This window comes from Aegilops tauschii, chromosome 5 (assembly GCF_002575655.3).
Source record: "Aegilops tauschii subsp. strangulata cultivar AL8/78 chromosome 5, Aet v6.0, whole genome shotgun sequence".
Lineage (NCBI taxonomy): Eukaryota > Viridiplantae > Streptophyta > Magnoliopsida > Poales > Poaceae > Aegilops > Aegilops tauschii.
The window spans coordinates 437,737,141-437,809,229 of NC_053039.3; the positions used below are offsets into that span (position 1 = coordinate 437,737,141).

General features: G+C 45.9%; 4 protein-coding genes and 1 pseudogene across 6 annotated transcripts; all 5 read left to right on the top strand.

The window, feature by feature from the left end:
• Positions 1-13,778: 13,778 nt before the first annotated feature.
• LOC109740685 (F-box/kelch-repeat protein At3g23880) lies at positions 13,779-15,446 on the top strand. The gene is made up of 2 exons (XM_020299736.4): positions 13,779-13,918; positions 14,011-15,446. The coding sequence occupies exon 2, from the start codon at positions 14,013-14,015 to the stop codon at positions 15,273-15,275; it is 1,263 nt and encodes a 420-aa protein (XP_020155325.1). The 5' UTR covers positions 13,779-13,918; positions 14,011-14,012; the 3' UTR covers positions 15,276-15,446.
• Positions 15,447-18,807: 3,361 nt separating this feature from the next.
• On the top strand, positions 18,808-20,645 carry LOC109740684 (F-box/kelch-repeat protein At3g23880). Its single transcript, XM_020299735.4, has 2 exons — positions 18,808-18,942; positions 19,037-20,645. The coding sequence occupies exon 2, from the start codon at positions 19,046-19,048 to the stop codon at positions 20,276-20,278; it is 1,233 nt and encodes a 410-aa protein (XP_020155324.1). The 5' UTR covers positions 18,808-18,942; positions 19,037-19,045; the 3' UTR covers positions 20,279-20,645.
• A 3,189-nt stretch (positions 20,646-23,834) lies between these two features.
• Positions 23,835-25,609, top strand: LOC109740682 (putative F-box protein At1g32420). The gene is made up of 2 exons (XM_020299734.4): positions 23,835-23,972; positions 24,065-25,609. Exon 2 carries the CDS (start codon positions 24,074-24,076, stop codon positions 25,334-25,336), a length of 1,263 nt encoding a protein of 420 aa, XP_020155323.1. The 5' UTR covers positions 23,835-23,972; positions 24,065-24,073; the 3' UTR covers positions 25,337-25,609.
• A 2,686-nt stretch (positions 25,610-28,295) lies between these two features.
• On the top strand, positions 28,296-38,045 carry LOC109740691 (F-box/kelch-repeat protein At3g23880). Of its 3 annotated transcripts, none has more exons than XM_020299742.4 (4): positions 28,296-28,444; positions 28,537-33,245; positions 33,400-36,517; positions 36,597-38,045. In XM_020299742.4, the coding sequence occupies exon 2, from the start codon at positions 28,546-28,548 to the stop codon at positions 29,815-29,817; it is 1,272 nt and encodes a 423-aa protein (XP_020155331.1). In that variant the 5' UTR covers positions 28,296-28,444; positions 28,537-28,545; the 3' UTR covers positions 29,818-33,245; positions 33,400-36,517; positions 36,597-38,045. The 3 variants fall into 3 exon arrangements, with proteins under 3 accessions (XP_020155331.1, XP_045085033.1, XP_045085032.1); XM_045229098.2 differs by having other exon boundaries at positions 33,925-36,517; XM_045229097.2 differs by having other exon boundaries at positions 28,537-36,517.
• LOC109740724 (protein DETOXIFICATION 40-like) lies at positions 34,385-41,333 on the top strand (annotated as a pseudogene).
• The last annotated feature ends 30,756 nt before the right edge of the window (positions 41,334-72,089 follow it).

Here is a 72,089-nt window from a genome sequence, read left to right on the forward strand (position 1 = left end):
AGGATAACAAGATGGGGTTTATATCATATTGCATGAGTTTATCCCTCTACATCATGTCATCTTACTTAAAGCGTTACTCTATTCTTTTGAACTTAATACTCTAGATGCATGCTGGATAGCGGTCGATGTGTGGAGTAATAGTAGTAGATGCAGGCAGGAGTCGGTCTACTTGTCGCGGACGTGATGCCTATATACATGATCATACCTAGATATTCTCAACTCTAGTGCAAGTGGGAGACTGAAGGAAATATGCCCTAGAGGCAATAATAAAGCATTATATATTTCCTTATATCATGATAAATGTTTATTATTCATGCTAGAATTGTATTAACCGGAAACATAATACATGTGTGAATACATAGACAAACAGAGTGTCACTAGTATGCCTCTACTTGACTAGCTCGTTAATCAAAGATGGTTATGTTTCCTAGCCATATACATGAGTTGTCATTTGATTAATGGGATCACCTCATTAGGAGAATGACGTGATTGACTTGACCCATTCCGTTAGCTTAGCATCCGATCGTTTAGTATGTTGCTATTGCTTTCTTCATGACTTATACATGTTCCTATGACTATGAGATTATGCAACTCCCGTTTACCGGAGGAACACTTTGTGTGCTACCAAACGTCACAACGTAACTGGGTGATTATAAAGGTGCTCTACAGGTGTCTCCAAAGGTACTTGTTGGGTTGGCGTATTTCGAGATTAGGATTTGTCACTCCGATTGTCGGAGAGGTATCTCTGGGCCCACTCAGTAATGCACATCACTATAAGCCTTGCAAGCATTGTGACTAATGAGTTAGTTGCGGGATGATGTATTACGGGACGAGTAAAGAGACTTGCCGGTAACGAGATTGAACTAGGTATCGAGATACCGACGATCGAATGTCGGGCAAGTAACATACCGATGACAAAGGGAACAACGTATGTTGTTATGCGGTCTGACCGATAAAGATCTTCGTAGAATATGTGGGAGCCAATATGGGCATCCAGGTCCCGCTATTGGTTATTGGCCGGAGAGGTGTCTCGGTCATGTCTACATAGTTCTCGAACCCAAAGGGTCCGCATGCTTAAAGTTACGATGACAGTTTTATTATGAGTTTATGTATGTTGATGTACCGAAGGAGTTCGGAGTCCCGGATGAGATCGGGGACATGACGAGGAGTCTCGAAATGGTCGAGACGTAAAGATCGATATATTGGACAACTATATTCGGACTTCGGAAAGGTTCCGAGTGATTCGGGTATTTTTCGGAGTACCGGAGAGTTACGGGAATACGTATTGGGCCTTATTGGGCCATACGGGAAAGAAGGAAAAGGGCCTCAAGGGTGGCCACACCCCTCCCCTTGGTCTGGTCCGAATTGGACTAGGGAAGGGGGGCGCCCCCTTCCTTCCTTCTCTTTTTCCCTTCCTCTTTTCCTATTCCATATGGGAGGTGGAATCCTACTAGGACTAGGGAGTCCTAGTAGGACTCCACACTTGGTGCGCCCCCTCCTAGGGCCGGCCTCCTCCTCCCTTGCTCCTTTATATACGGGGGCAGGGGGGCACCCCAGAGACAACAATTGATCCTTGAGATCTCTTAGCCGTGTGCGGTGCCCCCCTCCACCATATTACACCTCGATAATACCGTTGCGGAGCTTAGGCGAAGCCCTGCGTCGGTGGAACATCATCATCGTCACCACGCCGTCGTGCTGACGAAACTCTCCCTCAACACTCGGCTGGATCGGAGTTCGGGGGACGTCATCGAGCTGAACGTGTGTAGAACTCGGAGGTGCCGTACGTTCGGTACTTGATCGGTCGGATCGTGAAGACGTACGACTACATCAACCGCGTTGTGATAACGCTTCCGCTGTCGGTCTACGAGGGTACGTGGACAACACTCTCCCCTCTCGTTGCTATGCATCACCATGATCTTGCGTGTGCGTAGGAATTTTTTTGAAATTACTACGTTCCCCAACAGTGGCATCCGAGCCTGGTTTTATGCGTTGATGCTATGCACGAGTAGGACACAACTGAGTTGTGGGCGATATAAGTCATACTGCTTACCAGCATGTCATACTTTGGTTCAGCGGTATTGTGAGATGAAGCGGCCCGGACCAACATTACCCGTACGCTTACGCGAGACTGGTTTCACCGTTGCGAGCACTCGTTGCTTAAAGGTGACCGGCGGGTGTCTATCTCTCTCACTTTAGTTGAACCGAGTGTGGCTACGCCCAGTCCTTGCGAAGGTTAAAACAACACCAACTTGACAAACTATCGTTGTGGTTTTGATGCGTAGGTAAGAACGGTTCTTGCTAAGCCCGTAGCAGCCACGTAAAACTTGCAACAACAAAGTAGAGGACGTCTAACTTGTTTTTGCAGGGCATGTTGTGATGTGATATGGTCAAGACATGATGTGATATAATTTGTTGTATGAGATGATCATGTTTTGTAACCAAGTTATCGGCAACTGGCAGGAGCCATATGGTTGTCGCTTTATTGTATGCAATGCAATCGCCATGTAATTGTTTTACTTTAAACTAAGCGGTAGCGATAGACGTAAAAGAAATAAGTTGGCGAGACGACAAAGATGCTACGATGGAGATCAAGGTGTCGCGCCGGTGACGATGGTGATCATGACGGTGCTTCGGAGATGGAGATCACAAGCACGGTGCTTCGGAGATGGAGATCACAAGCACAAGATGATGATGGCCATATCATATCACTTATATTGATTGCATGTGATGTTAATCCTTTATGCATCTTATCTTGCTTTGATTGACGGTAGCATTATAAGATGATCTCTCACTAAAATTTCAAGATAAAAGTGTTCTCCCTGAGTATGCACCGTTGCAAAAGTTCTTCGTGCTGAGACACCACGTGATGATCGGGTGTGATAGGCTCTACGTTCAAATACAACGGGTGCAAAAAAGTTGCACACGCGGAATACTCAGGTTAAACTTGACGAGCCTAGCATATGTACAGATATGGCCTCGGAACACAGAGACCGAAAGGTCGAGCGTGAATCATATAGTAGATATGATCAACATAGTGATGTTCACCATTGAAACTACTCCATCTCACGTGATGATCGGACATGGTTTAGTTGATTTGGATCACGTAATCACTTAGATGATTAGAGGGATATCTATCTAAGTGGGAGTTCTTAAGTAATATGATTAATTGAACTTAAATTTATCATGAACTTAGTCCTGATAGTATTTTGCAAATTATGTTGTAGATCAATAGCTCGCGTTGTTGCTTCCCTGTGTTTATTTTTGATATGTTCCTAGAGAAAAATTATGTTGAAAGATGTTAGTAGCAAAGATGCGGATTGGATCCGTGATCTGAGGATTATCCTCATTGCTGCACAGAAAAATTATGTCCTTGATGCACCGCTAGGTGACAGACCTATTGCAGGAGCAGATGCAGACGTTATGAACGTTTGGCTAGCTCAATATGATGACTACTTGATAGTTTAGTGCACCATGCTTAACGGCTTAGAATCGGGACTTCAAAGACGTTTTGAACGTCATGGACCATATAAGATGTTCCAGGAGTTGAAGTTAATATTTCAAGCAAATACCCGAGTTGAGAGATATGAAGTCTCCAACAAGTTCTATAGCTAAAAGATGGAGGAGAATCGCTCAACTAGTGAGCATGTGCTCAGTTGTCTGGGTACTATTATCGCTTGAATCAAGTGGGAGTTTATCTTCCAGATAAAATAGTGATTGACAGAATTCTCTAGTCACCATCACCAAGTTAGTAGAACTTCGTGATGAACTATAGTATGCAAGGGATGACGAAAGTAATTCCCGAGCACTTCGTGATGCTGAAATCGACGAAGGTAGAAATCAAGAAAAACATCAAGTGTTGATGGTTGACGAGACCACTAGTTTCAAGAAAAGGGCAAAGGGAAGAAGGGGAACTTCAAGAAGAACGGCAAGCAAGTTGCTGCTCAAGTGAAGAAGCCCAAGTCTGTACCTAAGCCTGAGACTAAGTGATTCTACTGCAAAGGGACTGGTCACTGGAGGCGGAACTGCCCCAAGTATTTGGTGGATAAGAAGGATGGCAAAGTGAACAAAGATATATTGGATATACATGTTATTGATGTGTACTTTACTAGTGTTTATAGCAACCCCTCGGTATTTGATACTGGTTCAGTTGCTAAGAGTAGTAACTCGAAACGGGAGTTGCAGAATAAACAGAGACTAGTAAAAGGCGAGGTGACGATGTTTGTTGGAAGCAGTTCCAAGATTGATATGATCATCATCGCACACTCCCTGTACTTTCGGGATTAGTGTTGAAACTAAATAAGTGTTATTTGGTGTTTGCGTTGAGCATGAATATGATTTGATCATGTTTATTGCAATACGGTTATTCATTTAAGTTAGAGAACAATTGTTGTTCTGTTTACATGAATAAAAAACCTTCTATGGTCATACACACCAACGAAATTGGTTTGTTGGATCTCGATCGTAGTGATGCACATATTCATAATATTGAAGCCAAAAGATGCAAAGTTAATAATGATAGTGCAACTTATTTGTGGCACTGCCGTTTAGGTCATATTGGTGTAAAGCGCGTGAAGAAACTCCATACTTATGGGATTTTGGAATCAATTGATTATGAATCACTTGATGCTTGCGAACCATGCCTCATGGGCAAGATGACTAAAACGCCGTTCTCCGGAACTATGGAGAGAGCAACAGATTTGTTGGAAATCATACATACTGATGTATGCAATCCGATGAGTGTTGAGGCTCGTAGCGGGTATCATTAATTTCTGACCTTCACAGATGATTTGAGCAGATATGGGTATATCTACTTAATGAAACAGAAGTCTGAAACATTTGAAAAGTTCATATAATTTCAGAGTGAAGCGAAAATCATCGTAACAAGAAAATGAAGTTTCTATGATTTGATTGTGGAGAAGAGTATTTTAGTTACGAGTTTGGCCTTCAGTTAAAACAATGTGAAATAGTTCACTACTCACGCCACCTGGAACACCACAGCATAATGGTGTGTCCGAACATCATAAACGTACTTTATTGGATATAGTGCAATCTATGATGTCTCTTACCAATTTACCACTATCGTTTTGGGGTTATGCATTAGAGACAGCTACATTCACGTTAAATAGGGCACCATCAAAATCCGATGAGACGACGCCTTATGAACTGTGGTTTGGCAAGAAACCAAAGTTGTCGTTTCTTAAAGTTTGGGGTTGCGATGCTTATGTGAAAAAGTTTCATCCTGATAAGTTCAAACCCAAAACGGAGAAATGTGTCTTCATAGGATACCCAAAGGAGACAGTTGGGTACACCTTCTATCACAGATCCGAAGGCAAGACATTCGTTGCTTAGTATGGATCCTTTCTAGAGAAGGAGTTTCTCTCGAAAGAAGTGAGTGGGAGGAAAGTAGAACTTGATGAGGTAACTGTACCTGCTCCCTTATTGGAAAGTAGTTCATCACAGAAATCTGTTCCTGTGACTCCTACACCAATTAGTGAGGAAGTTAATGATGATGATCATGTAACTTCAGATCAAGTTACTACCAAACCTCGTAGGTAAACCAGAGTAAGATCCGCGCCAGAGTGGTACGGTAATCCTGTTCTGGAGGTTATGTTACTAGACCATGACGAACCTACGAACTATGAAGAAGCGATGGTGAGCCCAGATTCCGCAAAATGGCTTGAGGCCATGAAATCTGAGATGAGATCCATGTATGAGAACAAAGTGTGGACTTTGGTTGACTTGCCCGATGATCGGCAAGCAATTGAGAATAAATGGATCGTCAAGAGGAAGACGGACGCTGATAGTAGCGTTACTATCTACAAAGCTAGAATTGTCGAAAAAAGGTTTTCGACAAGTTCAAAGTGTTGACTACGATGAGAGTTTCTCACTCGTATCTATGCTTAAGTCTGTCCGAATCATGTTAGCAATTGCCGCATTTTATGAAATATGGCAAATGGATAAACAAAACTGCATTCCTTAATGGATTTATTAAAGAAGAGTTGTATATGATGCAACCAGGAGGTTTTGTCAATCCTAAAAGTGCTAACAAAATATGCAAGCTCCAGCGATCCATCTATGGACTGGTGCAAGCATCTCGGAGTTGGAATATACACTTTGATAAGTTGATCAAAGGATATAGTTTTATACAGAATTGCAGTGAAGCATGTATTTACAAGAAAGTGAGTGGGAGCACTATAGCATTTCTGATAAGTATATGTGAATGACATATTGTTGATCGGAAATAATGTAGAATTATTCTACAAAGCATAAAGGAGTGTTTGAAAGGAGTTTTTCAAAGAAAGACCTCGGTGAAGCTGCTTACATATTGAGCATCAAGATCTATAGAGATAGATCAAGACGCTTGATAAGATTTTTCAATGAGTACATACCTTAACAAGATTTTGAAGTAGTTCAAAATGGAACAGTCAAAGAAAGAGTTCTTGCCTGTGTTACAAGGTATGAAATTGAGTAAGACTCAAAGCCCGACCACGGCAGAAGATAGAAAGAGAATGAAAGTCATTCCCTATGCCTTGGCCATAGGTTCTATAAAGTATGCCATGCTGTGTACCAGATCTATTGTATACCCTACACTGATTTTGGCAAGGGAGTAAAATAGTGATCTAGGAGTAGATCACTGGACAGCGGTCAAAATTATCCTTAGTGGAATAAGGAAATGTTTCTCGATTATGGAAGTGACAAAAGGTTCGTCGTAAAGGGTTACGTCGATGCAAGTTTTGACACTAAATCTAGATGACTCTAAGTCTCGGTCTAGATACATATTGAAAGTGGGAGCAATTAGCTAGAGTAGCTCCGTGCAGAGCATTGTAGACATAGAAATTTGCAAAATACTTACGGATCTGAATGTGACAGACCCGTTGACTAAAATTATCTCACAATCAAAACATGATCACACCTTAGTACTCTTTGGGTGTTAATCACATAGCGATGTGAACTAGATTATTGACTCTAGTAAACCCTTTGAGTGTTGGTCACATAGAGATGTGAACTATGGGTGTTAATCACATGGTGATGTGAATTATTGATGTTAAATCACATGGCGATGTGAACTAGATTATTGACTCTAGTGCAAGTGGGAGACTGAAGGAAATATGCCCTAGAGGCAATAATAAAGTATTATATATTTCCTTATATCATGATAAATGTTTATTATTCATGCTAGAATTGTATTAACCGGAAACATAATACATGTGTGAATACATAGACAAACAGAGTGTCACTAGTATGCCTCTACTTGACTAGCTCGTTAATCAAAGATGGTTATGTTTCCTAGCCATAGACATGAGTTTTCATTTGATTAACGGGATCACCTCATTAGGAGAATGACGTGATTGACTTGACCCATTCCGTTAGCTTAGCATCCGATCGTTTAGTATGTTGCTATTGCTTTCTTCACGACTTATACATGTTCCTATGACTATGAGATTATGCAACTCCCGTTTACCAGAGGAACACTTTGTGTGCTACCAAACGTCACAACGTAACTGGGTGATTATAAAGGTGCTCTACAGGTGTCTCCAAAGGTACTTGTTGGGTTGGCGTATTTCGATATTAGGATTTGTCACTCCGATTGTCGGAGAGGTATCTCTGGGCCCACTCAGTAATGCACATCACTATAAGCCTTGCAAGCATTGTGACTAATGAGTTAGTTGCGGGATTATGTATTACGGAACGAGTAAAGAGACTTGCCGGTAACGAGATTGAACTAGGTATCGAGATACCGACGATCGAATCTCGGGCAAGTAACATACCGATGACAAAGGGAACAACGTATGTTGTTATGCGGTCTGACCGATAAAGATCTTCGTAGAATATGTGGGAGCCAATATGGGCATCCAAGTCCCGCTATTGGTTATTGACCGGAGAGGTGTCTCGGTCATGTCTACATAGTTCTCGAACCCAAAGGGTCCGCACGCTTAAAGTTACGATGACAGTTTTATTATGAGTTTATGTATGTTGATGTACCGAAGGAGTTCGGAGTCCCGGATGAGATCGGGGACATGATGAGGAGTCTCGAAATGGCCGAGACGTAAAGATCGATATATTGGACAACTATATTCGGACTTCGGAAAGGTTCCGAGTGATTCGGGTATTTTTCGGAGTACCGGAGAGTTACGGGAATACGTATTGGGCCTTATTGGGCCATGCGGGAAAGAAGGAAAAGGGCCTCAAGGGTGGCCGCACCCCTCCCCTTGGTCTGGTCCGAATTGGACTAGGGAAGGGGGGCGCCCCCTTCCTTCCTTCTCTTTTTCCCTTCCTCTTTTCCTATTCCATATGGGAGGTGGAATCCTACTAGGACTAGGGAGTCCTAGTAGGACTCCACACTTGGTGCGCCCCCTCCTAGGGCCGGCCTCCTCCTCCCTTGCTCCTTTATATACGGGGGCAGGGGGGCACCCCAGAGACAACAATTGATCCTTGAGATCTCTTAGCCGTGTGCGGTGCCCCCCTCCACCATATTACACCTCGATAATACCGTTGCGGAGCTTAGGCGAAGCCCTGCGTCGGTGGAACATCATCATCGTCACCACGCCATCGTGCTGACGAAACTCTCCCTCAACACTCGGCTGGATCGGAGTTCGAGGGACGTCATCGAGCTGAACGTGTGTAGAACTCGGAGGTGCCGTACGTTCGGTACTTGATCGGTCGGATCGTGAAGACGTACGACTACATCAACCGCGTTGTGATAACGCTTCCGCTGTCGGTCTACGGGGGTACGTGGACAACACTCTCCCCTCTCGTTGCTATGCATCACAATGATCTTGCGTGTGCGTAGGAATTTTTTTGAAATTACTACGTTCCCTAACAAAAAATACCAAAAATATTATCTTATCATATCTATCAGATCTCACTTTAGTAAGTGACCGTGAAGGGATTGACAACCCCTTTATTGCGTTGGTTGCGAGTGAAAGAACATGCGGTGCCCCCATGTTAGGTTTTGGTAATTGATGACAATCTCTATGGACTAATGGTTGCCTTGAGTTATATTTGAAGGTTTTGTCCATAGGATTTTTCTTGGAGTACATTTGTTGGTTTCAAGGAGAGTTTGTGATGACCAAGGTGCTATTCAAGGAATTACCTAAAGATTGGTCTTGTGAGAGGTTGATCAAGACTAAGTAAAAGAGTGAATCAAGTTGATCAACACACAAAGCGTAGAAGATGTACTGAGAGGGATCAAGCGATCCCATGGTATGGTAAGCATTGTCAATTACGCTTTGTGTACTAACCCATGATCTTCGTGAGAGTTCTTTGTGGGGTTAGGTTGCGGTGTGCAAGTTCAAGGAAGCATCACGAAGAGATCAAATGCTTGAAGCTTGTCGTCCATTGTGGTGACAATGGACTTGTGAAGATGTGCGGAAGAGTGGCTCACCCATAGTGGAATATGGGGGAGCAATCAACTAGTCGTCATCGAGCCAACGCAATCAAGAAAGGTGGTCCAACTTGAGGGAGTCAAGATCGTCTTCATCTAGCTCAAGTGGACCATGTGCAAGGCAAAGGTTTGCCCTTGATAGGTTTTCTATTTTACCGGTCTCATGATGGTAGTTGGGAGACCGGGTTATAGGATCGATTGCCGTACTATCAAGGGGGGCTCTCGATGAGTAGCTTGATCGTATCATTCGTAGAGAGCTCAAACCATTGCATCCTCATCTTTCTTGGTTCTTGTTTGCTTCTCTTTGTGAGTTTTGGAGCTTTTGGTCATCTTGTTGACAAGCTCGAGTTCATCAAAAACGGAGTTCACTTGCATCTTCTATGATGTTTTCAATGTTGGAGGTTATGCCGGTTCTTCTCTGTTGGAGGTTTCACTCCTCTATGTGTTAGGCATACCTCCCCCGCCTCTTCTTACTATAACCTTTGTCGTTGTTTTGATGCCACTCGTTGTCTTGTATCCAACAAGCTTGAGTTTGCTCAATTCGGAGCTCATTTGCAGAAGTTATGGCAGTTCTGGTTTTATTGGATCCATCTGTTGTCTTTAGCTGCGTTTTGAAGGCATCCAAGTGCTAAAGCCTCTGTGGCGTGCGGTAGTACTGCTCAAGGGAGCGGTAGTACCGCAGGGGCCAGCGGTAGTACCGCTCCTGTGAGCGGTAGTACCGCTGCCTCGCGTCATGTCGCTGATTGCGTGCGGTAGTAGGCACGGATGTAATTTTTTACATCCGCCCTTGCGCGGTAGTACCGCTCCCTGTGAGCGATAGTACCGTGCCGCCTTTTTCTCGTAGCTAGCTCCAGCGGTTGTAGGCGCAACAGTTATTTTTACTTCCGTGGTCGCGCGGTAGTTCCGCAAGGGCAGGCGATAGTACCGCTCCTGCAGTAGTACCGCCCTGTTGCCCGTTTGCAGTGTTGTTTCATTGGGCTTCTGCCGCCCTAGTGGTAGTACCGCTCGGTGCGGGCTGTGAGCATAACGGTTGGATTTTCCCCCTCCTATAAAAGGGGGTCTTCTTCCCCAATGAACCTTATCCTTGGAGCTCGTGTTCTTCCCCCTTTGTTGACCTTCTTCGAGCTTGCTAACTCTCAATCCCTCCAATGATTCTTGCTAGTTCTTGAGGAAAAGAGAGAGGAGATCTAGATCCACGTTTCCACCAATCACTTTCTCCTCTAAGCGAGGGGAACCCCTTGGATCTAGATCTTGGAGTTCTACGTGTTCTTCTTTCGTTCTTCCTCTTATTTTCCTTCCTAGCATTAGTTGCTTTGGTGGGATTTGGGAGAGAAGGACTTGGGCACTCCGTGTGCCCTTGCCATTGCATTTGGTGCATCGGTTTGAGTTCTCCACGGTGAAACGTGGAAGTGAAGTTTGAGAAGCTTATTACTCTTGGGTGTTTGGGCACTCTAGAGCTTGTTCCTCTTGGGTGCCTTGGCGCCCTAGACGGTTGGTGGTGTTCGGAGCTCAATCATTGTGGTGTAAAGCTCCGGGCAAGCGTCGGGGTCTCCAATTAGGTTGTGGAGATCGCCCCGAGCAATTTGACGGGTTCCGGTGACCGCCCCCAAGGATTGCCAAAGTGTACGGGTTCCGTGACCACCCCCAAGGGTTGCCATTTGTACGGGTTCGGTGACCGCCCTCAAGGGTCCCTTAGTGGAATCACGGCATCTTGCATTGTGCGAGCGCGTGAGGATATTACGGTGGCCCTAGTGGCTTCTTGGGGAGCATTGTGCCTCACACCGCTCCAAACGGAGATTAGCATCCGCAAGGGTGTGAACTTCGGGATACATCGTCGTCTCCGCGTGCCTCGGTTATCTCTTACCCGAGCTCTTTACTTATGCACTTTACTTTGTGATAGCCATATTGTTTCTTGTCATATATCTTGCTATCACCTAGTAGTTTATCTTGCTTAGCATAAGTTGTTGGTGCACATAGGTGAGCCTAGTTGTTGTAGCTTTTGTGCTTGACAAATTAACCGCTAGGTTTATTCCGCATTTGTTCAAGCCTAAACCGTAATTATTTTAAAGCGCCTATTCACCCCCCCCCCTCTAGGCGACATCCACGATCTTTCAGCGAGGATTTTATTTGTTTGTGTAGGTGCGAGGGACTCGTGCGTGGCCTCCTACTGGATTGATACCTTGGTTCTCAAAAACTGAGGGAAATACTTACGCTGCTTTACTGCATCACTCTTTCCTCTTCAAGGAAAAACCAACGCAGTGCTCAAGAGGTAGCATGCGGTGATGGGGTATATATAGGCAACTTATTTGTCCCGGTTCGTTGCAGGAACCGGAACTAAACACCCCCCTTCTGTACCGGTTCTAGGCACGAACCGGTACCAATGGTTGTGGGCCAGGAGCGCGGCCCATTGGTCCCGGTTCGTGCCTAGAACCGGAACAAATAGATCCAGACGAACCGGGACCAATGCCCACGAGGCCCCGGCCGGCCCCCTGGGCTCACGAACCGGGTCTAATGCCCCCCATGGGTCCCGGTTCGTGAAGAACCGGGACTAATGGGCTGGCCAGGCCCGAACCAAAGGCCTGTTTTCTACTAGTGGTTGCACACTCTCATCGATATAGTCGCACATGCATGACAACAGAGTTGCACAATCTCATGCGCATAGTCGCACATAAATTGTCGTGGGAGTGCTCACGCATCGCTGCGGGGTTGCACACTCTCGTCGGCATAGTCGCACATGCATGGACACATAGTTGCACAATCTCGTTCGCATAGTCGCACATGAATTGTCGTGGGAGGTGCTCGTGCATGGCCGCGGAGTTGCACACTCTCGTCGGCACAGCCGAATATGCATGGCCACAGAGTTGCACAATCTCGTCCGCATGGTCGCACATGAGTTGTTGTGGGAGGTGTTCATGCCCGGCCGCGGAGTTGCACACTCTCATCGGCATAGTTGCACATGCATGGCCATAGAGTTGCACAATCTCGTCCGGATAGTCGCACATGAATTGTCGGGGGAGGTGCCCACGCCCGGCCGCGGAGTTACAAACTCTCGTCGGTATAGTCGCACATGCATGGCCACAGAGTTACACAATCTCGTTCGCATAGTCGCACATAAATTATCGTGGGAGGTGCTCACGCATGTTCGTGGAGTTGCACACTCTCGTCGTCGCAGTCGCACATGTATGGACACAGAGTTGCACAATCTCGTCCGCATAGTCACACATGAATTATCGTGGGAGGTGCTCACGCATGGCCACGGAGTTGCACACTCTCGTCGGCACAGTCGCACATACATGGCCATGGAGTTGCACAACCTCGTCCGCATAGTCACACATGAGTTGTTGTGGGAGGTGCTCATGCCCGGCCACGGAGTTGCACACTCTCATCGGCACAGTCGCATATGCATGGCCACAAGTTGCACAATCTCGTCTGCATAGTCGCACATGAATTGCTGTGGGAGGTATCCACGTCCGACCACGGAGTTGGGACATCTCACTGGAAGGAGGCAACAAACGAAGTTGCACATCTCACTGGAAGGAGGTAGTTTGGGGGTGGAGGTACCATAGAGGAAAACTGCACGTCGACGGTGTACGAGAAAAGTTGCACATCCCTGTCAGGTAGTTGCACATCGACGGCTAGTCAGTTGCACAAAACGGGACAAAATTGCACAAAAAAAATTCGTCGAAACATACTCATGTGTGATCTAGTTTCAAAGAGCACGCCGCGAGGGTTCCAACAGTGAAAACGGTTCTTCATTTCGATACGCGATTTGAAAGTTATGATTTAAAAAAAATTGAAACCATAAATTAAATGCACAACAGAATAAAGCACATGCACTCTACATCTAGGAGATAACCGTTTCGGACATTTAGTACGTCATAAAGAAAAGGATCGGATGAAAAAAAATCTAATTAAAATAAAGGACAAAAAGGACAAGGCATTTCTTTTTATGGATTAAAGATCAAAGTTTTCCTATTTTGGCCGGCTGCTCCGGAACGCCAGGGAGCAGCTGGCCGCTGTGTAGACGCGTCCAACTTTTTTTTAGTGTGGGACACCACAGTGTTAACTTTAGGGCTACTAGAGGTGAATTAATTGGTTAGTTTTGTGGGATAAGCAATCCACCGTTTGCATCCGTGGATCAAGTTGAGCTTGGCAGCTGCTGCGCTACTGCAGCAAGAGACGCAGCATGGGCCAATTTCAGCTAGAATTCTTTTCTTTTTTCGAGGGGTTCTGCGAGAATTCGTGGGTCGCAAAAATGAATTAAAGAAAATGCTAACACAACTACACAAGTACACAACTCACAGTGGGCCAGAACTTCTCAGGTCGCGAAAAGCAGCGAGGCCTGAGGCCCATTTTGGTTGAGTTCGAGACTTCGGGACCCTTCTCACTTCTCAGTCGAGTCCTCCTTGCTGTCCCAACTCCCAGAGGCCGAAACCCTCGACCAGTGCGGCGGCCACTGACCACCGGCCGCTTTCCCCTCCGCCTCCGGCATTCTCGTCTCCGGCGATTGCCTGCTCCCCGCCACCGCCCTCGGTAAGATCAACTCCTTCGCAGGCAACCCTACCTGAATCCATCGTCAATTCGGCTCCCTCGCTTCGCTTGCTCACGACATCTATTTACCGCAGCGATGTTTTCCTCAAAGCTACGCCCCGCCGCCTCCAGCTCCGGCGACCTGCCCGCGGACGCGCTGTGCGAGGTCCTCCTCCTCCTCCCGGCCAAGGAGCTCTGCCGCCTCCGCGCCGTCTGCCCCGCCTGGCGCGCCCTCACCTCCGACCCGCTCTTCGTCGCGGCGCACAAGTCCCGCCACCGTACTGCGCTCCCGCTCCTCGCCATGGGCTACTGCGACGGCAGTGGGGTCAATGGCGTTGCGATTTCGGATCTGTCGGGCAACGTCGTGAGGAGGATTCCAAGCACCGGGTATGAGGTTGTTAGGGTGAACATTGCGTCGGGTGATGCCATTGGCCGGTTCACAAGCAAGGACGATAGCATCTGTGTTGTGCGCACGCGGCTAGACCTCGTCTGTTTCAACTGGAATTTCTTTTCTGGGTCCTTCTGGGTGTTGAACCCAGCCACTGGAGCTACCATCGACTTGCCATTGGGCTTCTCTGAGGAAATTGCGCATGAGCTAGAGGTGAACCCAATAAAGGAATATAGCTGCAGGCGTGAGTTGTTTGCTTTTGGGCAGGTCTCCTCTAGCAAGGAGTACAAGGCGCTCCGCATCTCTAGAGTTGATGACCGGAAGGTATGTGAGGTTATCACCTTTGATGACACCAACCATGGAAGCTGGAGGAGAAAGCAGGACCCTCCGTCCCATATCTGTACCAGTCACAGGATGAGAAGTGTGGTCGTCGATGGGGTGGTGTACTTCCTGATGGAATTTTGCTACTCTAATTATGAAACTGGAGTTATTACCATTGAACCTGGTAGCGTAGCTTCCTTCAACCTCGACACAGAGGAGTGGACGGGTGTTCTACGTGGCCCAGAACAGCTGGAGAGGTTTTTGCAAGAGAACAGGGGATACACTTACTCAGGACTTGAACGCGAGTTATCATTGGCTGAGTTGAACGGCTGCTTAGTTGTGGTTCATAATATTTATGACATATCTATGGACTTGTGGTTTTTGACAGATTTTGAGAAAGGTCTTTGGGTCAAGAAATACAGCTTGCCTTCACATGTTGCTAGGCTTTTTTGGTATCCTTTTCTCATGTTGGATGATGGGAGAATTTTCTTCAGTGGGATGGATTGTCTGGAAGGTATATTAAGTGGTGGAGAGCAAGGAGAGGGATTTCTGCAATGTTATGATCCAAGGAATGGCACATGTACTGATGAAGTAAAACTGAGAGATCCCCGGTCAATCGGCATTTACACAGGAAGCCTGCTGAGTTTATAGAGTAGCTGTCGCTAATGAGGTGAATAATTCATCGTACTGGCCGTTTACCTTATGTTGTAATGTGAACAATTAGTGAGACAGTGGACTGATGCATGCAGTGATGAAAAAGTACTTTTGTGCCTTTCAATTAAAGTATATTATCATAATCTTTGATAACATTTTGCATTAGAAGATTTGCAGTTTTTGGTTCGTTCCATTTTGTATGGCAATTTTAGGAGTTTGGTCAATAAGTTGCTACTATATGCTATAGTCAGTTCGTAATAAACAAGCTTTGGGATGTGGTCTTTCAAAATATAATACACTGCTCCTAGTGCAACATATGAGTACATGAATGCATAATTTGTTCCTTTCTTCAAACAGATAAGGATTTGCTAGGTAAACAGTAACATGTTCCATGAAAGTGATCTTCAGATAACGATTTGCTACTATGAAGCCAACTCTGAAGATCAATGCTTATTGTACAAAGAGTTTGCTTACTGTACTCTGTTTTGCTTTTTGGCGCTGGGAGCTAGTTGGATACTTGGATTTTGCTAATTTTGGTCTTGTGACTGGTCTTTTGAGTGTGTTTGGTCTTCCAGTTTTATACTCCCTCCGTTCCTAAATACTTGTCTTTCTAGGCATTTCAAATGACTATCACATACGGATGTATGTAGACATATTTTAGAGTGTAGATTCACTCATTTTACTCCGTATGTAGTCACTTGTTGAAATGTCTAGAAAGACAAGTATTTAGGAACGGAGGGAGTATATGCTTGCATCTGCATTTATGTGGATGCCTTTTAGAACATGGTCTCTGTCTTTTTCTGGATGAACTCGGAAACATATATTCAGTAACGAAGAAACGTGGTAAATTCTTGGAACAAGTCAGTTGTTTTTGGTATACTAGTACTCCCTTCGTCTGAAATTACTTGTCGCTCAAATGGATGTATCTAGATGTATTTCAGTGCTCGATACTTCCATTTGAGCGACATGTAATTCCGGACCGAGGTAGTATAATTCTTTCAGTGAACAAATAAAATTGTTGACTCTAATGAAGCTTTTAGTACCTAAAATCATCAATCGACTTCTAAAATACTTGCTTTAGAACAAGTATCTGCGCTTATGTGGATGGCTCGTAGCTCTATCTTATATCTTTCGGATGAAGCTCGGAACATATATTTAGTACTGAAGAAACTTGGAAAATTTTAAGAGCCAGTTTGCTTTTGGTTAACGCAGTTTAGTCCAGTTTGCTGATGTGCTTCATCGATTGACTTCTAAAACGCTTGATTTATCTTGCATCCATGGGCGGTGCGAGGCCCCAGGGCCTCTGCCTGGGGTGTGACTGCTCACTCATTCGGTGTGTGTAGCCACTGTTCATCATTGTAGATATTCTTACTGCTTGCATCTGCAATGCATACTCCATCAAAATAAAACTTTGGCCGAATTGGTGGCCTCCCGCTGAATGGAGGCCGAAAATCCTTGCATCTTATTGGGACGCATGTAGGTTATAGTCCATTGATGCCAATCAAATGTATAATGATTGGTACAAGGTCAAGGGCATCTATAAAGGTAAATGACGATGAACAGGTATGATAATCGATGGTTTTCGTGAAGCTCATTAGTTATTTCAGCTTCCCAGTCATGCTACCCATTTCTTTGTTTTCCATTCCCCAATCAGACAATAGTTGTTGACCTCGTATGTATAGGCTTGACATAGTTGTCAGACCCATGATTCTGAATTAGATCGGAGTTTTGATCGTATGATCTCGAACGATAGAATCTTAACTATCAGAATTGTTACAACGTAGATTCTACTAACCAAAATCATAGAATCATCAATAGTGGTTACTTTGGATCGTAAAGTTGTAAAATCATACAATAGAATCGTGATTCTGACAACCTTTGGCTTGAGGCTGATCCAAATCGCTTGATGAATGCAGAATCGCCACGTGTATGATATTTTGATCTTCTGATAACAACATCAATGCTACCTTGGAACTCATCTAATGTCTTCATATCCATTGTACCCTTTGGAGTGGATTTATATCTTAACATGTTGATCCAAAACCTTCGATTTTTTTTTTCCAGTGAACTATAATATTTTTGTGGCATTTTGTCAAGGAAACACATAGCAGGATTAGACAAAAAATACAAAAAGTAGAGAAACAGTGACCCAATATAGATTCCCTGCCATTAAAACGAAAATGAAAGCAACAACATTGCGCCATCATCTTGACCTGTAGCATAGAACAGAGGAGAGGAGATGAGGGCGTCGACAAACCGACACCGCACAATGCCATGGATCTGGCGTGGCGTTGGCATATGAGCTACCACCGCTCCAGATTCCTCCTTCCACCTCGTTGCCCTCGACAGAGACTCGGGGGAGGAGAACAGGGCCAGATAAAAGCAACGGATATGGATCCAAGCGTTTCTTTATTGCCAAGGGAGAAATAAAGAAAGAGTAGACCTAGCACTACACACGAACGTGCCCCTTCCACCCCACTCTTGCGGACATCATCGAAGGAGGAGAGGGGAAGGAGGGAGCCCGAAATTCACCGCATGGGACCGACCTCACTCAGAGTCAGTCTATGGGAAGAGAGGGGGAGGGGGGAGGAGAGAGAAGCATCTAACTGAGCTATTGCGGTATATATATACACGACTCAGTTGCTTACAAAGCTCCATGATGTGTGCCAACCCCCCAAGAGAGCGTAGGGGTGGTTTTTCTCGGGTTCTTTTTTCACATGCATGGTTTCCATGCGGTTTTACATGCAAACCGTGGTTCACCCGATTTAGTGTTTTTCTTCCACTTTTCACTTTTTTTCTATTTCTATTTTTTCTTTATTTTGAATTTCATTTTCCCTTTTAATATTTTATTCTTATATTTTTATTACTTTTTGTTCTTATATTTTTCAGTATTAAAAATGTTCATCGTATTTAAACAATACTTCTCATGTACAAAAAAATTAAAAAAGTGTTATCATGTTCACCATGAATTTTTAAAAATATTTATCATGTGTTTAAAAAAATATTCAATGTGTATTCCAAAAAGTTCAAAGGGTATTTAAATTTTTTCCTTATTTATTTAAATGGTTTTTATGTATTTAAAAATGACCATTGTGTGTTAAAAATATATTCATCATATATTTAAAAAATATTAATCGTGTATTTCAATTTTTTCCATAGGGTATTTAAAAATGTCTGTCAGGTATTTATAAGATGTTTTTGGTGTATTTTAAAAATGGTCATCGTGTATTTTACAAAAAGCTATAGCTATACAAACACTCTTTAATTTACATGAACATTTTTGAAAAATGTACCAAACTACATGAACAATTTGAAAATTATATCGACAGGTATTAAAAAATTCATGACTGCCATACGTGAACACTGAATGAAAATACTTACCCGATAGACAGTACTTTATAGAACAGAGAAGAAATGAAAAGAGTAAACCTTCTTTTCAGTGTGCTTAAAAAAAATCCTTCTCTTCAGTAGGGTTCAAAAAAAAAAAACCCTTCTCTTTAGTAGTGCTGGGCCTGGCCAATTCCCCAATGCCGCTGGGCTGTAGGTGAGTCCGTGGTCCCGTCCCAATTCCCCAAACCCTCGACCACTGCGGTGGCCACTGACCGCCGGAGCCGGCCGCTTTTCCCTCCGCCCTCCGCCCGGCCGCTCACCGCCAGCCCTCACGGTAAGGCCAAATCCTCCCCGGCACAACCCCATCCGAATCCGCCGTCGATTTGGCGCCCTCGCTTGCTCACCCACGGCATCTCTACTTACCACAGCCGACGGCGATGCCTTCTTCGAAGCCGCGCCCGGACGCCTCCAGCTCCGCCGACCTGCCCGCGGACGCGCTGTACGAGGTCCTCCTTCGCATCCCCGCCAAGGACCTCTGCCGCCTCCGCGCCGTCTGCCCAGCCTGGCGCGCCCTCACCCACGACCCGCTCTTCGTCGCCGCGCACAGGTCCCGCCACACGACCCCGCTCCTCGCCGTGGCCTACCAGGAGGACGGTAACCATAATGGTGTTGTGATTTCGGATCTGTCGGGCAACGTGGTGAAGCGGATTCCAAACACCGATTACGAAGTTGTTCTGATGAAGGTGATGAATCATGCCGCTGGCCGGATCTACGATAGCATCCGTGTTGTGCGCACGCGGCTAGACCGCATCTGCTTCAACTGGGTTGTCCGCTCTCGGGCCTTCTCGGTGCTGAACCCGGCCACCGGAGCTACTATCTCCTTGCCGGTGGGCTTATCGGAGGAATTGGAGCATGAACTAGAGGGAATGATATGGCGCTGCCGAATCGAGTCCTGTGCTTTTGGGCATGTCTCCTCTACCGGAGGGTACAAGGCGCTCCGTGTCTCTAGCATTGATGACCGACAGGTAAGTGAGGTTATCACCTTTGATGACACCAACCATGGATGCTGGAGGAGAAAGCAGGACCCTCCGTCCAGTATCTGTACAGGTCGCAAGGTGAGATGCGTGGTCGTCGATGTGGTGGTCTACTTCTTGATGGATTATAACTCCACATACAATGAGTCCGGTGTTATGACTATTGAGCCTGGTAGCATGGCTTCTTTCAACCTCGAGACGGAGGAGTGGGGTGTTCTACCTGGTCCAGAACAGGTCCAGAGGTTTGTGCAAGAGAACAATGCTTACAATTACTCAGAACTTGAGTTCCGGTTATCATTGGCTGAGTTGGACGGCTGCTTAGTTGTGGTTCATAATATTCATTACAAATCTATGGACTTGTGGTTTTTGACAGATTTTGAGAAAGGTACCTGGGTTAAGAGATACAGCATGCCCTCACATGTTGCTAGGCCTTATAGGTATCCTTTTCTGATGTTAGATGGTGGGAGAATTTTCTTCAGTGGTTCGAATGGTCGACAAGGTTTATTTAGTGTTGGAGAGCAAGGAGAGGAATTTGTGCGAAGTTATGATTCAAGAAGTGACACTTACTCTGATGTGCTAAAACTGAAAGATTCCAGATCCATTAGCAGTTACACAGGAAGCCTGCTGAGTTTGTAGAGTAGCTGCCACTGATGAGGCGAATAATGCATCGTACTGGCTGTTCACCTTATGTTCTAAATGCGAACAGTTAGTGAGACAATGTTCTGATGCATGCATCGATGAAAACACAAGTGTGCCTTCAGAGTATATTATGTTCCATCTCTGATACATTTTGCATGAGAAGATTTGCAGTTTTTTGTTCGTTCCATTTATATGGCATTTTCTGGAGTTTGGTCAATGAGTTGGTATATTGATATGGTCAGTTTGTAATAAAACAAGCTTTTGGATGTGGTGTTTCAAAATATAATACGCTGCTCCTAGTGCAACATATGAGTACAGGAATGCACTCATGTCAATAATAATGCACAGTACCTTGTTCCTTAAAGGTGATCTTACCCTTTGGTGCTTGTGTCACATTTATGTTGTCCTTGAATGTTCAATGCTACCTGGTGTGCATTGGTGTCACTGAGTCACATCTTCTGTTTCACTGTTATCCTTGGATCTCTTGGCTCCTTTCTTTTGTCACCATTCTTTTACTGATTTTTGTGCTTGTAGTTCATCTTCTGCTCCGGTTTTGAAGGGACACAAAATTAATGGAGTCATGATTAATCTGTTTGCTGATCTATGGGTGACTCATATCGAGTGAATATTCAACAAGAAGTCCCATAATCACTGGCTGTGGTAATTTACAAGCTCTCCTCTCCGCTGCTTCCATGTAAAATGAAATGATGGCAAGGAGCTTTTCTGCGATGAAGAGAGAACTCAGAACCCAACTCTGTAGGGCAAGGCTTGCTGTACAAAGAGCGTGATTACCGCACGGAGAGTATTTTCTGTCTTTTGTGTCTGGTGCTAGTTGGATAATTGGATTTTATAGATTTTGGTCTTGTAACTGTAGGATTCTCTCCCATTTTTAGATCTGTACTGAACTATGTGGATGCTCTTTAGAACACGTTCTTTGTTTTATTTTGGTACTGCAGAAACTCGGATAATTTATAAGAACCAGATGGTTTCTTTTGGTATACTAGTAACCATGCACGTGCAAGGCACTTCTCACATAAAATTTATCTTTAACATCCAATGGAATTAATGCCTACTATAACTCTCTTCCTGAACGAATAAGATAAGCTGACTCTAATCTGGCTTTTGCCTGTTGGTACCTAAAATCACCAATCAATTTCTACAAAACTTGCTCTATCTTGCATCTTCAAATTTATAATTTATCTGGTCGAACTGGTTGGCCTCTTGGTGAATGGAAGCTGGAAATCCTTGCATCTTATTGTGTGCGACGGAGTAGGTTGTAGTCAAAATTTTTTTTGCGGGGCTGTAGGTTGTAGTCAATTGAGGGCATGTACAATGGTGGCATATGGATACAGATGCCCCATGACAAAAAGTAGTTTGAGGCACCTATATTTATTTATTTTTCTCCCCAATGCAAGCTACCACTAGTGGGCCTCATTAAGAAATAGAAAATAAAGACTTTAGTACACATGCATCTCTACTTTTCACTCCAACCTTTCCAGCTTTTGACCCCGGACCACACTTTTTCTCTCCAAGCACCTGCCTCCTGGAGAGGATCCCGCTTCTCTATCCGAACCTACTTTACGTCATATCCGATCCTACATGGCATGCGAGGCATCACCCTGGGGCTATGCATTGTACATGCCCTAATGCCACTCAAATGTATAGTGCTTGGTACAAGGTCAAAGGGTATCTATGAAAGGTGCAGGTGAATGACGATTAACATATATTAGGATAATCGACGGCTTACCCGCAGTTCATTAGTTACCTCAACTTTCCAATCATGCCTTCCATTCCACAGTCAAGCAAAGGTTGTTGACCTGGTATCTATAGGCTTGAGGCTGATCCAAATTGCACGCATTTGATCTTGTGACAACAACATCAGTGCTTACCTCGAAAGTCATCTAATGTCTTCATGTTCATTATATTTTGCATCGTACTTGTTGGTCTGGATGTATAGAAGTAAAAACATTAATAGCTTAATCCTGGAATCTTAACACGTCGATCCAAAACCCTCGGAAAGCTCCTTGCAATGAACTAATATTTTTTTTGACATTTTCTCAAGGAAAAGATAGCAAGGTTGGGCAAAAATATATTAAAAAAAGTTAAGAAACGGTGAGCATATACCTGCAGGTGAAAAGAAAAATGATGGAATAAAAAATAAATATGTAGTAAAAATATTCATTGTTTATTTAAAAATGTTCATCGGGTATTTTAAAGCTGTTCATCATGTATTTTTTAAAAATCATTAACTATTTAAAAAAATGTTCGTCGTGTATTTTTTAAAAATCATCCGTTATTTAGACAATGTTTGCTCCGTGTATTTATAAAATATTCATCATGTATTGTTTAAAAAATATGTGAACATTTTTAAAAATGAACTATTTCTTCAACTTCACGAACATTTTGAAGTACGTGGACACTTATTAAAAATAAAAAATTATAATTCGTGAATACTGGTTAAAAATACATACCCAATACTCCTCGTTATAATTCACGAACACTGATTAAAAGTATAATTTATGGGAAATGATTGGGATCACCCGATGGAACACGATGCGTGCGTCCGTCATCTCCGTGGCCGTTGGATCAGATTTTAGTGAGATGGCTAGAAACAATGTATTACCTAGACTAGTTTTTACAACTGAGTGGTTGTTGGGATTTCTCCCACCGCAACAACTGATGCGTTGCGGGATCTGAATCTGGATCTCTTCGAGAGCAGCCACCACCCGTGCTCCTTCAAAGCACCCCCAATGCGTCACCATTGACGCCGGCGAGCACCCCCGTCGCGCCACCACCAAGCACCCTCGTTGTTTCAACCCTGACGCCCGCGAGCACGAGCTCCGCCGTCGTGGTTGTCGCCCGCCTCCACCACCATCCACCCTCTCTCCTCCTCCCTCTTCTCACCTTCATCCAGACAAGGTGCTGGCAGCCGCGCCGCCGCCGAGCACCCCTGTTGCGCCACCGCTGACGCCGGCGAGCATGCGCTCCGCCGTCGCGGTCATCGGCCGCCTCCACCATCACCCACCCTCTCTCCTCCTCCCTCTTCTCGATCGATGGCGCCCGCTCCTGCTGCTACCAGGTGATGAAGAAGACGACCTCCGCTCGACACCGACAACACAAGGCGTCGTCCACTTCAAGGCGTCGTCGACTTCTGCAACATCATTGTTGTTGCAAAAAAAATCGCCCCAAGACCTCTGTTGCAAAAAAAAAAATCACAACACAACCTCTGTTGCAAAAAAATTCTGCAACACAATCTCTGTTACAAATATTTCTGCAACAAGGTCTTTGTTGCAAAGTTGAGAAAAGAAGTTCACCCTGCTAGATCTGTGTCAGATCCGACGACTCGCGAGGCGGTGGATCTTTTAAAAAGGTCCGCCGGCCGACGCGCAACAGCCCCCTTTATTTATATAGAAGATTTATAAAAATAGGGAAAACATGAAAACAAAAATGTGAGAAGAAAAATGAAAGAAAAAAGGGAAAGAGAAAACCTGCTCCCCCCAAACAAAAATGAAAGAGAAAAGGGAAAGAAAAATGTGCCGCTCCGGCTAGGCCTGGCCCGTACCGCGGCGATGTAGGCGAGTCCGTGCTCCCCCCCAAGCCCTCGACCACTGCAGTGGCCGCTTTCCCCCCTCCGCCCTCCTCGTCCACGGCGCTCGCCCCGCCGCCAGGCTGCTCGCCGCCGTCGCTCTCGGTAAGGCCAAGTCCCCCTCGGCACAGACCCATCTGAATCCACCTTTTATTTGGCGCCCTTCCTAGCTCACCCACGGCATCTACTTACCACAGCCGACGGTGATGTCGTCTTCGGAGCTGCGCCTGCGCCCCGCCACCCCCTTCTCCGGCGACCTTCCCGCGGACGAGCTGTACGAGGTCCTCCTTCGCCTCCCGGCCAAGGAGCTCTGCCGCCTCCGCGCTGTCTGCCCCGCCTGGCGCGCCCTCACCTCCGACCCGCTCTTCATCGCGGCGCACAAGTCCCGCCACCGCACGGCGCCCCCGCTCCTCGCCATGGCCTACCGCGACGACAGTGGGGTCAACGGCGTTGAGATTTCGGATTTGTCGGGCAATGTGGTGAAGCGGATACCAGGCCCCGGGTATGAAATTGTTCCGGTGGACGGGTTGTCAGGGGTTGCCGGCGGGCGGAAGTCAAGCAAGGACGATACCATCCGTGTTGCGCGCGCGCGGCTTGACCTCGTCTGTTTCAACTGGAGTTTCTGCCCTGGGGTCTTCTGGGTGCTGAACCCGGCTACCGGAGATACCATCACCTTGCCGAGGGGCTTCTCGGAGGAATTGTCGCATGAGCTAGAGGTAAAGGGGATAAAGGAATGGTGTTGCCGAGTCAAGTCCTGTGCTTTTGGGCAGGTCTCCTCTACCAGAGAGTACAAGGTGCTCCGCGTCTCTGAAATTGGTGACCGAAAGGTAAGTGAGGTTATCACCTTTGATGACACCAACCATGGAAGCTGGAGGAGAAAGCAGGACCCTCCGTCGTGCCTTATCTCTCCCTGTCACAAGATATTGAGGAGATGTGTGGTCGTTGATGGGGTGGTGTACTTCTTGATGGACTTCTCCTCGACATACTTTGAAACTGGGGTTATAACCATTGAGCCTGGTAGCGTAGCTTCGTTCAACCTCGAGACAGAGGAGTGGGGTGTTCTACGTGGTCCAGAAGATGTGCAGAGGTTTGTGCAAGAGAACTACATTTCCGATTACTTAGAACTTGAACCCGAGTTATCATTGGCTGAGTTGAACGGCTGCTTAGTTATGGTTCATAATACCCATAAAACATCTATGGACTTGTGGTTTTTGACAGATTTTGAGAAAGATATCTGGGTTAAGAAATACAGCATGCCTTCATCACATGTTGCTAGGTTTGGGTATCCTTTTCTGATGTTAGATGATGGGACAATTTTCTTTACTCGGTCGGATTATCTGCAAAGTTTAGTTGGTGCTGAGGGATTTCTGCAAGGTTATAATCCAAGAAATGGCACTTATGCTGATGCTCTAAAACTGAGAGATTCCGAATCCATTGGCATTTACACAGGAAGCCTGCTGAGTTTATAGAGTAGATGTCACTAATGAGGTGAATAATGCATCGTACTGGCTGTTTAGCTTATGTAGTAAATGTGAACAATTAGTGAGACAATGTACTTTTGTGCCTTCAACGTATATTATGTTAATCTCCGATACATTTTGTATGAGAAGGTTTGCAGTTGTTGTTCGTTCCATTTTGTATGGCAGTTTCAGGAGTTTGGTCAATGAGTTGCTATATTGCTGTATGCTTATAGCAGTCAGTTTGTAATAAACAAGCTTTTAATGTGGTGTTTCAAAACATAATATGCTGCTCTAGTGCAACATGCGAGCACAGGAATGCATAGTTTGTTCCTTTCATGGAACAGATAATGATATGCTAGGTAAAGTCATACAGTAACATGTTCTGTGAAAGTGATCTCTACTCTTTGATTCTTGTCTCACATTTATGTTGTCCTTGAATGTTCAATGCTACCTGGTGTCACCGAGTCACATCTCTCTGTTTTTCTTCTGCTCCGTGTCTACTTTCATTTGTCCCCATTTTCTTTTACTGAATTTTGTGCTTGTAGCCGGCTCAAGTTTTGAAGGGACAAAAATTTAACGACTCGTGATGAATCTATTTGCTGCTCTTAGCTTGGGAAGCCAGGACGCTGTGTTTCGTGGGCGGCTCATATCAAGTGAATATTTGAAAAGAGGTTCAGGTAATCTCTGGCTATGGCTATGTACAGCCTCTCTTCTCCATTGCTTCCTTGTAATTGTAAAATGCAGAGGATGGCAGGGAGCTCTTCCGCGGCAAGGATGGCTTGCTGTACGTAGAGTGTTTTGGTCTTTTGTGCTGGGCGCTAGTTGGATAGCTGGATTTTGTGGATTTTGGTCTTGTGACTGGCAGACTCTTTCATCTTTTTTGTTTTTGTTTTGAACATGACTCTTTCATCTTTGGAGCTGCTCTTCTGTGGATGCCTTTTAGAACATGTTGTCTATTTTCTTTTGGGGATGAAGATGGAACATATACTATGTACTGAAGAAACTCGAAAAATTTCTAAGAACCAGTTGGTTGCTTTTGTTATACTAGTAACCATGCACGTGCAATGCACTTCTCACATAAATTTACCTTTGACATGCAAAGGAGCTTGGAGTATAATTCGTTGCACTTCTCACAGAAATTTACCTTTGACATGCAAAGGAGGTCGGAGTATAATTCTTTCAGTAAACGAATTGGAATGATTGACTCTAAAATCAAGCTCTCAACTTCTGAATTGTCATCAATCAATTTCTGAAAAACTTGCCTTGTCATGCATATCTGCAAACGCTATTCAAAATAAAACTCTGGCCGTATCATGGGTGAGAATTGGTGGCCTCCCGTTGAATGGAGGCTCAAAATAATTGCATCTTATTGGGACCCTTTTTGGTTGTAGTCAATTGATAGCAATCAAATGTATAATGCTTGGTACAAGGTCAAAGGCTATGTAGAAAAGGTGAATGGCAGTGAACAACTATGATAATCGATGACTTACCTGAAGCTCATTAGTTACTTCAACTTCCCCGATCATGCAGATCTGCAATTTTACTTTATTTTCCATACCTGGTATGTGTAGCTTTGAGGCTGATCCAAATTGGATGATGAATACTGAACGCTCACACATCTGATCTTCTGACAACAACGTCTCGAAAATCACCTAGTGTCTCCACATTCATAATATTCCATCATACTTTTGGGTATGGGTGTATAGAAGTAAAATTATTAATACTGTTACTCTGTAATCTTAGAATGTTGATCCAAAACCCAGGGGGAAGTTCCTTGCTATGTACTACTCCCTCCGTTCCAAAATAAGTGACTCGACTTTGTACTAGCTTTAGTAAGCTAGTACAAAGTCGAGTCACTTATTCTAAAGCTAGTACAAAGTCGAGTCACTTATTTTGGGACGGAGGGAGTACTATTTTTTGAGATATTTTCTCAAGGAAAATATAGCAATATTAGACAAAAAAAAACAGAATGTGAACCAATCCATGCAGGTAAAAAGAAAAAGATTGAAATAACAGTAATGATGCATCAGCTTTGCTTGTTTCATAATAGCTATTACAAAAGGCGAATTACGATATAGGTTTTTTCACTTCTTTCAATAATGTGGCTGTATGCATTCTCAAAGCTTGTTATTGCTGTTGTATCGGTGCACAGGTCGAGTGCAATTGGTATATTTTCAATATTAGTATATTTTCCTTTGTCTGAGAAAAGCCGAAGCTTGGTAGTAGGAAAATTCCGTTCCATGCTCATTGCGGGGAATACTATTGTTTACTCGTACAAATTGTCCGCGCAGGAGATAGCGAGCCGGCTGATGTATACAGTGTGGTTTTATTCTGGTTTTGGAACCTTGGAAGGTTCCACATATTTTTCTTTTTTCCTTTCTTGTTCTGTATATTTCTTTGTTGGTCTTACCTTTTTTTTTATTTTTCCTCTCCTTTTCCAGTTTCTTTTCTTTTTTCCATTTTAGCTCACGTACGTTTTTATATAAAAATGGCTTAAATTCATGAGCATTTTTTCAAAGCAATGAGTTTTCCAAATTAGTGATAATTTTATAAAACCCATGAATATTTTAAAATTAGCCATCATTTTTACATTATTGAATATTTTAAATTCCTGAACATTTTTCAAAGCCATGAACTTTTCTTTCAATTTCGAGAACAAATTTTAAATCCATCTACATTATTTTAAATTATGAAAAAAAAATCAAATTCATGAAGGTATTGAGAAGTTTTTAAAATTCACAAATATCTGTAAAAAACTGTTTTTTTTATTTTTCACGAATTTTGCAAGTCTGAAATAAAATAAATGGTTACCCGATAGAGGGAAAATATGGACGCAGCTAGGCAAAATTTTCGAGGGGTACACAGCGAGGCAATTTTGCTGCCCTCTATTCCACACACGCCGAGCAAAGAGAAAGCAACATGGACTAATTTCAACAAGAAGTCAAAGGCCCATTTTGTCCGGCCCAACTGATTGGTACTTCGGGAGAGTCCCCTAATTCCCCAAAGAACCCTCGACCACTGCGGTGGCCACTGACCCGCCGCCGGCCCCTTTCCTCTCCGCCCTTCTCCTCTACGGCGATCGCCCGGCCGCCCGGCTGCTCACCGCCAGCGCTCTCGGTAAGGCCAAATCCTCCTCGGCACAGCCCCATCTGAATCTATCGCCGATTTGGCGCCCTCGATTGCTCACCGACGGCATCTGCTTACCACAGCCGACGGCGATGTCGTCTTCGGAGCCGCGGCCGCGCCCCGCCGCCTTCTTCTCCGGCGACCTGCCCGAGGACGCGCTGTACGAGGTCCTCCTCCGCATCCCGGCCAAGGAGCTCTGCCGCCTCCGCGCCGTCTGCCCCTCCTGGCGCGCCCTCACCTCCGACCCGCTCTTCGTCGTGGCGCACATGTCCCGACACCGCACGGCGCCCCCGCTCCTCGCCATGGGCTACCGCGACGACAGTGGGGTCAACGGCGTTGAGATTTCGGATTTGTCCGGCAATGTGGTGAAGCGGATACCAAGCGCCGGGTATGAAATTGTTCTGGTGGACGGGTTGTCAGGGGTTGCCGGTGGGCGGATGTCAAGCAAGGACGATACCATCCGTGTTGCGCGCACGCGGCTTGACCTTGTCTGTTTCAACTGGAGGTTCTGCTCTGGAGACTTCTGGGTGCTGAACCCGGCCACCGGAGATACCATCACCTTGCCGATGGGCTTCTCGGAGGAATTGGCACATGAGCTAGAGGTAGAGGGGATAAAGGAATGGTGCTGCGGAGTCGAGTGGTGTGCTTTTGGGCAGGTCTCCTCTACCAGAGAGTACAAGGCGCTCCGCGTTTCTGACATTGGTGATCGGAAGGTATGTGAGGTTATCACCTTTGATGCCACCAACCATGGAAGATGGAGAAAGCAGGACCCTCCATCGGCCCACATCTTTGCCAGTCTCAAGATGAGATCATTGAAATGTGTGGTCGTCGATGGGGTGGTGTACTTCTTACTGGACTTTTGCTCCACTTATTGTGAAACTGGAGTTATGACCATTGAACCTGGTAGTGTAGCTTCGTTCAACCTCGAAACGGAGGAGTGGGGTGTTCTGCATGGTCCAGAACAGGTGCAGGGGTTTGTACAAGAGAATGACATTTCTGGTTACTCAGAACTTGAACTCCAGTTATCATTGGCTGAGTTGAACGGCTGCTTAGTTATGGTTCATAATATTCATAAGGTATCTATGGACTTGTGGTTTTTGACAGATTTTGAGAAAGGTACCTGGTGTAAGAAATACAGCATGCCTTCACATGTTGCTAGGTTTGGCAATCCTTTTCTTATGTTAGATGATGGGAGAATTTTCTTCAATCGGTTGGATTATGGACAAGGTTTCTTTAGTGCTGGAGAGCATGGAGAGGGATTTCTGCAAAGTTATTATCCAACAAATGACACTTCTGATGAGGCACTAAAACTGAAAGAGTCCAAATCTATTGGTGTTTACACAGGAAGCCTGCTGAGTTTGTAGAGTAGCTATCATTAATGAGGTGAATAATGCATCAAACTGGCTGGTCACCTTATGTTGTGGAGTATATGTGAACAATTAGTGAGAGAATGTTCTGATGCATGCATCGATGAAAATGTACCTTTGTGCCTTCAAAGTATTCACAAATTAATCAACCCCTCGAAAGCATGCAGGGACAAATGTGGTGGTTCCCCTGGCCTTCTTCTTGCCCCTCCTTTGGTATCTTGGGCTCCTTACTGCTAGTATTATGTTAATTTCTGATGCATTTTGCATGAGAAGATTTCCAGGTCCGTTTCATTTTGTATGGCAATTGCAGGAGTTTGGTCGATGAGTCGCTAGATAGCTATGGTCAGTTTGTAATAAACAAGCTTTTAATGTGGTCTTTCAAAATATAATATGCTGCTCCTAATGCAACATACGAGTACATGAATGCATAGTTTGTTCCTTTCTTGGAAAAGATAATGATTTGCTAGGTGCAGAGGTTCGTGCAAGAGAATGACATTTCCGGTTACTTAGAACTTGAACTCCAGTTATCATTGGCTGAGTTGAACGGCCGCTTAGTTATGGTTCATAAATATTTATATGGTATCTATGGACTTGTGGTTTTTGACAGATTTTGAGAAAGGTATCTGGGTTAAGAAATACAACATGCCTTCACATGTTGCTGGGTTTGGCAATCCTTTTCTGATGTTAGATGATGGGAGAATTTTCTTCACTTGGTTGGATTATGGACAAGGTTTATTTAGTGCTGGAGAGCATGGAGAGGGATTTCTGCAAAGTTATGATCCAAGAAATGGCACTTATACTATGCACTAAAACTGAAAGAATCCAAATCCATTGGCGTTTACACAGGAAGCCTGCTGAGTTTATAGAGTAGCTGTCATTAATGAATAATGCATCGTACTGGCTGGTCACCTTATGTTGTATGTATGTGAACAATTAGTGAGAAAATGTTCTGATGCATGCATCGATGAAATTTCTTCAGATCTGCGGATTTTGTGTATTTTGGTCTTGTGACTGTGGGAGACTCTTTCATTTTTCAGATCTGCACTTATGTGGATGCCTTTTAGAACATGTTGTCTATTTTCTTTCACCTTTTCTATTTTTTGGCCGTCTGTTTTCTATTTTGCTTCAGGCCGTTTTTTGGCCATCCGATCATGTACAGATCTCAGCGCCCCGGTGTGACTCATTTTTCTGTCGCTTGTGTGTGTGCGTCGGTATTGGGGCGAGGTGCAGAGAGAGAGGGAGAGAGATATGCTCGTCAGTCCCCTTTCTCTTCTTTGATTCAATGGCGATGAGGGAGAAATAGGTAGTCAGCCAGCCCAACCCAGCGACCACGGCGAGGGGGGTGAACCAAATCTGTCTGTCTCAAGTGTTTGCTTTTTTTGGACAGTTTCAGTTCTGTGCCTGCTGTGTGTCTACCACAGAGTTGCATATGAATGATTTGTTTTGAATTTTACATGAGAGAGATTTGGTCAGTGATGGAAAATGAGTTATTGCTCATCGCTTTAGCTAAGGGGAGGGACTGTGTCAGCATGTGATTTATTGGGTCGAAAGTGGTGGTGTTTTTGCTGCCATTTCTGTCAGTCCAGTGTCTATTTTGTGCAATGTACATGCTCTTCATTAGCATGTGGGATAGTGGATCTTGTCGGTAGTTTTTTGGGGACTCAGCCGTTGAATGTACTAGCTATGTTCAGCAGCATGCCATTTGTTATTTTGTTCTCAGGATGCTTCTGCTGAATACTTCATTATCACCTAGGTAATTTAATGTTTTTTCATGTAGATAGCACCAAGTATTATGCTCAGTCCATCAATCTATTTCTTCATTTAGGCTGTCAATAAACAAAATTAGTTGTAAGTTAATAGGATTCAATGTGTCTAATTCAGTCAAGTGAATGTGCAGTTATCAAATATTTTTATCTTCATTTTGGACGCCATATAAACAAAATTTGGTGTAAGTTAATATGATTCAATGTGTATTGCAGTTCAGTGAATGTTTAGTCTTCCACTTTTTCAGTTCATTCAATAGTTTTTATATTTTCTAGCACTTTTCAGTATTCATTTTTTAGTTCATAAAGTTACTAGTACTACATATAGAAGAACGACCAGCCAACGCAGCGGAGCAAGTACGGTGTGCTCGTCGTATCAGTCATGAGTCTTCAGTTATCAGCCATTAGTTTGTTCATAGTCTTTGTCACTTCTCATTCTAGGTTTAGTTCTTAGTATCAGGTCCTCAGTTTTCATTTTCCAGTCTCCAATTTTTAGATATAGCCTAAGTTTTCAGTCATGTTCTATGTGACTTATCAGTCCCGTTCAGTTAAGCATTTCCATTTATTTCCTTAGTTTCTATTTTTATTTTTATTTCATTAATCACTCTTCAGTCCTTATGTTTGCATCACTCTTCAGTGTATCATTCTGAAAACTTATTTTCTTCAGTCAATATTAATTCAGTTTGTTTTTAAGTCTAATTCATATTTCAGTAATTTTCTGTGATCCTTTTATCTTGTCATTCTTTTTTGCAAACTAAGGTCGGTTGTTAGTTTTCTGTGTTTCTTTTTAAATTATTCTTCAGTCTCTCTTTCCTCATTTTGCCTTTGCCTAGTCACGATCAGAATGACACTATTGACACACCTTTGATGGAGAAAAGGACATGTGGCCTAGAAAGTTTTGTCATTCTATTTTTTAGTCTTCATTTTATTACACGAGTCAGTTGTTTACCTCAGTCTATCAGTCTAGGAAGCTTACTTATTTATCAGTGTTCCAACCTTTAGTCTATCGGTCTTCATTGATTATCTTACTTTTCATTTTTAAGTTTATATTTAGGTCTGAAAACTTGAACTGATCAGGAAAGGTTACAGAATTTTTTGCTAAAAACTGAAAAATACTTTTGAACTTGTCCTTAGCTTCGTTCTTCATTACTAAAAACTTAGCGGTCTTGTTTAGGTTTATATATTCCTTATGCTCAATAGCTTACTTTTCATTTCTAAGTTTATATGTCTATCTTCGTTACTCATTAGTTTAACATGCATGAGGAGAGCCAAATTTTTTTGTTCTTCCTTTTTAATTTTTACTTGCTTTTTTTATGCAGTTTGTCCCGTGCCACTCAAGGGCCAAATTCAACAGCACAACTGGCGACCGCGTGCTCTTTAAGGAATGTGAGGGTCGCCTTCATCAGACTGAACAATCTCAGTGAGGATGATTTGGTCCATTTTGTACTGGATGGATCATTGCCAAAGTTGCAGCTTTGCATCGTTACGCCATCGCCCAACCATGTTGAGCTAGCAATTGCGGCTACTGTGTTTACCCAAGGCATCAGGTTGACTGCAAACAAGTATGCAAATCGTTTCCAAACCCTGCTGGCGACTGATGGATTCGTTGGGATCCCATTTTGTGCATGTCTGACAAAGACTAGCGTTGTCGACCACGTGATGGTATGTTTTCTGATTCCCGTGTTTTTATTTTTAGTTTCCTTTTCCTTTTTCCTCTTGTATTGTTTTGCTCCTGAAAGACTTTTTTGCATGGTGGTGACTGCACACAATCTTATTTTCTTTGTCTTTCCATTTTCTGATGGACGAGAAAAACCAGAAATTGCTTTTCAAGGTAGTTTCCAGCGTGACAACCCCTGAGGAAGGCATGGCTGGACTACACATCGTTGCTGGTCGTATCTTCTTCAACAAGGAGGGGTGGGAAGATTTCATGGAGGAAAACGACTTAGGAGTTGGCACGGCGATTCTAATCAACATTTGGAATAACACTCTGAATGAACTGAATATGCTGGTTGTCTTCAACACCATCTAAGCACGAATTTGATTGTGCAATAAGGGGTGTGGTTGCAGTAGTAGTGGGCACTCAGTCCTCTATGTGATTTTCCATATATCTAACTCCATGGTTTCAAGAATTATGTGTGTGCTTTCTCTGTGTTATCAACCAGATGTAAATTGTTGCCTGAATCTTTATGTGTTTTTTTTGTGCGGTTAGAAACACAAGAAATGTGTGGTAAAAATCTGCTTATTTTTTGTGTTTTGCTATTACACAATATAGTAGGGTTTCTTCCTTCATTTTTCTGTTAATAAGAGGTATGTTCTCATTTTTAAAAGTGTTTTTCTGCAGGAGATCATTATATCATTTCTTCAGTGTTTCACTGCCCTCACATCCTTTTTTCTTCCTACTATATGTTGAATGAATAAGGTAAGACATGCAGGCTTTACATTCTTTTCTCACTCTGTTTATTTTCTTTTTGATGAATGCAATCATACACTTGATCCAAGAGGGGAGGTAGAATTTGGACCTGAATCTGGTATTAAAACAGACGTTTTTTTCAGACTGACCACGGATTGAAATTACAGAAATACACATGTTAAAAACTGGTTGGACAAAAAAAAAAGACCTAAACCAAATGAAAACACACACATCTGATAACTAGACGCTTTTCTTTTGGTGATGAAGTCGGGACATATATACTGAAGAAACTCAGAAAATTTCTAAAGAACTGGTTAGTTGCTTTTGTTATACTAAAATGCAGAGTAACCATGCACGTGGAATGCACTTCTCACATAAGTTTACCTTTTGACATCCAAAGGAGCTCTTGCTTACTATACTTCTTTCAGTGACTCTGATCAAGCTCTTAATATCTAAAATATCATCACTCAGTTTTCCCACAAACTTGTTTAATCATGCATCTGCAAACACATTCTCCGAAATAGAAACACTGGCTGATTCATGGGTGAGAATTGGTGGCCTCCCGCTGAATGGAGGCTCAAAATCCTTGCATCTTATTGGATCCCATGTACTATCTCCATTCCTAAATACTGTATAAGACCTCTTGGTAGGCTAGGAATGGAGGTAGTAGGTTGTAGTCAATTGATGCCAATCAAACGTATAATGCTTGGTACAAGGTCAATTGCATGTAAAAAAGGTAAATGTCAATGAACAGCTAATCGATGGCTTACCTGAAGCTCATTAGTTACTTCTACTTCCCAATCATGCAGAGCTGCAACATATGTTTATCTAGCATAACCCAGTCAAACAAAAGTTCTTGACCTGGTATGTGTAGGCTTGAGGCTCATACAAATTGCATGATGAATACAGAACGGTCACACATCTGATCTTGTGACAACAACGTCAATGCTAACTCGAAAGTCACAAAATGTCTTTTATTCTTTATATTCCATAATACTTTGTGGTATGGATGTAGAAAAGGAAAATTATTAACACCTTAACCCCGTATTCTTAGCATGTCGATCCAAAACCCGAGGAAAGTTCCTCGCAATGAACATGAACTAGTACTATTTTTGGCGGTAATTTGCGTCAGAGCCCAGACTCATCTGTACCCAATGAACAATAAATTCGTAAAAAATATTTTTAAATAACCTGAATCGAAGACGCTTGAGTGTGCCAGGAGCGTGTAAATTTTCCGGGCGAAATGACATTCGAGGAGCTCTCGGCAAAAAATAAATCGGCTCCGAACAATGTTCTTTTTCAAAGTTTCTCTGCAGCAAGGAGAACGTAACATGCACCAATTTCAGCAAAAAAATCTTCGCCGTCTAAAAAAGCAAAAAATCTTTGTTCTCTCAAAAAAATCTTCGGTAAATAAAATGAGTTGTTTAAGGGTTTTTTTTGAGAATCAGTTTTTTAAGGTAAATAAAACCAGTACAGGAATACAATTCATCGTAGGCCTTAATTATCCACCTGAAGCCTGAGGCCCATTTTAGACCAGCCCACTCGTGGACCTTAATTACCACTTGAAGCCTGAACCCCGTACAATTCCCCAACCCCTCGACCACTGTCCAGTGACTACCGCCGGCCGCTTTCTCCTCCGCTCCTCTACGACGGACGCCCGGCTGCTCACCGCCAGCGCTCTCGGTAAGGCCAACCCCTCCTCGGCGCACAGCCCCATCTCAACCCACCGTCGATTTGGCGCCCTCGCTTGCTCACCCGCGGCATCTATTTACCACATAGATGTCGTCTTCGAAGCCGCCCCCAGGCCCCGCCGCCCCCAGGCTCCGTCCACACGGGAGATAGCAAGCCAGGCCATGTATACATTGGTTTTATTCTGGTTTTACTGGTTTCCTTTTCCCTTTCTTGTCCTGTATTTTTATTTTCTGGTTTAAATTCAGAACATTTTTTCAAATCAACGAGTTTTTAAAATCTGTGATCATTTTCAAAAATCATTATATTTTTTAAATTCATTATATCTTTTATATTCTGGAATATTCATAAAATTCTGAACATTTTTCAATATCGTGAACTTTTTTCAAATTCAAGAAAAAATTTCAAATCCATGTACATAATTTCAGTTCATTAACATTTTTTCAAATTCATGAAGGTTTTATAAATTCGAGATTTTTTTTAATTCACAAACATTTTGTAACAAATTAGGTTGTTTGAATTTCACGAATTTTTCAAATCTTCTGGAAAATAAAACGGTTACCCGAGCTAGGGGAACTACGGACGCAGCGGGACAATTGGGCCGCACCCCACGCAGCCCCGCGTGGGTGTTTATTCCACACACAGGCCGAGCACCCGATAAGAATTCTTGTGTCAATGAGAAAGCGAGAGGTCCATTTTGTCCAGCCCAACTGATTGGTACTTCGGGAGAGTCCCAATTCCCCCAAACCCTTGACCACTGACTGACCGTCGGCCGCTTTCTCCTCCGCCCTACGGCGCCGCCCGGCCGCCCGGCTGCTCACCGCCGGCGCTCTCGGTAAGGCCAACTCATCCTCGGCACAAAGCCAATCTTAATCCACCGTCGATTGCTCACCTACGGCATCTGCTTACCACAGCCGACGGCGATGTCGTCTTCGGAGCCGCGGCCGCGCCCCGCCGCCTCCTTCTCCGGCGACCTGCCCGAGGACGCGCTGTACGAGGTACTCCTCCGCATCCCGGCCAAGGAGCTCTGCCGCCTCCGCGCCGTCTGCCCCGCATGGCGCGCCCTCACCTCCGACCCGCCCTTCGTCGCGGCTCACATGTCCCGACACCGCACGGCGGCCCCGCTCCTCGCCATTGCCTACCGCGACGACAGTGAGGTCAACGGCGTTGCGATTTCGGATCTGTCGGGCAACGTCGTGAGGCGGATTCCAGTCACTGGGTATGAGATTGTGATGGTGAACCAGTCGGGTGATGCCGTTCGCCGGATCTCAAGCAAGGACGAGCATGATAGCATCCGTGTTGTGCGCAGCCGGCTAGACCTCGTGTGTTTCCACTGGAATGTGTACTCTAGGACCTTCTGGGTGCTGAACCCGGTCACTGGAGCTACTCTCGACTTACCGATGGGCCACTCAAAGGAATTGGAGCATGAGCTGGAGGTACAGGGAAGAAAATGGGGCTGCCATGTGGAGTGGTGCGCTTTTGGGAAGGTCTCCTCTACCAGAGAGTACAAGGCGCTCCGCATCTGTAGCATTCGTGACCGGCAGGTATGTGAGGTTATCACCTTTGATGACACCAACCATGGAAGCTGGAGGAGAAAGCAGGACCCGCCGTCCCGTATCTGTACCGGTCTCCAGATGAGATGCGTGGTCGTCGATGAGGTGGTCTACTTCTTGATGGATTTTCACTACACATACTTTGAAACCGGGGTTATAGCCATTGAGCCTGGTAGCATAGCTTCGTTCAACCTCGAGAAGGAGGAGTGGGGTGTTCTACCTGGTCCAGAACAGGTGAAGAGGTTTGTGCAAGAGAACAAGAAATACAGTTACTCACAGCTTGAGCTCCAGTTATCATTGGCTGAGTTGAACGGCTGCTTAGTTGTGGTTCATAATATTCATAAGGTATCTATGGACTTGTGGTTTTTGACAGATTTTGAGAAAGGTATCTGGGTCAAGAAATACAGCTTGCCTTCACATGTTGCTAGGCTTTTTTGGTATCCTTTTCTCATGTTAGATGATGGGAGAATTTTCTTCAGTGGGATGGATGGCCTAGAAGGTCTATTAACTGGTGGAAAGGAAGGAGAGGGATTCTTGCAAAGTTATGATCCAAGAAATGACACTTATGCTGATGAACTAGAACTGAGAGATCCCAGATCAATTGGCATTTACACAGGAAGCGTGCTGAGTTTATAGCGTAGCTGTCACTGATGAGGTGAATGATACATCGTACATTCGTACTGGCTGTTCACCTTATGTTCTAAATGTGAACAATTAGTGAGATAATGTACTGATGCATGCATCTTTGAAAAAGTACCTTTGTGCCTTCAAAGTATATTATGTTAATCTCCAATACATTTTGCATGAGAAGGTTTGCAGTTTTTTGTTCGTTCCATGCTGTATGGCAATTTCAGGAGTTTGGTCAATGATACATAACTTATGGTCAGTTTGTAACAAACAAGCTTTTGAATGTGCTGTTTCAAACTACAAGATGCTGCTCCCAGTGCAACATATGGGTTCGGTACAGGATGCATAATTTGTTGCTTTCTTGGAACAGATAATCATTTGCTAGCACATTTATGTTCTCCTCGAATGTTCAATGCTACCTGGTGTACATTGGTGTCACTGAGTTACATTTTTTGTTTCTCTGTTTTTCTTCCGCCTTGTGGGCTGTGGCTGCTTTCATTTGTCACCATTTCTTTTTACTGTATTTTGTGCTTGTAGCCCGCTCAAGTTTTGAACGGACAAAATTTTTGCGAACTCGTGATGGATCTTTTCACTACTCTTAGCTTGGGAACCCAGGACACTGTCTTCTGTGGGCGGCTCATACCGAGTGAATAATTGAAAAGTGGTTCAGGTAATCTCTGGCTATGGTGATTTACAGGCTCTCTTCTTCATTGCTTCCATGTAAAATGCAGAGGATGCCGAGGAGCACTTCTGCGGCAAAGAAATAAGCTAAGCTATTTTGTAGTCATGCATGACGATGGCAAGCCTGGCCACAAACCGGCTCGACTCGGACTGAACACGACCGCGGCCACGCACCGACGTCCGGACACACACACACACACGCTGGTGACCACGGACGCACACCCTTTTGTGGCAACAGAACACTCCTTGATAACTCTGCAACGGTTTGCAGCTCGGCATGGGGAGCGCGGTGGAGATGCTGTGCGGGCAGTCTCGATCACCGTTCTCTACATGTTCTCCCGCTCCATCCCCATCCTCCAGATCGCCGGCGCCGCGGCCATCTACATGTGCGGCCTCATCCCGCAGGGCGCCAACTTCCCGATCCAGAAATTCTTGCAGGCGCAGAGCATCATGGCGCCCAGTGCCTACATCTCCACGGCCACGCTTGCCGTCCACCTCGTCCTCAGCTACCTCGTCGTCTACAAGTTTGGGCTGGGGCTTCTGGGCGCCTCGCTCATGCTCAGCGTCAGCTGGTGGATCATTGTCATTGGGCAGTTCATCTACATCGTCACCTGGAGGAGCAGTTGATTTAGCAATTTTTTTTTCCGAAACGGAGGCAAAAGTTTTGCCTCATCGATTAATTAAGAAGAAGAGAATTGCCCAGTTAATTTACGGAAAACCGGGCAAAAACCAATACAGACAAAGCACAGACTAACTACTCACATGGTAATAAACCCCACAACCGCACATGCGACTCCGGCCAGACTCTTCGAATACACAACATCCACGAACCCCGACATTGTTACTACACCAAGAGACTCCCGACAAGAACACCTCAACACAATGCATCAAACACCTTTCAACCGGTCTGCCTGACATTGATTTAGCAATTTTTAGGTGGACTGGATTCTCCCTGCAGGCATTCTCCGGTCTGCCTGAATTTTTAAAGCTGTCCCTTGCCTCTGCTGTCATGCTCTGCCTCGAGACATGGTACTTCCAGATACTCGTGCTCATTGCCGGCCTCCTCAAGGACCCCGAACTGGCTCTCGCATCGCTCGCTGTTTGGTAACTGATTTTGGTGAAACTTCTTGATTGCCTCTTTTGTTCAGATGATGATAAATGCTGCCTGAATTCTGTTGTGTTTATGTGTGTTTGTAGTATGACCATTTCACAATGGGTGCTCATGAACCAGGTAAAGTTGCCACTTCTGAAGTTTTCATTTGCATCAGTTTGCAGCAGGTAAAATAAACTAGATTCTTACATGTTTAACGAGCAATGCAGTGTCAGGGTGAGCAATGAGCTTGGTGCGGGCAACCCCAAATCAGCGGTGTTATCAGTCGTGGTGGTGACGATGTTGTCGTTCGTCCTATCAGTTATAATCTCGGTAGTCATCCCGCTCTTCAATGACTACATCAGCTACATTTACACCGGCGGCGAAAATGTGGCAGTGGCCGTGTCCAAGCTGACCCCACTCCTGGCACTCACCATAATCCTCAATGGCATCCAACCGGTGCTATCAGGTATACTAGAACAGAAAAAGAAATGGTCTAATGTGTGTGGCTGTTTGGGGGTTGCATTTTTTGCATGCTCACCGGTAATTTACTACTCCCTCCGTTCTAAAATAGATGACTCAACTTTGTATTAGTATTTTGTCCTCACTTAAGCTAAACACCGGTGGCCTCATGAAATTTACTACTATTCCAAACAGGCCCTTAGACACAGAACATAAGCCTTTTGTCAGCCTTCAGCTTTAAGCTAAAGAGCTCTCAGCTTTAGACAAAATCAACCAAAGATTTTGATTCATTTATTGTGGGCACACAATGATGTAGATGACATAAGCAGGGGTAGCCGTGGGCTGTGGTTGGCAAGCGTTTGTCGCCTATGTCAACATCGGCTGCTACTATGCCGTGGGCATCCCCCTTGGCTTCCTCCTTGGCTTCTACTTCGACCTCGGTGCAGTGGTAAGGCACCTGTGCATGGTTCTAGATAACTTTAGCTTGATCAATCATGCATTTCTTACTTATAACAAAGTGGATGACACAAAATGTAGGGCATATGGAGTGGTATGATTGGAGGTACATTGATGCAGACTGTGATCCTAGTGTGGGTTACCTTGAGGACAGACTGGAATAAAGAGGTAAACATGGGATTCGCCTCGATCGTAATAGACATCACGACCTACAAGGCCACAATGAATGGATACAAATCTGGACCAACATTAAGAGAAAATTAATGATTAAATTACACACTGCAAAGTTAAACATCCCCAGAATACTAACACGGCATACTCACATTATGTTCCTTGTCAAGGGCATGCCATTATCATCTAGCACTGTAGATAGTTACCTAGTTAACTAAGAGAAACATATTACCTTCTCATATGATTGTAGGTGGCTGATGCTATGAAAAGATTGCAGAGGTGGGAAGACAATACACCTCTACTGGCAGGACAAGAATGACAAACATCCTATGGTTGACTTGTCTACATGATCAACAGAGACGGGGTTCATTAGCAAGTCGATCTCCCCGAAATGTGTAAAATACGTTGTCAGAGGGATGACCGCGAGACAGAGAGGAAACCAGAAGATAAATTGCTGACACCCTATCAGAGGGGGACTCATTGTATTTGTCATCAAGATCACCACCAAGCTCCTTCTCGGCGAGGTCCTGTAGTTCACCCCTTGGCTATGTGTTTACAGTAGTATCTATGTTGTCACCTATTTCATTTGTGCTTCAATGTCAAGATAGGTGTTGAACATGATTATGATTATCTATGCAATTCTTCCGATGGATGTTTTGTTATGAGTTAAATTAGTCAATATGTTGTTGTCATGATGAATGCAGTATTAATTCATGCAGGCATAGGATCTTCTTTCTATCAGTCTATTGGTTACCTCAAGCCGGATTCGATCCTTGTAGTACTATGGCTTTTTTCCCTAGAGACCCTAGATTTATTGAACCATGGGAAGTATGGAGCTGGCAAGGGACGTCTTGCAAGTCCTTATCATCTCAATTAGTTCTTGTTTGCCAGATCAAATAATGTGAGTATTAGAAACACAAAACTACTACCAAAAAGGGAGAAAGGCGAAGACAATATCCTACATACAAACGCACTTCGAGGCCCAACAAGATAGTAAAGCTACAATGTAATAATGCAACTCATGTAGGAAATAAATTCTATCTTATTAAATAACTAATGGATTGATGCAGGTCTCCATGGGGATCAACATTGATATGGGGTATTATCAAGATCATCTGGAAGCACTACTGCAGGATGCTGCTAACGCGACACTACGATCAGAGCCCCTTCCAGAAACTGTGTGCGATGCCATAATTGCAAACGGTGCTGTATGAAAACCGTCAGAAATGTGTAAAACGTTTGCGATGACGGATGCATCAAACACGGTTCAGGTTTTAGTTGCGTGTGCGATGAAGGGCATATGGTTCAGTTCAATGAACTGTTTGGGATGCGGAGGAACAAAAGAAACGGGCAGCCAGATGGAGGCGTGTGCGATACACAGCATACGGTTCACTCGGATGAACTGTTTGTGATTAGGCAACACAAAAGAAACGGTCAGCCAGATCAAAGGTGTGTGCGATATACGGCATGCGGTTCACTCGAATGAACTGTTTGCGTTGAGACATGAGAACAGAAACCGTTCAACTTAACAAGATGTGTGTGATACGCGGCAAACAGGTCTGTAATCAGAAATGTGTCTGAAGACCGATAAGAACACAGACGGTTGCTGCTAATAAGACGTGTGTGTTGTGCGATGGGATTGCATACAGAACAACAACATATATATATACACACACTTATAAGGACATGCTTGCATAATCAAATTAAACATCCACTTACATAGGTGGCTACTACAACCATGGCATTTGCACACACCAAAGTAAACTATTACATGCATAATTATATAGGTGGCTACTACACATAAAGTAAACTATATATTACATGCATGATTAACTAGCATAAACGATCATCTGATCATCATATACTTCTTGTGATGCTTGCTCTTCTTGTGGCTCGATCCGGGCTCGTCGATTTGGGTAACGAGGCACTTCCGCATGTCAACGATCCGTCTGTGCATCTCGTAGCATGTGTACACGCTCTTGGCCGCGAACCTGAGGTGAGGTTCATCCAGTTGCCGCATCCAGGCCTTGTGCCAGGATACGAGACTTGTTCTCTGGGCATCCCGCTTCATCTTTTTGTAGTAGGGGTCGATGATGGCCGAGACGAGTTCGACTAGGGAGTCCTGCTTCGTGCTGCCCCAGACCCTGTAGTGTTCACAGATTTCGACAAGGTTCTTGCAGGCCAAGCCCGTAACACTGAGCACTTTTACATCGTCTTTGGTATCCACCGTGGCGAACTTGTAGTCGGTGCTGTTGACAAACCTGTTGAAACGGTTGCAAGGCTCTGTGGCCATGCAGTAGTGGTAGATGAGGACATGATGGCGCACACACAACTGGGCAACGACAACCTTCTGATCTGTGCCGGGACGACCGGCGGTGTACTGGAGGTTGATGCCGACCACCTTGTACTTGTCTCCAGCAAGCGACTGCTCAGCGCTGTTGATGTAGTCGTCCACCACGGCCGGGTCGATGGTGTACACCACCGAGAGATCCGTCTCCCTCGCGTGGGTCTCCACTCTATGCTCGCCGAACTCCATTGGAGCGCCGCCGGACATCCCCTCTCTATGTCTCGTCGTGGGTGTGCTTGTTGTGTTGTGGGGCGCGATCGAAAGGTTGAAGAGACTAAGGTTATAATTGCCGCGGGAATTAAAGGGGAAGCCGGACGGCCAGGAATATCGGCAGGCCCTGATGGCAGTTCTAATTTGCAGTGCGTAACTCCATCGTGCCGCACGTAACTGCATCGCGTGGCAACGCGCGCGGCCCAACCGCATGATCGTGCGCACGCCCAACCGCTGGCAGAGCGCGCACGAAGGGACGCGAGCAGAGCGTTGCGCGGTCGCCTCAAGGAAAAGCTGTCCACAAGACGAGCGCGCCGACGGACGCGAGCAGAGCACGCCAACGGACGCGACAGAGCGCGTCGCGGCGCCTAACGGTGAGCACAGCGCGCTGCGGCGCCTAACGGCGAGCAGAGCATGCAGAGGGACGCGAGCAGAGGACGGCACAGTGATACATGGCAAATAAGACGAACTGTGCGAGCGATGTCGGAGACATCAAGCACGAATCATATTAGAGTTGCGTGTGCGATACGTGGCAGATAGTTGATCCATCAGAGTTGTTTGTGATGGAATAAGCCGTGTGTGTTGCGGGCAAACGCCTGCTGGTGTATAATCTTAAATTTAACCAAAAAAGTGTTAATGCATGTTACAGAAATTGTATAGCTGGAAACTATGTTCAAATACGACTCCAACGATATAATCTATGGCGACATGCATTCGTATTTTATTAGTTAAATCCTACTTATAAACCAGGACGGGGTATAGTAGGTAATTAAATCACAAACGTTTTTTTATAACTGTATGTGTACGTGTCCTCTCGTTCTCGTCTCGCACGTCTTGTCACCCCGCTGCCGTAGACGGCTTACAGCGCAAGCTTGCGCAGCGAGCGAGGGCGTTCTTTTGGCCAAACGGTGGCGCCAATGAATCGTTGGTGAGCCCGTTCCCGTGCAAGCTTCCCGCCCGACTCGGTGAAATCCCCCAAAATCCCAATGCTTACCGGCCTGCTATAAAAACCCTCACGGCCGGCGAGTCCTGCGTCGCATTTTCCCCTCCCTCCCTGTAGCTTATCCCGTTTGCTTCTCCCACAATCGCCAATGGCACCGGTCCGTCATCGTCGCTCAGCCACTCCGCCGTCATCAGAGGATAGCTCCAGCTGGGAGGCTACACCGCGGCGGCGGCGCAGTCCCCGACGTAGTGTAGTGCGCATGGCGTCCCTGTTGGTTGTGCGTGGAACACCCACCACACGCTCCGCCGCCGCTGCTCGTCGGCAGCTGTTGCCGGCCGCCGTTGCCGCCACACCACCGTCGAAAGCCAGGGCCATCTCCCGCTCCGCCGCCGCGGCCCGAAGGCAGGAGGTGGCCATCATGGCCACCACCCCACTGCCGGCCACCATGGCCATCACCCGCTTCGCCACCGCGGCCCGAAGGCGGGAGGTGGTGGTCGTGGCCGCCAGCCCATCGTCGGCCACCGTGGCCGCCAGCCCACCGTCGACCGCCGGGATCATCACCCGCTCCGCCACCGTCGCCCGAAGGAGGGAGGCGGAGGAGGAGGAGCGCATCGTCGAGCACGCAAAGAGCCTTACCGCAGCCGTGGCCGCAGCACACACTACAAAAAAAAATACACTTCCGTGATGATACGTGTTTGTCACAGTAGGTCACGTTTTCTGTCATGCATGTACATCCATGACAAATTTATGACAGAATCAAGATAGTCATACCTGTGCTGTCGTAGAAGTGTTCCATGACATTACCAAAATTATCATCACGGAAGTGTCCACTTCCATGACGATAAATCGCGCGTCACAGAAGTTCTTTCGTCAAGGGTGACCGACACGTGGCATCCACCGTAACGGAACGCCGTTAAGCTACCGGGTCCGGTTTTGGATCCGATAACCCGTTAACAGCCTGGACCAATGGGGATTTTCCACGTGTAAAATTCTGATTGGCTGACGAAAACACGTGTCAGCTCCGCGTTGGCACAGGTGTCACTCATCCAATGGGCGAGATGCGCCTATGATATGTTGACACGTGGACCGGCCCAAAAGTGGCCCATAAAGTTTAAATGGGCCGGCCCAACTAAAGCCCACAAGATTTTGCGGTCCATAATGGGCCGGCCGAGCAAAAGGCCCACGAGATTTTGCGTATCATAATGGGCCGGCCCAGCTAAAGGCCCACGAGATTTTGCAGGCCATAATGGGCCGGCCCAGCTAAAGGCCCGCGAGATTTTGCGGACCATAATGGGCCAGCCCAGCTAAAGGCCCACAAGATTTTGCGGACCATAATGGGTCGGCCCAGCTAAAGGCCCACGAGATTTCGCCGACCATAATGGGCCGGCCCAGCAGAAGGCCCAAAAGATTTTGATGACACTAGTAGGCCGGCCCATTAACAGGCTGCCATGTTTTGGGCCAAATGCCGGCCCATATTTGATCCGGTCCATTAACATGCTGCCACGTTCCGGGCCTAATAAAGGCCCATATGTGATCCGGCTCGTTAAAAGCCTACCATGTTGTGGGCCAAATTACGGCCCAGATCAGGTCCGGCCCTTTGAGAGGCTTTGGGCTAAATTATGGCCCATATCAGATTCGGCCCATCAACTGGACGCTATCCTTTTGGGCCCACTTGATAAAGGCCCATTTAGTAATTCGGCCTGATATTAGTTTCGGCCTGTTAAAGGCCCGTTTAACATTTCGGCCCTATATATATTTCGGCCTGTTAAAAGCCCGTCATATAGTTGCGCCTAACTACGGCCCCGTTTGCATCCGGCCTGCTCACAAACGATAATCTGATTGGGCCAAACAAGGACCGAGACAATTTTGGCCTGTTATAAGCCCATGATTTGATTGGCACAATCATGGGCCGGGGTCTATTTCGGCCTGCTGCCGGCCCGTGAGCTGTTTGGCACGTTTTAGGCCCAACTTACTTTTCAGCCTCCTAAAAGCCCATTGAGTTTTCTTGGGAAAATAGGGCCGGCGGTTTACTCGGCCTATTAAAGGCCCGAATCTACTAGTGGGCTAGTTTACATTTAGGCCTGTTAACGGGCCAAGATGACGGGGCCCATGATGCGGATCATACATGGTGATTTGCATGACGGCCCGATTATGTACCGTAATTTTACGGTTTGGCCGGTTTACTGCGAAGACATGATATATATACAGTAAAATAACTACAACATCGTGAATAAGAAAAAAACCTAGACTATACAATAAAGAAATTACGGCATATTACATCCACTGGGCATCAAAGTTCGCCACTATGATAATAAAGCACAAGCAGACATCAGATTACATACACTGGGCATCAAAGATCGCCACCAGTGCAATTAAACACGCTGACAAAATAATATACAAAACCGACAGCACTTCAATAGAGTTCAAGAAAGGTTAGCCCTGCTCGGGAGCTGCAGCGCAAGCAGCTGAGCAAGCTAGTGAGACTGCACTTGTTTGACGCTTATATCCTCCTCACTCTGAAAGATAAACAAGCAGACAGATGACAGGTTTTGCACATTTAAGTATCAGTGCTGGCAATTCGTCACATTTCTTACTGAAGAATAAAGTGACACAGTTTAAAATAGCATTAACACAATATGGTATTGTTCAGGTCAAGACATGGCAGGAAATGACATTGTGAAGGAGTTGGCAGCTTCACGACACCACTGGATTACAGATCAAGAACTCATAAGTATCAATGGTTAGTGTGCTATCAATTTATCCCATTTCAGATTGGCAAAATAAGATCACTTGCTCTGTATAGTTTAATTTACATGGTATGAAGAAGGAACTTGATTGTACAACTGAAAACTTAAATTGAGAAGGACAAACTTTTGTTTATGAACTACTCCCTCCGTCCCATAATATAAGAACGTTTTTTTACACTACACTAATGTCAAAAACGTTCTTATATTATAGGACGGAGGGAGTACATAATAAACTTTAAACATGCAATTTGATGCAAACACCAAAAATAAACAGCTGTTGCAGTCATGCCAACCAAATATACACAACAAAGTTTGAAGGCTTGAGAAGGACAAACTTACATTATTGGTGAAGGCAAGCTCTATAAAGCCCTTGTCCGTGCTGATGGGGGGCAATTCAAGAAGTTTACCACATAATCTTCTTCATAAGCATTGCCTTTATTCTACATTTTGTTAAGAGTAAATATAGATGTGACAATATAAGAAAAAATAGAGAATATTTAAGATAAGATGAAGAGTGATGCTACATAACCAAGTAGCTATAAATGTAAGTACAACGATACAGGCAAAAGGTACAGCCAAGAGCAATGCAGAGCTAAACTTCTTCAGTACCATCGGTCTTATCCAACCTTATGGTAAGAGTAAATATAGATCTTATGTGTAGAAAATGGAGGGCAAAGGAAAATAAGCTGCAGAGTGATGGTACATGAACAACTACGTGTCAATATAAGTACACTGATAAAGGACAGTAGGTACTTACAAGAACAATGCAGAGCTAAAAAAATTCATTGGCATTGGATATATTCTACACTAATGTAACCATTCATACAGATCAGATAATTTGGAGCGAACAATTGATAAGCAAGCTATCATGCTTACTGCTGTCACATAATGAACCAGGTATGTATGCAAGTACAGTGATACAGGACAACAGGTACTAACAAGAGCAAAGCAGCAGGCAGCATATTTGCGATATCCTGTCGTTCTTTTCAAACCGGAATTCTTTTTCGAGCAGATTTCCTGCAAAAAAGATCCGTAAGGCACATGCGGAAAAGTAAAAGTTCAAATTGTCATGCGATATCATAGACAGTACCTCATCCTCGGAATGAGACCAGTGCAGAACAAGGTTTTCCCATTCAATGTCTTCTAAATTTAGCACAGGAGACTTCACCAGAAATTCGTTTATAGACTTGCCATCAAAGTGTGATTTCCTCAGGTAACACCAATACTGCTGCAATGCTTCCTTGAAAAGCGCAAGCAAGCTTTGCTCGTCATCACTATCCAGATTGACCCTCGCCCACTTACAAAAATGTAATGTAAATCATTGATGTGTTCAATCAGCACAAAATAGGAAAATAATCACCATGAATAATAGCACCTACACGTAAGTGGGACAGGAAGATGTGAAAATGGTGTTTGTCTTCACTATAATCTTCCCATGATGGGAATATATGCACGTAGTCCCTAACAACATTGAAAGCATTGTATTTTAAACTGGGAATAACTGGAATGGGGTTCCAATCTGCAGGAATTGGCCGTCTCTGCAGTTGGGATAGGTCTTCGGCGTGTCGACTTGCTGTACTTTTTGCTGGAGTGGGATTTTTCTGTGGTACGGCTGGTGCTATGGCAACTGAAATCGGCATTCCTTTTGCTGAAGTGCAGGTCCTGTGTGGTGCGACTAGTGGTGTGGCCAGTGAAGTATGGGTACAGTCTGCTGGAGTCGGTCCTACGTTTTGTGTGACTGGTTGTACAACCAATATAAGTGGGGTGCTGTCTGATTTCTCCGGCACAACCATGTTTTTCAAGGACTTTGCTGGTGCTCCTTCAGGTTCGGCAATCACCCTCTTCCTTTTTGATGTCTGATGCACAAGAACACCATTTGAGTGGAAAAACATGGTATGATGACAGATGGAATATGTATTGATAATGGATGGGCATGGCATCTCGACATATATGATGAGTAAACTAAGCAGATGGCGGTGCAACAAAGTAGAAGAAATGCAAGACAACATATGAAAGATACGCGCAATCAATAAAACCTTGCCAAATTAGAACAGGCACCTTGATGGGTGAACAGGACAGGCCATCTGCCTTTGACTCCTTGAGGTTAGAATAGTCATTAGGATCATATTCTGAACAAGAATCAATAGGTGGGGAGCGTATGAGTTTCATTGCATCCAGAATGGCACTCAATGCCTTGGTGCCAATTTTGTAAGTCATTGCAGTGTTTAGCTTCAAGAGTGGACTGCTGCTAGTGCGACACAAAGCAACTACACAGATCATAGTGTAGATATAATGGGAAAACCGTAAGCATCAGAGTAAAATCAACAAAGTGGAACTTGCTAGAATATATGTGCTAGTATTGCAGGTACGGCTAGAAAGGCTTCGGATACCAGCTCTTTTCAACTGAAGGTGCGGTACTATTAATATCAGTGTAACTCTCAAAGGCAACACAGCTCCCCGCATTTCCTTGCTATTCTTATAGGATTCAAGTGGGCAGGCCACTACAAATCCTATTCCCATGTTTACAAAATCCTACGAATCAAAGAGGCCTGAAGAGTCCAAAGTGTCCATACCAACCGACCGTATAGACCTCTACACTGCAAATGTCCCTGCTCATCTTCACTACAAGGAACATACTGTACTACTATCATACTCCCTCCTTTCCAAAATATAAGTCTTGGTAGAGATTTCCACTATGGATCACATACAGATGTATCCAGATACATTTTAGAGTGTAGATTCACTCATTTTGCTCCATATGTAGTCCATGGTGGAATCTATACAAAGACTTGTATTTAGGAACGGAGAGAGTACTTATTAAAGAAGAACGGAAGAGGAACATGCTAAAGAAGAGCAAGCAGATTTTGGATAATAAAATATTCGTTGCGCAGTGCCCACACATGATGAACCAGAGCGCATTAAGAAAGTAACTCCCTGCTGTCTCTCTATATGTGGTGCACGTGTTTTTTCGAAAGTAAAGTAGGAACATTAGCTGACCAATTAAATGTTATCTGTTTTAGTAATATCAGCATCATATCAGATTCGTACTTGAGCAACAAGTTTGGAATTATGAGTGGCACATTGTTTAGCTTGATGGATTCAGGAGCAGTGCTAAGCAGGTACGATGATGGTACTTAATATAAAGGTATGTTTGCATGCAAGTCGCATGACTTTTGTCATTTGGGTCAGTCGACCATTTCAGACGGTTGGATGAAGATCCTACGTCTCCTAACCCTTCTTCTTCCTCATCTCTGATTCTTCCCATACAGAACACCGCACGGGCCGCCGGCCGGACGACCGGCCCCCACCGCCTGTGTTCCTCCGCCACCCCCACCCCACCCCGCCCCCACCCGCGTCGAGTTTTCTTCGTTGGGCGAGGCCCCACCACCGCCCCCACAACCAAAGTCCCCACCCGAGCCCCTTCGTTCGCACCGGCGAACTCCGGCGAGCTCTGAAAAATCGACTGACCCAATTTTGAAATTTAGTCTACTGTGATTTAACTAGTGTGGATATAAAAGGGGAAAACCATAAGCATTGGGAGTATAGTGTTGAGCGTGCCATGGCGGATCGGAAGGTGCAAACCGGACAAAGGCAACTTCGCAACCAATATTTGCTTTCAACTAGCAAGTAAGTGATGGACAAGAAATCAGAGTAAAGCAGTGGCTATCTATTTTCTTGCTGTGATAAAGAAGTTGAGCAGATACGAAAGAGTACCGCCTCTGGTGCGGCGCCGTGTATGCATCTGCTGAGAATTTGACGGTGATGCGGTAGCGATGGCTGTCGGCGGCGTGGAAGCAGATCTAGGAGGGTAGACGGTGGTGGCGGGGCGCGGTGGACGAGATGGTCGTAGGAGCGGCGCCGGCAAGGTGGACGACGGCGGGGATGAAGCGAGAGGACGGGATGCAAGGATCCCGGTCCGAAGCCGTGGATGAGAGAGGTCGATCTCTTGTAATGGACGGCGGCGTCGGGGTATCAGCTCCGGCATGGTGGAGGAGGACGGCGGTGGATGGGGTGGCGGACGGAGGAGGCTGGGGTGGAGAGGGTGTTTTGGCGCCCACGGAGTACGAATGGGGAAATGAAGGTGGAGAGGAAGGGGAGAACCATGTCTTCAGGGCGCGCTTGTCTCAAATGCGAGGAAATTTACAAACTTAGCCCCTGTTTCAAATTTCCTACATCACAGCAATATTAGTCTGTTGGGGATAGGACGGTAATCTCGCATACACCAAATATTTGCCGATGAGAGTTTGTTTTTGGCGCTCATCGTGTATGAATCGGGGAGGGAGTCGATTTCAGCCGAGGACACACTGTGTTTTGGCGCCCACCATGTATGAATCCGGGTGAGAGGCGGTTATGTCACGTTTGAGTGAAATTACAAACCTACCCCTATCGAAACCTATAGAAATCAAGCAGATAGGCTTTGCGTGGCAGGGATAGGCAGTAGTAATTTCCATCTCACAGATTTTGGTTTCGGGCGGTTACTGCGACTTTCCCTGCTTTGTTCAAATTTTGCAGAGTTCACGTTTCCGTGCCAACTCAATTCGAATCCCATTTGTATTCTTTTTTTTCGGGCGGGATCCATTTTCGATTGGAATAAAATTCTATATACATCATTTTTTATATATACTTTCAAAATCACAACACCCTTTATACATAAATATCGTTTACAAATGGCATGATCTCACATTCGTAAGGTTGTATCCATCAATTTGGATTTTCAAATATTTGAAACCACTTTATGTTGAAATCAAATGTATGCATTCCTCGCTAACTGTCTCCAATTTATGTGTGTTTCATGCGGGTTTTTTTACTTCTCAAACATGTATAATGTGTTTCACACATGCAACATATAGCGTAATCCCGTTTAGACATTAATTGCATATAGACCATGCATTGTTTCTAATTAAAGAATCTATGGATCACCAATATTGATAAACTATATAACATTACACGTGTGCGTTATGATATTATCGATGTCGTGATCTCCAGTTTAAATATTTGAATCCCATTTAATCCAGATATTCGTCTCATATAACTATCACTCATGCTTATATAGGACTATCTCTCTAGACCTATACGCGTTCATCGTCTCTCGGGTATCTCTCGTGCTACCTGTATGTCGACAATGATCTTTTATCTTCGTAACACACTGACGGTACTCTCTCCCTCGACCTTCATCACTCTATCTCTCTCTAAGTATATCTCGCTCCCTGCTATGTGTCTCTAACTATGATTCTCCATGTGGAATCTCTTTCTCTCACACAAACACAAAACTTTGTCTCCCGGGGTCTCATTTCTCTCTACTATTCCCCTGTGTGCCACTCGCACACCCCTCATACAGAGATGTCTTTCGCTCCTTAGGTATGAGAACCTACGACTCTTCCTCTTAAATATCTCTTTCTCATACACAAACACAAACTTTGTCTCCCAGGGTCTCATATTTCTCCACTGTTCTCTTGTATGTCGCTCACACACACTCTCTCTCCCTAGAGATATCTTGCGTTCCCTCATATGTTTCTCTAGCTATCACTCTTGTTTTGAAATATCTTTCTCTCTCGCAGACACAAAACTCCGTCTCTCGGGATCTCATTTCTCTCCGATATTTGTTTGTATGTGAGTGACATGCACCCTTTCTTCATCTCTCGCACACCCACACCCATAACTCAGCCTTCTGATCCACTCGACTCCTATCTCTAACGCACACTAGCGAGCATCTTTATCTTTCTATTTATCTGTTTCTCCATCAACCTTCTTTCATTTATAGGTTGATCTCTGTTGCACAATCGTTGTGCCTCACTCCCTCTGCTCGCTGATGACCCACAAGTATAGGGGATCTATCGTAGTCCTTTCGATAAGTAAGAGTGTCGAACCCAACGAGGAGCAGAAGGAAATGATAAGCGGTTTTCAGCAAGGTATTCTCTGCAAGCACTGAAATTATAGGTAACAGATAGTTTTGTGATAGGATAATTTGTAACGAGCAACAAGTAACAAAAGTAAATAAAGTGCAGCAAGGTGGCCCAATCCTTTTTGTAGCAAAGGACAAGCCTGGACAAACTCTTATATAGAGAAAAGCGCTCCCGAGGACACATGGGAATTATCATCAAGCTAGTTTTCATCACGTTCATATGATTCGCGTTCGGTACTTTGATAATTTGATATGTGGGAGGACCGGTGCTTGGGTGCTGTCCTTACTTGGACAAGCATCCCACTTTGTCGGCGTGGAACGACACCTATGGGATCACAAGAATCCCTACTACGGTTGCCGGGGCGCGGGGTTGCAAGAAGAGTAGGATCAGTAGCCAGCACACGAATCGTTTACCCAGGTTCGGGCCGCGAGGATGCGTAAAACCCTTGTCCTGCTTTGGTGGGTGTATTTCAGAGAGTTCTTGAGCTCCCGAACTAGCTGGGGTCAGTGCGTGGTTCGAAAGAGCCGAATCATTCTCCAGCATGCCATGGGCCTCCTTTTATAGTCGGAAGGGGCAGACACAGTGGCACACAGGAGGTGGAACGGCGTATAGTACCCTGAGCTTATCGCTCGTATTACAGGACAAGACACATTTAATGCGTAGCTTAGGTGTCATCTTGCTTTATCGGGGACGGAGGCGAGGCCCGTCCCGTCCGTCGCCGCTCCTCGTCGCTTCGACACGCGCCTCGGCTATTGATGCGTGCGGTGCCATGTAGGCAGGCAGGCAGCTGGGGTGGCGCGGTGGTGGAGCCTTCACGAAGATCTGCATGCCGCCACGCAGGCGCTTGATGAGTTGGCCTGGGAGCTGCAGGTTGCCACGCAGGTGCCTGCCCAGCTGGTTGGGCTGGCAGCTGCATGTGAACGGGGGTGGAAGCTTGGTTGACGTGGGCCTGGCGGTGGCCCTGCTGGCGTCCTCGGTGAGGGCCTTGCCGGGTGGCCCGACAAGGGTCTTGCCGTGTGGCCCGGCAAGGGTCTTGCCGTGGCGTGCTGTCGTCCCCGGCAAGGGCCTTGCCGGGGGTCTGGTGGCCTTCCTCGGCAAGGATCTTGCCGAGGATCGTCGTCTTCTAATCCTCATCTGATCTTGAATATGTCTTCACAAAGATCTGCATGCCACCACAGAGGTGCCTTCCCGAGCCCTGGGCCCACGTGGATGATGGCGTTGGGGACCGTGGGCTCAAGGGTGGCTCGCTCGGTTGGTGTGGGGCGAGACCCTTGCCGGGGCTGCTGAGGCTGCCCCCGGCAAGGGTCTTGCTGGGGGAACCTGCTTCGTCCCTCTGCTCTTTGTGGTCTTGGTCTTGGTGTCGCTCTGATCATCTTGGGCTTCGGTCTTACCTTGGCTCACCCCCCTGTTTTGCTTAGCGTGATCGTAGGCGCGGCTCCGACTGCCCGTGCACAGGTATAGGGGTACAAAAACGCACCCCTCTTTTTGTACACCGACAGGAGCCCCCGGGCCTGGGCCACACATAAGCGCGACACGTTGTTGGGTTAGGCCCAAAACAGTGCGCGGGCAGGCGGGGCGGTTTTTACCGCGGTAAGACTTTTCGCGCGCTGCGCTTCCCACGACCCATGCGCACGGCGCAGCGTGGAGGGGTGTGCATGACGTGGGCGGCATGCGTGGGGCGGTTCCTGCATGCATGCATCACGTCGCAGTAAATGGGCAGCGCGACCCGCGGCTTCCCCATAAAAAGGGATAACCACGGGCGCACTGCTCCTTTTACCCTTTCGCGCAACCCCAATCTCGGAAACCTCCGTCTTCCTTCCTCTTCTCCTCCAAGCTTCGTTCCTGCTCGCCGCCGTTGTGCTTCCTCCGCCCTCTGCCCTGCCTTCCTCCCCCAGCCGCCATGGCGCCAAAATCCACCAAGGGCAAGGGTGTGGCCAAGGACGCCGGAGCCGCGGAGCCGCCGGAGAGTGCGCTGGCGGTGCAGCGGACGCAGTCCGCCTTCTTCCCCTTGACGGTTGACATGTTCGAGCTTCGGGACTCCTTCAGGCCCCTGTGGGGAGTGAAGACGGGGGGGGGGGGGATTCGGGGCATCCAGCCACGCGCGTCATCCGCGCCGACTGCACCGAGGCTGCCCCAAATCGGTACCCCTTCTTTGTCGATTATTTTTCCTGCGGGCTCTGTCCTCCCTTCTCCGATTTCTTCAGCGACGTCATGCATACCTTTGTCTTCCGCCTCCTGGATTTCACTCCGAATGCGGTGGCATGCATGGCCCTTTTCGCGCATCTCTGCGAGGGCTTCGCCGGGGTGCACCCCAACCCGGCGCTCTTCCGCCATTACTTCTCCCCTCGGATCCAACCAGGGGGTGCCATCTCCGGTTGCATCGCCTGGGTCTCAAGATCCAAGGGAGCGTATCTGAAGGGCACCATGAAGGAGAGGTGGGAAGAATGGCGGGGCCGGTGGTGCTGGATCGAGGAGGAGGACCCCCCCGGCGTTCTGTGAAGTTCGCCGGGCGCCGCCGGTCCGCAGAAGCGATTGGAGCGACGTCGATGCTGACGACGAGAAGCTCACGGTCGCCACCACTAGGATCCTCGGGCTCACCAAGGCCGGCCTCACCCTTGAGATGATCGGGGTGGACTTCATCCGCCACCGGATCGCTCCACTGCATAACAAGGGGAGGCCAGCCTGGCTCTTCACGAACCCCGCCAACATCATGCGGCTTCGTCCCGGCCTCGACCACAACTTCACAGTGATGGGGCACGCCCATTTCTGCCAGCGGCTCTTCCAGCTTGACGTGGGCCGCGACGGCAAGGTCGAGCGGACCGGCAAGGTCGCGAGGACCGCCGCGAAGGCCGGCAAGGTCCTCAAGGGGCCTCTGTTCAAGCTGCCGACGGGGGTGGTCCCGTTGTGCAATAACTCGCGCCGGTCCGATATCATCGCCATGATGCCGGACTGCAACGCGCATGGCCCCGACCCGAGCTGGAAGGAGCCGAAGGACGTCGAGGTGCAGCAGTTCTTCGACACCCTACACGAGGGGTACGACAACGCCGACGCCGAGCGGCTGCTTGTCCAGGACACCACCCAGGCGGAGCTGGACTACATCGCCACCAGGGCGAGGGAGGCACAGCTTGCCATGGAGGCCGGCAGCACCGGCGGTGTGGAAGACAAGGCCGCGACGGCCGCAGAGGAGGAGGAGCTCGCCCGGTGGGCGGCAGCCGCCGGGGGAGCCAGCAGCGCCGGCACCGAGGCTCCTCTGGTTGAAGATGTGACCGACGAGTCGTCGTCGGAGGAGGCCGAGACCGCAGACCCGACGCCGCCTACGGGGAGGGGGCAAGTCCTGCGGCGGGCCAATTCCGGCGAGCCGGTCCGGCCCGGCAGGGCTGTGCGATCACAGCTGGCCTTGGAGGGGCCCGGGCGCCACACGAGGGCCGCGGCGGCAATGAAGCCGGCGAAGGCCGTGGTGAAGAAGAAGACAGCCGCCCCTTCTTCGTCTGCGCGTGTCCAGACACCACCTCCTTCTCCTCCTCCGGCGAATGTTGATACGGAGGTTACTTTTGACTATGGGTCCCTCAGCCCGAGGAGGAAGAGGAAGAGAGCAGAGGAGGAGGCGACGACGAGTAAGTATCTGGTTCCTTTTCGTTATCTCTGCCTCCTCGATCTGCGTTGCTTGTCTTGACTTGTCTTTGTCTTTGCAGGGACGCGGAGACGCTGGCCCAGAGAGCGAAGAGGGCCAAGGTCTCGGCGGGTGGCCAGTCCCCGACTGGTACTTTGAGGGCGCCGTTGGTGGTGTTGAGCAGCCCAGACAGCAGCCCCCGGCATAGCCCCCAGCGTAAGTTCATCACTCTTCCCCTGTCGACATGTGCCAGGGGCACGACACTTTGGTGCTGACCTTGCCAGGTATGTAGGAGGAGAGCAGCAGCAGGAGGAGCCACAGAGGGCTACCCCAACACGCCGCCCCCATTGACCACGCCGCCCCGAGGGGCGTCCCCGGCAAGGGCGCCAAGTACCGAGCCTACGCACATGGAGGAGGAGGAGGAGAACTCGGGCGCCGGCAGCTTTGCCTCGACGCCAACTGTTGGCGGGGAGGGGACTTCCGTTTCCCAGCCTGGTACCGGCACTGGTAAGCCGTTCGCCGTTCGTGCCTGTTCTTTTTCTTTCTGGCTTTTGGTCCTGGCCTTGCCTCACCCCCTACCTGGCGCGCCAAAGATGTCGGCGTGGAACGACACCTATGGGATCACAAGAATACCTACTATGGTTGCCGGGGCGCGGGGTTGCAAGAAGAGCAGGATCAGTAGCCAGCACATGAATCGTTTACCCAGGTTCGGGCCGCGAGGATGCGTAAAACCCTAGTCCTGCTTTGGTGGGTGTATTTCAGAGAGTTCTTGAGCTCTCGAACTAGCTGTGGTCAGTGCGTGGTTCGAAAGAGCCGAATCCTTCTCCAGTATGCCATGGGCCTCCTTTTATAGTCGGAAGGGGCAGCCACAGTGGCACACAGGAGGTAGAAAGGTGTACAGTACCCTGAGCTTATCGCTCGTATTACAGGACAAGACGCATTTAATGCGTAGCTTAGGTGTCCTCTTGCTTTATCGGGGACGGAGGCGAGGCCCGTCCCGTCCGTCGCCGCTCCTCCTCGCTTCGACACGCGCCTCGGCTAGTGATGCGTGCAGTGCCATGTAGGCAGGCAGGTAGCTGGGGTGGCGCGGTGGTGGAGCCTTCACGAAGATCTGCATGCCGCCACGCAGGTGCTTGATGAGTTGGCCTGGGAGCTGCATGTTGCCACGCAGGTGCCTGCCCAGCTGGTTGGGCTGGCAGCTGCATGTGAACGGCGGTGGAAGCTTGGTTGACGTGGGCCTGGCGGTGGCCCTGCTGGCGTCCTCAGTGAGGGCCTTGCCGGGTGGCCCGGCAAGGGTCTTGCCGTGTGTCCCGGCAAGGGTCTTGCTGTGGCGCGCTGTCGTCCCCGGCAAGGGCCTTGCCGGGGGTCTGGTGGCCTTCCTCGGCAAGGATCTTGCCGAGGATCGTCGTCTTCTAATCCTCATCTGATCTTAATATGTCTTCACAAAGATCTGCATGCCACCACAGAGGTGCCTTCCCGAGCTCAAGGGTGGCTCGCTCGGTTGGTGTGGGGCGAGCTGCCCCGGCAAGGGTCTTACCGGGGCTGCTGAGGCTGCCCCCGGCAAGGGTCTGTTGGGAATCGTAGCATAATTTTAAAATTTTCCTACGCTCACCAAGATGCATCTATGGAGTATACTAGCAACGAGGGGAAGGGAGTGCATCTACATACCCTTGTAGATCGCGAGCGGAAGCGTTCCAATGAACGTGGATGACGGAGTCGTACTTGCCGTGATCCAAATCACCGATGACCGAGTGCCGAACGGACGGCACCTCCGCGTTCAACACACGTACGGTGCAGCGACGTCTCCTCCTTCTAGATCCAGCAAGGGGGAAGGAGAGGTTGATGGAGATCCAACAGCACGACGGCGTGGTGGTGGATGTAGCGGGTCTCCGGCAGGGCTTCGCCGAGCTTCTGCGAGAGAGAGAGAGGTGTTGCAGGGGAGGAGGGAGGCGCCCAAAGCTGTAGGTTGCTGCCCTCCCTCCCCCCTTTATATAGGCCCCCTGGGGGGGGGGGGGGGCGCCGGCCCAGGGAGATGGGATCTCCAAGGGGGGGCGGCGACCAAAGGGGGGGAAGGGGTGCCTTGCCCCCCAAGGCAAGGGGGAAGCTCCCCCTAGGGTTCCCAACCCTAGGCGCATGGGGGGAGGCCCAAGGGGGGTGCCCCAGCCCACTAAGGGCTGGTTCCCTTCCACTTTCAGCCCACGGGGCCCTCCGGGATAGGTGGCCCCACCCGGTGGACCTCCGGGACCCTTCCGGTGGTCCCGGTACAATACCGGTAACCCCCGAAACTTTCCCGGTGGCTGAAACTGGACTTCCTATATATAATTCTTCACCTCCGGACCATTTCGGAACCTCTCGTGACGTCCGGGATCTCATCCGGGACTCCGAACAACTTTCGGGTTTCCGCATACATATATCTCTACAACCCTAGCGTCATCGGACCTTAAGTGTGTAGACCCTACGGGTTCGGGAGACATGCAGACATGACCGGGACGCCTCTCCGGTCAATAACCAACAGCGGGATCTCGATACCCATGTTGGATCCCATACGTTCCACGATGATCTCATCGGATGAACCACGGTGTCGAGGATTCAATCAATCTGTATGCAATTCCCTTTGTCAATCGGTATGTTACTTGCCCGAGATTCGATCGTCGGTATCCCAATACCTTGTTCAATCTCGTTACCGGCAAGTCTCTTTACTCGTACCGCAATGCATGATCCCGTGACTAACGCCTTAGTCACATTGAGCTCATTATGATGATGCATTACCAAGTGGGCCCAGAGATACCTCTCCGTCACACGGAGTGACAAATCCCAGTCTCGATCCGTGCCAACCCAACAGACACTTTCGGAGATACCCGTAGTGCACCTTTATAGTCACCCAGTTACGTTGTGACGTTTGGCACACCCAAAGCACTCCTACGGTATCCGGGAGTTGCACGATCTCATGGTCTAAGGAAAAGATACTTGACATTGGAAAAGCTCTAGCAAACGAAACTACACGATCTTTTATGCCATGCTTAGGATTGGGTCTTGTCCATCACATCATTCTCCTAATGATGTGATCCCGTTATCAATGACATCCAATGTCCATAGTTAGGAAACCATGACTATCTGTTGATCAACGAGCTAGTCAACTAGAGGCTTACTAGGGACACTTTGTGGTCTATGTATTCACACATGTATTACGATTTCCGGACAATACAATTATAGCATGAATAATAGACAATTACCATGAACAAAGAAATATAATAATAACCATTTATTATTGCCTCTAGGGCATATTTCCAACAGGGTCTTGCCGGGGGAACCTGCTTCGTCCCTCTGCTCTTTGTGGTCTTGGTCTTGGCGTCGCTCTGATCATCTTGGGCTTCGGTCTTACCTTGGCTCACCCCCTGTTCTGCTTAGCGTGACCGTAGGCGCGGCTCCGACTGCCCGTGCACAGGTATAGGGGTACAAAAACGCACCCCTCTTTTTGTACACCGACACACTTATGATTAACCCCTATTGCAAGCATCCGCAACTACAAAAGAAGTATTAAGGTAAACCTAACCATAGCATGAAACATATGGATCCAAATCAGCCCCTTACGAAGCAACGTATAAACTAGGGTTTAAGCTTCTGTCACTCTAGCAACCCATCATCTACTTATTACTTCCCAATGCCTTCCTCTAGGCCCAAATAATTGTGAAGTGTCATGTAGTCGACGTTCACATAACACCACTAGAGGAGAGACAACATACATCTCATCAAAATATCGAACGAATACCAAATTCACATGACTACTAATAGCAAGACTTCTCTGAGGTGTTCCAGGCGGCGTGAGTTGTGAAACTATTCCACATTTCCTTAAGTGTGCACCAAACTCGTGACTTAAATATTCTCCACCACGATCTGATCGTAGGAATTTTATTCTCCTGTCACGTTGATTCTCAACCTCACTCTGAATTTTTTTGAACTTGTCAAAGGTTTCAGACTTGTGTTTCATCAGGTAGACATATCCATATCTACTTAAATCATCAATGAGAGTGAGAACATAACGATATCCTCCGCGAGCCTCAACACTCATTGGACCACACACATCGGTATGTATGATTTCCAATAAGTTGGTTGCTCGCTCCATTGTTCCGGAGAACGGAGTCTTGGTCATCTTACCCATGAGGCATGGTTCGCACGTGTCAAATGATTCGTAATCAAGAGACTCCAAAAGTCCATCTGCATGGAGCTTCTTCATGCGCTTGACACCAATGTGACCAAGGCGGCAGTGCCACAAGTATGTGGGACTATCGTTATCAACTTTACATATTTTGGTATTCACACTATGAACATGTGTAACATCACGTTCGAGATTCATCAAAAATAAACCATTGACCAGCGGGGCATGACCATAAAACATATCTCTCAAATAAATAGAACAACCATTATTCTCGGATTTAAATGAGTAGCCATCTCAAATTAAACGAGATCCAGATACAATGTTCATGCTCAAAGCTCGCACTAAATAACAATATTGAGGTTTAAAACTAATCCCGTGGGTAGATGCAGAGGTAGCGTGCCGACGGCGATCACATCGACCTTGGAACCATTCCCGACGCGCATCGTCACCTCGTCCTTTTCCAGTCTCCGTTTATTCCGTAGTTCCTGCTTTGAGTTACAAATATGAGCAACCGCACCGGTATCAAATACCCAGGAGCTACTACGAGTACTGGTAAGGTACACATCAATTACTTGTATATCACATATACCTTGGGTGTTGCCGGCCTTCTTCTTGTCCGCTAAATATTTGGGGCAGTTCCGCTTCCAGTGACCACTTCCCTTGCAATAAAAGCACTCAGTCCCGGGCTTGGGTCCATTCTTTGACTTCTTCCCAGTAACTGGTTTACCGGGCGCGGCAACTCCCTTGCCGTCCTTCTTGAAGTTCTTCTTACCCTTGCCCTTCTTGAACTTGGTGGTTTTATTCACCATCAACACTTGATGTTCTTTTCTGATCTCCCCTTCCGCTGATTTCAGCATTTAATATACCTCAGGAATGGTCTTTTCCATCCCCTGCATATTGTAGTTCATCACAAAGCTCTTGTAGCTTGGTGGAAGCGACTGGAGGATTCTGTCAATGACCGCGTCATCCGGGAGATTAACTCCCAGCTGAGACAAGCGGTTGTGCAACCCAGACATTCTGAGTATGTGCTCACTAACAGAACTGTTCTCCTCCATTTTACAGCTTAAGAACTTGTCGGAGACATCATATCTCTCGACCCGGGCATGAGCTTGAAAAACCAGTTTCAGCTCCTCGAACATCTCATATGCTCCATGTTTCTCAAAACGCTTTTGGAGACCCGGCTCTAAGCTGTAAAGCATGCCGCACTGAACGAGGGAGTAATCATCAGCACGTGATTGCCAAGCGTTCATAACGTCTTGGTTTTGTGGGATTGGTGCATCACCTAGCGGTGCTTCTAAGACATAATGTTTCTTGGCTACTATAAGGATGAGCCTCAGGTTCTGGACCCAGTCCGTATAGTTGCTGCCATCATCTTTCAGCTTGGTTTTCTCTAGGAACGCATTGAAATTGAGGACAACGTTGGCCATTTGATCTACAAGACATAGTGTAAAGATTTTAGACTAAGTTCATCATAATTGAGTTCATCTAATCAAATTATTTAATGAACTCCCACTCAGATAGACATCCCTCTAGTCATCTAAGTGAAACATGATCCGAGTTTAACTAGGCCGTGTCTGATCATCACGTGAGACGGACTAGTCAAGATCGGTGAACATCTTCATGTTGATCGTATCTTCTATACGACTCATGCTCGACCTTTCGGTCCTCCGTGTTCCGAGGCCATGTCTGTACATGCTAGGCTCGTCAAGTCAACCTAAGTGTATTGCGTGTGTTCCGAGGCCATGTCTGTACATGCTAGGCTCATCAACACCCGTTGTATTCGAACGTTAGAATCTATCACACCCGATCATCACGTGGTGCTTTGAAACAACGAACCTTCGCAACGGTGCACAGTTAGGGTGAACACTTTCTTGAAATTATTATAAGGGATCATCCTACTTGCTACCATCGTTCTAAGCAAATAAGATGCAAAAACATGATAAACATCACATGCAATCAAATAGTGACATGATATGGCCAATATCATTATGCTCCTTTGATCTCCATCTTCGGGGCACCATGATCATCTTCGTCACCGGCATGACACCATGATCTCCATCATCATGATCTCCATCATTGTGTCTTCATGAAGTCGTCACGCCAACGATTACTTCTACTTCTATGGCTAACGCGTTTAGCAATAAAGTAAAGTAATTTACATGGCGTTATTCAATGACACGCAGGTCATACAAAATAATAAAGACAACTCCTATGGCTCCTGCTGGTTGTCATACTCATCGACATGCAAGTCGTGATTCCTATTACAAGAATATGATCAATCTCATACATCACATATATCATTCATCACATCTTCTGGCCATATCACATCACATAGCACTTGCTGCAAAAACAAGTTAGACGTCCTCTAATTGTTGTTGCAAGTTTTTACGTGGTTTGTAGGTTTCTAGCAAGAATGTTTCTTACCTACGTATGACCACAACGTGATTTGCCAATTTCTATTTACCCTTCATAAGGACCCTTTTCATCGAATCCGTTCCGACTAAAGTAGGAGAGACAGACACCCGCTAGCCACCTTATGCATCTAGTGCATGTCAGTCGGTGGAACCTGTCTCACGTAAGTGTACGTGTAAGGTCGGTCCGGGCCGCTTCATCCTACAATACCGCCGAAACAAGAAAAGACTAGTAGCGGCAAGAATAATTGGCAAACTCAACGCCCACAACTGCTTTGTGTTCTACTCGTGCATAGTAACTACGCATAGGCCTGGCTCATGATGCCACTGTTGGGAATCGTAGCATAATTTTAAAATTTTCCTACGCTCACCAAGATGCATCTATGGAGTATACTAGCAACAAGGGGAAGGGAGTGCATCTACATACCCTTGTAGATCGCGAGCGGAAGCGTTCCAATGAACGTGGATGACGGAGTCGTACTTGCCGTGATCCAAATCACCGATGACCGAGTGCCGAACGGACGGCACCTCCGCGTTCAACACACGTACGGTGCAGCGACGTCTCCTCTTTCTTGATCCAACAAGGGGGAAGGAGAGGTTGATGGAGATCCAACAGCACGACGGCGTGGTGGTGGATGTAGCGGGTCTCCGGCAGGGCTTCGCCGAGCTTCTGCGAGAGAGAGAGAGGTGTTGCAGGGGAGGAGGGAGGCGCCCAAAGCTGTAGGTTGCTGCCCTCCCTCCCCCCTTTATATAGGCCCCCTGGGGGGGCGCCGGCCCAGGGAGATGGGATCTCCAAGGGGGGGCGGCGACCAAAGGGGGGGAAGGGGTGCCTTGCCCCCCAAGGCAAGGGGGAAGCTCCCCCCTAGGGTTCCCAACCCTAGGCGCATGGGGGGAGGCCCAAGGGGGGCGCCCCAGCCCACTAAGGGCTGGTTCCCTTCCACTTTCAGCCCACGGGGCCCTCCGGGATAGGTGGCCCCACCCGGTGGACCTCCGGGACCCTTCCGGTGGTCCCGGTACAATACCGGTAACCCCCGAAACTTTCCCGGTGGCCGAAACTGGACTTCCTATATATAATTCTTCACCTCCGGACCATTCCGGAACCTCTCGTGACATCCGGGATCTCATCCGGGACTCCGAACAACTTTCGGGTTTCCCCATACATATATCTCTACAACCCTAGCGTCACCGGACCTTAAGTGTGTAGACCCTACGGGTTCGGGAGACATGCAGACATGACCGAGACGCCTCTCCGGTCAATAACCAACAGCGGGATCTGGATACCCATGTTGGCTCCCACACGTTCCACGATGATCTCATCGGATGAACCACGGTGTCGAGGATTCAATCAATCCGTATGCAATTCCCTTTGTCAATCGGTATGTTACTTGCCCGAGATTCGATCGTCGGTATCCCAATACCTTGTTCAATCTCGTTACCGACAAGTCTCTTTACTCGTACCGCAATGCATGATCCCGTGACTAACGCCTTAGTCACATTGAGCTCATTATGATGATGCATTACCGAGTGGGCCCAGAGATACCTCTCCGTCACACGGAGTGACAAATCCCAGTCTCGATCCGTGCCAACCCAACAGACACTTTCGGAGATACCCGTAGTGCACCTTTATAGTCACCCAGTTACGTTGTGACGTTTGGCACACCCAAAGCACTCCTACGGTATCCGGGAGTTGCACGATCTCATGGTCTAAGGAAAAGATACTTGACATTGGAAAAGCTCTAGCAAACGAAACTACACGATCTTTTATGCCATGCTTAGGATTGGGTCTTGTCCATCACATCATTCTCCTAATGATGTGATCCCGTTATCAATGACATCCAATGTCCATAGTCAGGAAACCATGACTATTTGTTGATCAACGAGCTAGTCAACTAGAGGCTTACTAGGGACACTTTGTGGTCTATGTATTCACACATGTATTACGATTTCCGGACAATACAATTATAGCATGAATAATAGACAATTACCATGAACAAAGAAATATAATAATAACCATTTATTATTGCCTCTAGGGCATATTTCCAACAGGGTCTTGCCGGGGGAACCTGCTTCGTCCCTCTGCTCTTTGTGGTCTTGGTCTTGGCGTCGCTCTGATCATCTTGGGCTTCGGTCTTACCTTGGCTCACCCCCTGTTCTGCTTAGCGTGACCGTAGGCGCGGCTCCGACTGCCCGTGCACAGGTATAGGGGTACAAAAACGCACCCCTCTTTTTGTACACCGACACACTTATGATTAACCCCTATTGCAAGCATCCGCAACTACAAAAGAAGTATTAAGGTAAACCTAACCATAGCATGAAACATATGGATCCAAATCAGCCCCTTACGAAGCAACGCATAAACTAGGGTTTAAGCTTCTGTCACTCTAGCAACCCATCATCTACTTATTACTTCCCAATGCCTTCCTCTAGGCCCAAATAATTGTGAAGTGTCATGTAGTCGACGTTCACATAACACCACTAGAGGAGAGACAACATACATCTCATCAAAATATCGAACGAATACCAAATTCACATGACTACTAATAGCAAGACTTCTCCCATGTCCTCAGGAACAAACGTAACTACTCACAAAGCATATTCATGTTCATAATCAGAGGGGTATTAATATGCATATAGGATCTGAACATATGATCTTCCACCAAATAAACCAACTAGCATCAACTACAAGGAGTAATCAATACTACTAGCAACCTACAGGTACCAATCCCAGACTTAGAGACAAGAATTGGATACAAGAGATGAACTAGGGTTTGAGAGGAGATGGTGCTGGTGAAGATGTTGATGGAGATTGCCCTCTCCCGATGAGAGGAGCATTGGTGATGACGATGGCGATGATTTCCCCCTCCCGGAGGGAAGTGTCCCCGGCAGAACAGCTCTGCCGGAGCCCTAGATTGGTTCCGCCAAGGTTCCGCCTCGTGGCGGCGGAGTCTCGTCCCGAAAGCTTGCTTATGATTTTTCTTCGGACGAAAGACTTCATATAGTAGAAGATGGGCACCGGAGGGCCAACAGGGGGCCCACGAGGCAGGGGGCGCGCCCCCCACCCTCGTGGCCAGGGTGTGGGCCCCCTCTGGTATTTCTTCCGCTCAGTATTTTTTATTATTTCCAAAAATGACTTTCGTGGAGTTTCAGGACTTTTGGAGTTGTGCAGAATAGGTCTCTAATATTTGCTCCTTTTCCAGCCCAGAATTCCAGCTGCCGGCATTCTCCCTCCTTATTATGTAAACCTTGTAAAATAAGAGAGAATAGGCATAAGTATTGTGACATAATGTGTAATAACAACCCATAATGCAATAAATATTGATATAAAAGCATGATGCAAAATGGACGTATCAACTCCTCCAAGCTTAGACCTCGCTTGTCCTCAAGCGGAAGCCGATAACGATAAATATGTCCACATGTTTAGAGGTAGAGGTGTCGATAAAATAAAATACGGACATGAGGGCATCATGATTATTCTCATAACAGCAACATATATATGGATAATGCCATATGATTTCTTATGCTTAAGTAATAATCTATTCACAATGCAAAGTATGAATCAGAAACATTATTGAGAACTAACAAACTATAATCTCAGTCACTGAAGCAATTGCAATTTATCATAACATCAGAAAGAGTCTACGTCAGAGCTTTTTAGCAAGCCCACATACTCAACTATCATTTAGTCTTTCATAATTGCTAACACTCACGCAATACTTGTGGTTACGAAGTTTTAATCGGACATAGAGAAAGATAGGGGCTTATAGTTTCGCCTCCCAACCTTTTACCTCAAGGGTAATGTCAACAATAATAGTTCATGCTAACTTACATCCAATTAGATATATATATCAGGATCTTTCCAACATACTATGCTTGCCAAAGGATAAAATGTAAAAAGGAAAGGTGAAGATCACCATGACTCTTGCATAAGGTAGAAGATAATAATAAAAGATAGGCCCTTCGCAGAGGGAAGCAGAGGTTGCCATGCGCTTTCAAGGTTGGATGCACAAAATCTTAATGCGAAAGAACGTCACTTTATATTGCCACCTGTGATATAGACCTTTATTATGCAGTCCATCGCTTTTATTTCTTCCACATCACAAGATCGTATAAAGCTTATTTCCTCCACACCAATCAATCATACATATTTATAGAGCAATTTTTATTGCTTGCACCGATGACAACTTACTTGAAGGATCTTACTCAATCCATAGGTAGATATGGTGGACTCTCATGGCAAAACTGGGTTTAAGGGATTTTGGAAGCACAAGTAGTATCTCTACTTGGTGCAAAGAATTTGGCTAGCATGAGGGGGAAAGGCAAGCTCAACATGTTGGATGATCCATGACAATATACTTTATTTCAGATATAAGAAAACATAACCCATTACGTTGTCTTCCTTGTCCAACATCAACTCTTTAGCATGTCATATTTTAATGAGTGCTCCCAATCATAAAAGATGTCCAAGATAGTATATTTATATGTGAAACCTCTCTTTCTTTATTACTTCCTATTAATTGCAACGATGACCAAAGCTATGTTTGTCAATTCTCAACAACTTTTAATCATCATACTCTTTCTATGTGAAGTCATTACTCTCCATAAGATCAATATGATCTCTTTGTTTCTTTTTATTCTTTTCTCTTTTCTTTTATTCACTCAAGATCATAGAAAAATAATCAAGCCCTTGACTCAACACTAATCTTTATTATATATAGCTCACGGACTCGATTACATAAAGAGATCATAAAGCAAAACTCAAGGCTAGATCACACTAAAAACCTTATTCTACTAAATCAAGATATTACTAAAAGGATCGTACTAAGAAAAACGGTAAAGATAGGAGTGTGATGGTGATACGATACCGGGGCACCTCCCCCAAGCTTGGCAGTTGCCAAGGGGAGTGCCCATACCCCTGTGATTATGTCTCCTTGGTTGAAGAAGAAGGTGGTGGAGTTGTTGATGATGTGGGCTTGTCGTCCATCTTCCAAGGCATAGGATCACCATCATAGAAGGATGATCGAGTCTCCGGGATCCTCAAATCTGCAGCCAAACTCATCCTCTTGAATCTATATTCATACTCACAGTTTTGGTTTTGCAGGTCATAGATTTAGGCTTGGAGGTGCTCGATCTTCTCGTGAAGCTTGAAGATGGTATCCCCAATGTTCTGGGCATCCAGCTTGTGGTTGTTGGTGAACTCCGCGATCATCATGTGGTTGGCGTTGAGTCCACGTTCCACCATCCCCTGGCACTTGAAAACTTGTTGCTCCATTGCTTCGAGCCTCGTCTCCACACTTCCGGTCCCCATTGGTCCCTCAACATCGCGGATGTGTAGCAACCCATCACGCATCTCAATGGTTTGAGGGTGTCGCAACACCTCCGCGAGGTAAGGGTTAATGACCTTCTCGAAGAACTTGTCCTTGGGGGCGCTTGGAGACGTCATGATGATCTAGATCTGTCAGAAAAACAGCTCAAAATGAGAACAGAGGATAATTGCGTGATACAGGAGCCCAAACCTTCGGGAGATTATATAATGAATTTTTACCGACCAAAATACGTATCGTGCAAGAAAACGGAGTCCGGAGAGCACACGAGGTGCCCACGAGGTAGGGGGGCGCGCCCAGTAGGGTAGGGCGCGCCCTCCACCCTCGTGGAGGCCTCGTGTCCTTCCTGGACTGCTTCTTATTTTTCTATTTTTCTAAATATTCCAAAACAAAGAAAAATTGCCATTAGAACTGTTTTGGAGTCGGTTTACTTACCGTACCACATACCTATTCCTTTTCGGAGTCTGAAACGTTCCGGAAAGTGTTCCTTATGTATTCCTCCGGGGTTGCGGTTTCAATAACATTGGTTTCGACATTTATAGGATTACCTGAGATGTAATGTTTGATTCTTTGACCGTTCACCACCTTCGGATTTGTGCCTTCGAAGTTATTGATTTTTATGGCACCGAACGATAGACCTCCTCGATAACGTAAGGGCCTTCCCATTTAGAGAGAAGTTTTCCTGCAAAAAATCTTAAACAAGAGTTGTATAGCAATACATAATCACCTACATTAAACTCACGCTTTTGTATCCTTTTGTCATGCCATCTTTTAACTTCTTCTTTGAACAATTTGGCATTCTCATAAGCTTGGGTTCTCCATTCATCAAGTGAGCTAATGTCAAATAACCTCTTCTCACCGGCAAGTTTGAAATCATAGTTAAGCTCTTTAATGGCCCAATATGCCTTATGTTCTAGTTCGAGAGGTAAGTGACATGCTTTTCCATAAACCATTTTATACGGAGACATACCCATAGGATTTTTATATGCAGTTCTATAAGCCCATAATGCATCATCCAGTTTCTTGGACCAATTCTTTCTAGATCTATTAACAGTCTTTTGCAAAATTAGTTTGAGCTCTCTATTGCTCAATTCTACTTGACCACTAGACTGTGGGTGATAAGGAGATGCAATTCTATGATTAACATCATATTTAGCAAGCATTTTTCGGAAAGCACCATGAATAAAATGTGAACCACCATCAGTCATTAAATATCTAGGGACTCCAAACCTCGGAAAAATAACTTCTTTAAGCATTTTAATAGAAGTGTTATGATCAGCACTACTAGTTGGAATAGCTTCTACCCACTTAGTAACGTAATCAACAGCAACTAAAATATGTGTGTATCCATTAGAGGCAGGAAAAGGTCCCATATAATCAAAGCCCCAAACATCAAATGGTTCAATAACAAGTGAATAATTCATAGGCATTTCTTGACGTCTACTAATATTACCAATTCTTTGACATTCATCACAAGATAAAACAAACTTACAGGCATCCTTGAAGAGAGTAGGCCAATAAAAACCGGATTGCAATACCTTATGTGCAGTTCTGTCTCTAGTGTGGTGTCCTCCATAAGCCTCGGAGTGACACTTGCGTAGGATCTGTTCCTGTTCATGCTCAGGTACACAACGTCTAATAACACCATCTACTCCTTCTTTAAAAATATGTGGGTCATGCCAGAAGTAATGTCTTAAATCATAGAAAAACCTTTTCTTTTGTTGGTATGTGAAACTAGGTGGTATGAATTTAGCAACGATGTAATTAGCATAATCAACATACCATGGAGTAGTACGAGAAGCATTTATGACATTTAATTGTTCATCAGGAAAGCTATCATCAATAGGTAGTGGGTCATAAAGAACATTTTCTAACCTAGACAAGTTGTCTGCAACGGGGTTCTCAGCTCCCTTTCTATCAATAATATGCAAATCAAATTCTTGTAACAGGAGAAACCATGTAATAAGTCTAGGTTTAGCATCTTTCTTTTCTATAAGATATTTAATAGCAGCATGATCAGTGTGAATAGTTACTTTAGAATCAACAATATAAGGTCTGAACTTATCACAAGCAAATACAACTGCTAAGAATTCTTTTTCAGTAGTAGCATAATTTCTCTGAGCATTGTCTAGAGTTTTACTAGCATATTGAATAACATTTAATTTCTTATCAACTCTTTGCCCTAGAACAGCACCTACAGCATAATCACTAGCATCACACATGATTTCAAAGGGTAAATTCCAATCAGGTGGTTGAACAATGGGTGCAGAGATCAATGCTTTCTTAAGTATTTCAAATGCTTCTACACAATCATCATCAAAGACAAATGGTATATCTTTTTGCAATAAATTAGTCAGAGGCCGAGAGATTTTTGAGAAGTCTTTAATGAACCTCCTATAAAAACCGGCGTGACCAAGGAAACTTCTTATACCTTTGATGCCCTTGGGACATGGCATCTTTTCAATAGCATCAACCTTGGCTTTATCAACCTCAATACCTCTTTCAGAAACTTTATGCCCCAAGACAATACCTTCATTAACCATAAAGTGGCACTTCTCCCAATTCAAGACAAGGTTAGTTTCTTCACATCTCTACCAAACTCGATCAAGGTTGCTTAGGCAATCATCAAAAGAGGATCCATAGACGGAGAAATCGTCCATGAAAACCTCACAAATCTTTTCACAAAAGTCAGAGAATATAGCCATCATGCATCTTTGGAAGGTAGCAGGTGCGTTACATAAACCAAAAGGCATACGTCTATAAGCAAAAGTACCGAAAGGGCAAGTAAAAGTGGTCTTTGATTGATCATCGGCTGACATATGTATTTGAGAGAAACCAGAATAACCATCTAGAAAGCAAAAATGTGTATGTTTGGATAATCTTTCTAGCATTTGATCGATAAAAGGTAAGGGGTAATGATATTTTTTAGTAGCCTTATTTAATTTGCGGAAATCAATTACCATCCTATAACCTGTAACAATTCTTTGCGGAATCAATTCATCTTTATCATTAGGAACGACAGTAATACCTCCCTTCTTAGGGACACAATGGACAGGACTTACCCACTGACTATCAGCAATGGGATAAATTATACCTGCCTCAAGGAGCTTTAGTATTTCCTTTCTTACCACTTCTTTCATCTTAGGATTCAGCCGTCGTTGGTGATCACGAACTGGTTTGGCATCTTTCTCCAAATTTATTTTGTGTTGACATAGAGTGGGACTAATGCCCTTAAGATCATCAAGAGTATATCCAATAGCAGCACGGTGCTTCTTCAGAGTTTTCAATAATCTCTCTTCTTCATGCTCTGAAAGGTTAGCACTAATAATAATAGGATATATCTTTTTCTCATCAAGATAAGCATATTTAAGAGTATCAGGTAACGGTTTAAGCTCAAACACGGGATCACCCTTGGGTGGAGGAGGATCCCCTAGGATTTCAATAGGCAAATTGTGTTTCAGGATGGGTTCCTGTTTAAAGAATACTTCATCTATTTCCCTTCTTTCATTCATAAACATATCATTTTCATGGTCTAGCAAATATTGTTCCAAAGGATCATTAGGAGGTACGGCAATAGAAGCAAGGCCAATAATTTCATCCTTACTAGGCAATTCCTCTTCACGGTGTTGTCTACGAAATTTAGAGAAATTAAACTCATGAGACATATCACCCAAACCAATAGTAACAACATCCTTTTCGCAGTCTATCTTAGCATTAAC

What these genes read in the sequence shown, in the direction of transcription:
- LOC109740685 (XM_020299736.4), top strand. Translation starts at nt 14,013, where the DNA reads ATGTTTTCCTCAAAGCTACGCCCCGCCGCCTCCAGCTCCGGCGACCTG.
- LOC109740684 (XM_020299735.4), top strand. Translation starts at nt 19,046, where the DNA reads ATGCCTTCTTCGAAGCCGCGCCCGGACGCCTCCAGCTCCGCCGACCTG.
- LOC109740682 (XM_020299734.4), top strand. Translation starts at nt 24,074, where the DNA reads ATGTCGTCTTCGGAGCTGCGCCTGCGCCCCGCCACCCCCTTCTCCGGC.
- LOC109740691 (XM_045229097.2), top strand. Translation starts at nt 28,546, where the DNA reads ATGTCGTCTTCGGAGCCGCGGCCGCGCCCCGCCGCCTTCTTCTCCGGC.